Below are 72,089 nucleotides of genomic sequence, written 5' to 3'. Positions count from 1 at the left end.
GCAAATGTTTATGAAGTTCTATGAAGAATGGTCCAATAATGGCCACATCTTCCGAATGATCAGAAATCTGAGACATCTGAGGGCGATCAGGTAAGAATTTTAGCAAGGGAAGCATGAAGCCATTTCTCTGTTTCTTAAGTTTCAGTAAACATTCTGTAGCCACATGCTACAGTAACTTAAAACAACACACATTTCTGTTCTCCTAATGCTGGTCTTGTTTTGATGAAGACCAACATTGTGTGCAAGTGCAAGTGATGAAAGATTCTGATTAACTGAAATAGCCATGCAACAGCAGTACAACAAGCCAATCCACTGATTCTTTCTAGGAGCTATTTTGACTTGATTTTCACAATAATTTAAGAAATAGATTTGTGTTCATAATCACTATTTTTTATGTGGGAGGAGAATATATTGAGCACAATCAGCCAAAGTGGAGCACTTTAAAGTCCCACTGACTTCAACTGGTGACTTACACATGTGTTGAATGTCTCGCTTGGAAATAAAAGGGAATTACTCAAATTTTAGCTGGATTATGCCACTGCAATCACAAAAAGAGAGGAGGGGAATGTATTCAGTTACAGTATATATATATAAATAAATTTAAATATATGTGTGTGTGTGTGTGTGTGTGTGTGTGTGTGTGATTTATAGTCTGCCTTTCTCACTGAGACTCAAGGTGGATTACATAGTGTGAGATTAGTACAATCACTAATGACATGGGGTATATATGACATATACAGGGCTCATTTTGAGGGGGGATGCACAGGAAAGCAGTTCCGGCAGGTCCCCAAAGAGGTCACATGACAGGTGGCCCTGCCCACCTGACTCTCAGCCATTTTGGACCTGTTTCGGCCTGGATTGAGGCCAAAACAGCCCAGATCAGGCCTCTGACGGGTGGTGGATCACTCTCCTGCTCAGCAGCAGCCTGATCCTGACCATTTTGGGCCCCTATTTGGCCATTTTCAGCCCCTTTTGCCATTTTGGGCCCAATTTCGGCCCTGAATGGTCAAGATTGGGTCCAAAACAGCTAGGATAGGTGATGTCAGGGGGTTATGCTAATGAGTTATGCTAATGAGTTCCTCCAGCTCTTTTTCTACAAAATGACCCTTGGACATATATATATATATATATATATATATATATATATATATATATATATATATATATATATATATATATATGAAAGGCAGAAGATCTAGCAAGAACTTTGTAATTAATGAATCTACAGAGGAAGATCTTTGACAGAATCTTCCTTCATCACCTCTTAAGTGATTCTCAAACTTCCTTTTGTCAACACAAAGGGTTAAATGTTAAATCCAGCAATGCACTAATCACCCAACGTTTCCATTTTCTTCTGTTTTTAAAAAATGTAAATTTGGTGCAAAGTAACAAGAGAGAGTAGTATAATGTAACTCAGTCACTGGTACACAGATCTTTATTACCTTACTAATAAATTTTACAATGAAATACTATAATTGCATAATTAATTCTATATCATGGCTCTATGTATGTGGAGGCATCCCCAGTATCAAGGTGATTATTACTACGTACGCTGAGAACTTTCAACGCTTAATATAAAATATTCTGTCACATCAAACCAATAATCACCTTTTCAAAATGGTGCAGAGAGGCACATACATATGGCTAAGTATAAATCTTTTGATTCCCTGAGGTAATGTGCAAACCTTCAACTCTCACAAAAAGGTTACTAGTGCGGGTGCTTCAGGCATTTTCTGGCAGCTGGAAGCACATGTTGAGCCTCCCCCTCCTTCTCCCTCAAGATTTTTCATAGTTCTTCTTGATAAATGTCTTCAGAAAAATATTTTATGAGGTGCTTACCTATAAAAATATATGTTTCAAGGCTGTGTACACATTGTGGCCTCAGATGCTAACCACACACAAGAAACAGTATTCATTTGCCCCAGAATGTGGATTGGAGGAAATAAAAAACAATCAGAACTCAGTTAAAGACAAGGTGGAACCCATTAATGGAGCGTTGTGATTTGATGTTATTCACCTGTTGGTTCATGATGATGGAAGATGACCTCCTGTTAAAGTGGCTGTGTACTCTTTACATATGCTATCACAAGGTGCGCTTGCTTCATAGACAAGGAGGAAAGCAACACATCCATTGATTTGGGTCCTCTTTGTACAATCATGGGAGGAAAGGCAACATGGTACAGCCCAATCCCATCAGATCTTGGAAGCTAAGCAGGGTGGGTACTTAGATAAGAGACTTCCAAGGAAGACTCTGCAGACGAAGGCAATGGCAAACCATGTCTGCTTCTCATTTGCCTTGAAAGCCCCTCGCTTGGGGTAGCCATAAGTCAGTTGGGACTTGATGGCACTTTATACACACACATACAATCATCTGAGCACATGAAAGGCATGTGGAAAGTGTATGCACAATGGCCCAAGTGATTAGTGAATGTGTAAAGATCCCCATACACGTTGAAAGTGGCAACCTGCACGTGGCAATTGGTAGACATGACTAGCTTATTATGTGCTGCGAGAGGCATATATGAGTTTTTCAGACAGCTTCCCAGTACCAGAAGGTCATCATTGTATTACATTCTCCTGTCAATTTCTCTGTTATATTAAAGATTTTCTGAACTGTATTGTCTTTGTGGACAGGGATTCTCTCATAGTATGTTTTATCTACTTTATTTACAAAAATGTTATGCTGCCTTTCTGACCAATCAGAAAAACTTTAGAAAAGCATATCGTAAACAATTAATAAAATAATTAAAACTAAAACAAAAATAAATGTTAAAAGCACATAATACAGTAGTTAAAGCATGTGACAGGAAAGATGCAGGAGAAATAATAATAATAATAATAATAATAATAATAATAATAATAATAATAATATTGTCGAAGGCTTTCACGGCCGGAGAACGATGGATGTTGTGGATTTTCCGGGCTGTATAGCCGTGGTCTTGGCATTGTAGTTCCTGATGTTTTGCCAGCAGCTGCGGCTGGCATCTTCAGAGGTGTAGCACCAAAAGACAGAGGTCTCTCAATGTCACAGTGTGGAAAAGATGTTGGCAGGTCATTTATATCTACTCAGGAGGGTTGGGGTTGGGCTGAGTCATCCTGTAAGAGTTTCCCAGGGTGTGGAATGCTAATGGAGGGAGGCTTCACTGTATCCTGAGGAGGTTCTTTTGCATATGGATTGGTGCTTGATGTGCTAATCTTCTCTGCAGGGCTATTGTCGGGTATAGAGTGTTTTGTTAGCCTGGTGTTTTTCAGGACTGGAAACCATGCTCTATTCATTCTTAAAGTCTCTTCTTTCCTGTTGAAATTGTGCTTATGCTTGTGAATTTCAATGGCTTCCCTGTGCAGTCTGACAAAGTAGTTGGAAGTGTTGTCAAGTATTTTAGTGTCCTGGAATAGGATACTGTGTCCTGTTTGAGTTAGGCTATGTTCAGCCGCTGCTGATTTTTCAGGATGGTCAAGTCTGCAGTGTCTTTCATGTTCTTTTATTCTTGTCTGGATGCTACGCTTTGTGGTCCCAATGTAAACTTGTCCACAGCTGCAGGGTATACGGTATACTCCTGCAGAGGTGAGGGGGTCTCTACTGTCTTTTGCTGAACGTAGCATCTGTTGTATTTTTCTGGTGGGTGCTGATTCTAGAGCTGTTTTTTCAAAATATTCCATGTAGAAGTTTAACTATAACTGGGCTGAGAGGGCTTCCCATAGCCACCCCATCCATCTGTTCATAGAATTCGTTATCCCATTGGAAGTAACTGGTTGTCAGACAATGGTGGAATAAGGCTGTTACATTCTCTGGAAAAATCTGATTAATAATCAGCACCCCACAAACCTACAGTCTGGTTCCAGTTCATGGATGATACCTTTATCATTTGGAGCCATGGTGAGGAAGAATTGATGGAGTTTTTAAACCACCTCAACAATATCCACCTGAACATACAATTCACCATGGAGAGAGAAACCAAGGGTAAACTTCCATTTCTAGATACCTTGGTCATCTGCAAAGCAAACTTTCAGTTAGGTCACAAGCACAATTTCAACAGGAAAGAAGAGACTTTAAGAATGAATAGAGCATGGTTTCCAGTCCTGAAAAACACCAGGCTAACAAAACACTCTATACCCGACAATAGCCCTGCAGAGAAGATAAGCACATCAAGCACCAATCCATATGCAAAAGAACCTCCTCAGGATACAGTGAAGCCTCCCTCCATTAGCATTCCACACCCTGGGAAACTCTTACAGGATGACTCAGCCCAACCCCAACCCTCCTGAGTAGATATAAATGACCTGCCAACATCTTTTCCACACTGTGACACTGAGAGATCTCTGTCTTTTGGTGCTACACCTTATAGGAGTTTACAGTTAAACAAGTAACTCTTTTTAGGATTGCAAGGTCCAAGCTTAGTTTCAAAATATAGAGATGTGTGGTCCCTATTTGCTACCTATTGGAATAGCCATTAAGAAATGCAGCGATGTTCAACAAGAAATATTGGAACTTCAGTGTTTGCTGGGATGCTTTGAGTTTGATTTAATGAAATATTGGTAGATAATTATATGTTCAGATGGTATACAGTGGTAGTTTTTCTGTTTAGAGTACCTTATAATTTACTGCTTGGTATTGGTTGTAGTATTTGGTGTGTGTGTGTATGTTTGTAATTTCCTTTTAATAATAAAGTAAATTATATTTGTTTAAAAAGAGAATAGAAAAAGACCCAACAGGGGGCTGCGTGGGTTAATTAGATAGAAATGTGAGGTCAACACCTTTCTTTCTAATGGGTATCATTTCCTTGTCTTGCCTTCAGATTGGTACTCACAGGGCAATATCTTCCTCCTCCAGGGAAACTCTCTCAGTTAGATAGATAGGTAGAAGTCTCTCTCTCTCTCTCTCTCTCCACTTTTCTGTCAAGTAAGTTAGTTCCTAAATAAAACATTCTTTAATCAGTTTGTGTGACTGTTGTTGTAGAGATGCTCTGCCAACAAAAGAGAGGGTGTTGAGGAAATGGCAGATGAAACAAACAAACAAAAAACAGTGACAGAAAGGAACTCTATGCTGGTCCCAAAGAATAGATCACTTTTAAAGGTCAACACCAGCACCTTGAATTGGGCTCAGAAACAAATTGTGAGCCATTGTAGATGGGCCAAGATTGGAATGAAATAGTCCCTGTGGACCACCCCCACCCCCCACCCCCAATGACCCACTCCAGTCAACATCCTGGGCTTTTTGCATCAATTGAAATTTCCAAGCACTTTTCAAGAGTAGCCCCCGTATAAAGTGCATTGCAGTTAATTGACTGGCAGTGCAATCCAAAGTCTCACCTCCCCATCACCACCCAGATGCCCACGGACCTGTAGCACTGCTCATCCCCTCCATAAGGACTTCACAGGAGAGCTACACCAGCAGCTGAGACTGGCAAGGCAAGACAAGGCTGCAGCAGAGATTGCACACACATACGCACACACACCGTGTTCCTGACAACCTCATCAGCATCCCCCAATGGCTACACCGCCTCTCTTGATAGGCCTGCAAGTGGCAAGCAAAAGCACAGCCCATGTGCTGCCTGTCAACAGCTCTACCATTCCCCTTCAAAAAGTAGGCAGTCATGGACCACAGGCCCCTGTTATTGCGGCACCCATATTGAAGCACCCAGGTCGAGGAAAGCCTTCCATGGGGGGGCGGGGAGCCCAGGTGCCAGCAGGGCAGGCTCCCACATTCCCTGCCAGGGCAAGGCAGGACATTGAGGCTCCACCCCTTCGCAGATGCCCCCCTCAGCACTGCCTGTTGATGTTGCTCCCATCCCCTTCAAAGAGTGGGCCTGTGGAGCATGAAGCCTCCTGCAATCACTCTCACTGCACCCCTGCAAAGGCACTTGGCCCAAAAGGGGCCCCGCATATGGTCAATGAAGTTGCTCAGCCAAGCAGCAGGCAGGGCATGCACACACACTCCATTTGGCAAGTGTGAGACTGGCAGCCAACACACCACTCACTTGGAAGCCCCCCTGCCCTGCTACAGCTCCAAAATGTGGTCATGCGCACCCTCATTGGAGGGTATAGCCTGCTGTGAGGGAGGTATGGCATGACTAGCTCATCGAATGGGGAGGAGCCAGCAGGGGGGAACCCCAGATCATGCTCCAGAAGCAGCTGGAAGGCACAACCCCCTAGGTGGACTAAGATGAGGCTGCCACCTGCTCAAGAGTGTGCTGCGCTCACCAGTGGAGGAGCCTCCCAGTGAGTTGCCCACATTGCCAGGAGTGACCTTACATTATGCCCTGGGACACCCCTGCTGGTGGGGAGATGAAAGGGGGGGCTAGCCTCACACATGACAACCAGCAGATCCCCTAGGTGTTTCGCAGCTGCCACTACAGATGCAACCAGCCCAGTTATGTACTCAAGGCTGCAAGACACAACTTCCCTTCATTCATGGTTGGTCCCCAGCCACTCCCTCTCAATTGCCACCCACATGGTGGAGAGGATGGGAGGATGTGCTGAGCAGGGCAAGCACCCTATGTACATGCCCCAGCAAGGGCTCCACATCCCCCATGTCCCTCTGATGTCCAGAGCCTGTGGCAACCAGCCCCTGGTCCACCTGCCCTATCATCCTGCCTGGCCCCTTCTTGTTCCCTGGAAATGTTGTCTTGCTCTTCTTGGAGGATGTTGAGTCAACCTGTGATGGTGGATCCCCCATGGGCGCCAGTTCCAGAGACCTGGTATTGCCTAGCATCTGGAAGACAGCTATTCCCATCATCACAGCCTATCTTGATAGGGTCAGGGCACAGAGATGTACAAGAGCTCTGGTCAGCTGGCTGGAGCCCTGGCATGCTGCCCAGTCCCAAGCTGGTTCCTGCACCACCATCTCCTCACCTCCTTCTCCTTCTGCCCACTTCCCACACACTGGGTTCATCCCTCATGTCAGCAGCTCCATTTCCTACTGACTCTCCTCCTCTGGCTGGGTTGGGGGGCTGTAGACACAGGGTTCCCAGCAGAATGCCCTGCTGCCCCAAACATGGGACCCACGACCGGCCTGACCTCTCTTGGAGCTGAGGCTGGCAAACTAGTTCCTGGGCCACCCTCATTTCCCCCTAGCCCAGGCTCCTTGCCAGTGTCACCTGACAACTCCAGAGAAGTGTCCCAACAGAGTGATTCACCTGCACAAAAGATGTGAGTAGAGGTGTGTGAAGCAGCATGGAAGCAGCATTTAAACCCGCGGATCAGCTGCTTGGTGGGGATCTCCCTGCCAAACAGCTGATCCAGCTGGCAGGGATTTAAATACCCCTTTCTGTGCCGCTGCAAAGCAGCATGGAAAGAGGCATTTAAACCCATGGATCAGCTGATTGGTGGGGAGATCCCTGCCAAACAGCTGATCCATGGGTTTAAATGCCCCCCTCACTTCAGTATGCTCCAAATCTTTACAAAGCATACTGAAGCAAGCTAAATACCAGAATCTGGTAATTCTGGATTATTTTTCTGAAGTGGGAAACCTGAATCTTTTGGGAGTGCACACCCCTAGACGTGAGGGTACTGGACTAACAAGTTAAGGCCCATCTCCAGGCCCCCTCCAACCATGGCAAGTGCCTCAGCCCCTATGTCATGTACTCACCAGCCAAGACCTCAATACCAAGGCAAAGGCCACCTACCACAATGGGTGGGATCACCATGTACATGACTGCCTCTGCCCCAGAATGTGGAGGCAAGGTCACGCAGCATGAGAAAGCCCCATAAGAGAAGCACTTTCCCTGTCCAGCATCACACAGAATTAATGCAGGGCAGCCAGAACCTGCTTGGGTTCCCCCAGGTTGTGGACCCAGGGGAGGGCATCGGTGATGGTAGATTTGGGGGGGGTCTCCATTTCCCCTTGCCCAACTCTCACTTAGCACCCGCTACTGCTGCCACCAAGCCCTGGGGTCTGCCTTATCCACTTCTTGACAGCATTGTAAATTTGGGTGGTGCATTGGCGCTGGAGGAGGCACCAGGCCAGATGATTCCAGGAACAAGCCATTACCCAGCAGCTTCCTGTATGCCATGCTAGACCTCTGGGCCCGTGATCTTTTGGGCAGCGGAGCCCTGAAGAGGTGCAGAGACACCAGGAACATCCCCAAAGTTACCCTGCTTGTTACCCAAGCCCGGCTGCAAAGACTGTTTGTAAATGAGCTTGCAGTTTCTAATGTCATGATATAAACATTTTACTGTTACTTATTAGTTTAAAATATTTTATTTATTTATTATTGTAAATGTTTTATTTGTATTTTTTATTTACCTGGTTTAATTTTTTTTGTGATCTGTCTTGAGTCTTCTTGAGAAAGGCAGACTATGAATGCTGTAAAATAAATACATACATACATAGATATAAGTCTAAGTAGCAGAGAGAGAGAATATCTCACCTGAGACTACCCACTGAGCTCCACAGCTGTGCAGTATTTGAGCCTAGATCTTCAATACTAGAAACCAAACAATTGACATGCTGTACTATATAACTATCAATTAAGTGAAGTGTACACAGGAGATTTGCCTTCCAGTTGATGATATAATTCTGGTAAGGGACTTGCAGTGCAATTCTAGGCAGATTTACATCCGCCTAAGCCAAACTGACTTCAACGAACTTAGAAGGATATAACTCTGTTTAGGATTGCACACATAACTGAACCAGGTGCCCAACCTAGTATCTACTGTTTCTCAGTGTGTATCGTTTCCTTTTCCCTTGTCTGGACCTCATCCACAGAAAAGAGTAATTATGCAACCATTCATTCCAGCCCTCATCTACACCTGGAGTAGTCATCTAGGGAGACCGTGGAGAAGCTGCTGACCTAAATTCCCCTGGTATAGATAGCCATGTAAGACCAGGGCACCGTTCATTTTGGATTGTGCTTAATTGGCTACATCTGCAAATAGACAACCTTCTATAACCTTCCTTCCTTCAGGGGTTTTCTGGGCAGTAACCTATTGCATAAATGTCCAAACACAGCATGGCAGCCTTTGCTGGCAAATCCCCAGAGTAAATCTCACCTGTAGACAATGACTAATGTCTATTTCATGCATAATACCTTAACATGAATTTTGGAGGGAAGCAATCATATGGATTACGTTAGCAACACTCATTCTTGTGCTTTCAGACATTACTGCCCCTGCTAAATCATATTCAGAACCTGCCAAGCTTTCGCACCTACTCTTCATCCATGCTGGAAATTTCCAGGGACCAATTAGTCTTGCTTCACAAATCACAGATCGTTCAGCAGTGAATAGAATCCCTAAATATATGGAATTTTACAAAAGAAATGGGGAAGATTTCCCATGTCTGTTGGTGGTAAAACCAGTCAGCACAGCCATCTTGAGTCATCTGTTATTAGAATAAGCATCTTAATAACACAAGCCACAGAAGATTTAGATTAGCTCAAGTGTCCAGTGATAACTCAATTTCTTGCTTGTTCCTCTTCAGCTTGAAATCTCAGATTTTTTTCTTTAGAATGCCTATTTACAGATGCTAGATTTCTGTACTCAAAAACAAGTTACCTCAAAATTTTATTTAGAATTTTATTTACAACAAAACTCAGAGAATGTAAGGAATTATACCTTATAAAATGTTTCCAAATAAAATAGTTTGTGGCAATGAAGTAATTATCATAAGAGGCAGTTCCCTCCCTGTATCTCTTCGCCCGCTGGTTCCCTTATGAATCTTTTATCAATGATCCCTTGCAGTAGGTCATAAAAATCAAGAGATTTTCTGATCATACCTTGTCCTCATCACAGCAACCAGAGGTGGAGAAAGCTCTTTTCATGGCTGCATTTCTGTTATTGCCATTATCTTGGCTTGGATACATTAAGAGAGTGGGGCATTGCCCATCAGTTACTCCCCACCCCCACTGCAATCTTTCAGTTCAGACAAGATTATTCTTCAGGAACACCTACATATTTGGCCAGCATCTGAATCTTGGATGTCTAGTGTTAAAACTTCAAAAGCATAATTATATACTGTGAACTAGCTTTCAGGATGAAATTTCCACATAGTCTGGGAAGACCCCCAGATGGTCTTACCACATCTCTGTCAAACTAGACTCACTCATGAGGTTGTTGTGAGACTCAAGAAATCAATGAGGAAAGAATTGCAAAGGTAATTTTTAGATGTGCTACAGAAGATATTCAACACAGGGAAATTTGGGAGAAAATCATAGTGATGGCTGCCACATTTTGTGTTTTTCAGTTCCATCTCCTTACAACTCATTTATGTTACCTTTATCCCACCCTTTCCCCAAGAAATTATCCATTGTTCCCTTTCCTCACAGCTGGCTTAGGATGAGAACTAGTGACTGATCCAAGGTCATCTAGGCAGTTCCATGGGTAAGTGGTAGAGATGGGCACAAACCAGGAAAAAAACCCCATGAGGTTCATGGTTCGTCGTGTTTCACAAACCACCAACTTTCATGAGCCTACCCCTGTTCATGAACCAGTTCTTTTGATTTGTGGAAACATCTAGGCCAGCAAATTGTCAGTTCCAGGTCAGCAGAAGGTCACTTCCGGGTCAGCAGAAGGTCCACAGAAAGCCCAACCCCCGCTGCCTAGGAAACTGATCGATTGGTGCCAGGCTGTCTGCAGTGACAAACCAAAAAACAAACCAAATGAACCGGCCTAAAGTTTGTGGTGGTTCGTCAGAAATGGGCTCTGACAAACCACCGGTTCATGAACCACGAACCAGCCCAGTTTGTGCTGAACTTTGGTTCGTATTTCGGTTCATGCCCATCTCTACTGAGCGGGAATTTGAGCCCAAATTGCCTGAGGACCAAATTAGCGTGACAATTAATGTGAGGGAAAGGATTTTTTTTAACATTCCACACCACAAACCTAATGGAACTCCCGCAGCCACCTATGATTGCAGTTTTGTAAACCTTGGGAGATTCATTCATGGATCACCCATCATCATGATGTCTAGCTGGGTCCTAAATTCCATATTCTAGCCACTATACCTTACAGTGCCCTCTTCAACTTTGAGTCACCTTCTTTTGTGTCCTTTTCTCAATATTGCAAGGGGAGAAAATGTTTTCTGCTGTTTGTTCTACAAACAGCACACTTTGTGAATCAATTTACAAAACAGTTTTATGTCTGTCCATAAACAGTTCCTCTATCACTGCAACTGCAATTAAAGTTGTAAACAGTTTATGACAGGATTGCCCGATCAACGGCTACTGAAATGAAAATATGGAAAGCAAGACTTTGTTGTCTTTATCAGCCACACTCCAAGAATTTATACAGAATACAGTTTTTACTTGGATCCATATGGATGTACTCAAAAAGTTTCTAATTCAGCAAAGGGAGACTCCAGCAAGTGATTATGCAGATTTGATACAATCAGAGTTGGACTTAATAGGGACTTGCAACGAAAACAGTTGGCTCTCCTTTGAGGCTTAGGTGCACTATTCAGATTCCTCCTATATTATTAGTTTGTCAGCAGTTGGGAATGGCAACTGTTCTTCCACCCTTGCCCAGCTTCACAAATTTAAACTGGACCCAGATACAAATGTTTGGAGAAGTCTGCTGCTGTGTGTTTTTTAAAAAAATATTTATATGGTTTTATTGGTTTTAAAGCTATTTGTACTTTAAATTATTGTACCGGTTGTAATCCGCCCTGAGCCTGCTGATGCGGGGAGGGCAGAATATAAAGTCAAAGAAAGAAAGAAAGAAAGAAAGAAAGAAAGAAAGAAAGAAAGAAAGAAAGAAAGAAAGAAAGAAAGAAAGAAAGAAAGAAAGAAAGAAAGAAAGAAAGAAAGAAAGAAAGAAAGAAAGAAAGAAAGAAAAATGCTGTGATCAGCTGTGGAAAGCAAAAATGATGGGTAAAGAGAGGGTGCCTGTCTCTTTTTTCCCCCTTGCCATGGTTCACCACAGCATGGGAGGGGAGGGACAGTTTCCATTACAGAAAAAATGTGGGAGGGGAAAGCTGACTTTATTGCTCCTTCTGTGCTACAGTCCCAATACAGATAAAGGCCCCGCATAGCAGCTATTGTGCTTTCACAAGTGCTAGGAAAATCAGATCTCAGAACAGACTGCAAGCCTTCTTTTCACAGAGTTTGTATTTTCCACGTAAGGAGAAGATCAAACATCCATGTACAAAATTTTTGTAGCAGGGTCACAGTCTCTCTCTTTGACCTCTAGGAAAAAAGTTATCCTATCATCTTGGTACTGTTTATACTGTGGCACGAGTATTTACAAGCAATGTTTAAACATATTGTAAATTGGAAGCAATTTTTATGTCCAGCTACAGTTCTTTTGCTCTTCCTAGAGAAGATCGGGCTGAGGTACATTTGTCTGCAATTTATCTATGTGATGGAAACATTCGCAGCTGCACACAAACACACTGTAACATCTACACCCAAATTGGCTCATGAGTCAACAACACATCCAGCTTGATTATTATTGCCTCTACTGCCTGAGTTATCCACAAATGAAATACAGCTGCATTACCCATTGTGCCATTTGAAAATAGCCACTTTGCAAACCTTTGCGTTAGAAACAATTGGGACATACGTGATGACAACAAACAAAAAGGAAACCAAATCCTACCTCACATTACCCAGCTGTCATCTTTTTGGTCAAATACCTAATCAGGTATTTATCCCAAACATGAACAGTACATTTAGTTTATTTGCTAAATATGAGTTAGGTAATACAAGTCACAGATATAGACGTTCTCTTAGGAAGGAAGGTCATTCAGGTGTGTTCATGACGGAGAACAACACAAAGACAATTGGTTACCCAGTTCATAGGGGATTAACATTTTGATGGATCCTCTATCTTTTTCACATTTCCTTCTATTGAACTGAGGCAGCAAGATCATAAATATGTTGGTATTCCTATTTTTCTAGGAAGAAGGAAGAGAAGGAGGAGGGAAAGATAAGAGTTGGAAGGATTGTCTCCAAGTATGACCTGTTGAAAAGATCTCTTGAGAGGCAAGATTTTTAAAATATATATTCTATGTGGAACGGAGGACACATGTTTTCAATTGCAACTTCAGATCAGAAGATACCCCTGCTTGGGGTCTGCAATACCAGCCATTGCAAATAAAATAAGCAGTCCGTGCATATGGCTGTCATTTATGCTTTTCATTGTAAATGATTTCTGATCAGCATGTCGGTGAAAGTCTTCTTCAAGACCTGCTTACATCATATGTATGGAACTCGATTCCCACTGTAGGAAATATGTACAGAAGGTGCTTATTTAAACTGCTGGTCACAGGGGGTCACTCTCATTGTAAATGGATTTTGGCTCATAAAATATGTGAGATTAGCTTTTAAGGCATCACCAGAGAGGCACAGAATTGCAAAAACCGAAGCACACAAAAGCAAAATGAGTTCCTGATGCAATTTCTGTTTTTTTGTTTGGTGAGATATTTGACCTTTTTTGGAGATGGCTGTGTGGCTTCTTTGAGTGAAAGAGGCTCTCTGATATGTTGCCTCTTGATGTCAGTGGGCAAGTTACATTTCTAACTTTATACATGCACTTCCATAATTCCAGAAGTTGTGTCTTTTTGAATTGCAGTGATGTCCACAATGTTGCATTTGTTGTACCTTACTAGGAGACAATCCTGACATCGCTTTCTCAACATGAAGCTGTTTCTGCATAACAAGACAGAGAATTCCTCCGAAATTAATTTTATATTAAGGTGCATGCATGAAAACAGAACCTGGGAATAGGATGATCCATAAGTAGAAGGCTATAATACTAGGTTTCCTGAGAGTTGCTGATAGCCACTGCTAGGCCACATGGGATGCTTCCTCTGGGTAACAGTTCTTCCCCAGCGCAGAATTTTTAGTGTTTTATCCGAGGAATGTCCTGCTTCTGTAATTTTAGATTTTCTCACAACCAGCTTCTGTTCCCTAACTCAGCAATTCTTTAGCTCCTCTTGACAGACTGTTGCTCTCCTGACAGTTATTTATTAGCTTCTCCATTGCCCAGTAGGAAGTCCTCAGAGGTCCCATCATTTGGAAACAAATTAGTATAATATACCCAATTTCTACTGGAGAAGAAAAGCTCTCTTTAAAAACACACTCTGATAAGTTTGTTTCCTTCACTAATTTGTGTAGGCAGAGGAGATTATAAATATGTGGGGGGGGGGGGGTTTAACACTCATGAAAGTAGAGCTGCAACCTTAGAATGGAAATGACCCGGAGGCCAGCCTGGGCTCTCGGACATGGTTCACCCACATACTGCAAATTAAACTGGCTTTGGACCACCAGGATTTCATATTATTTTAGTCATGGCATCGTTTTCTACCAACAAGATCCAACAAATATATTTTTCTTCTATCTTTATATATATTTTGCCTTTATTTTGTAGAAAGAAATAATGCTAACCAGTGCTGCAACCTACCAATGGTTAAGATATACACAGGATGGAATATTGCAGGCCAGGACACTGTTATTTTATCATCGTTTAGACTCCCATACAGTCTTGGTTTCTGTACTATCAAAGCTCCCCTTTGGGGCAAAGGTTTTCACACATGATCTCTGCAATGTTTTCTTTCTGTTTCTATTATCATCACTGTGGAGCATGTAATTCCCTTCTCCCTTTTACCTTCATTTGATCTGTCATCAAGGATATGTTTTTCTCTCCCCCACCCTAAGCCCCCTTCCCTCTTCCCTCTTCCAGCCATGACTATTTTGGAGTAACACCCACATGGCCTGTACTGTAGGCTAGTTCCTCAACAGGAAGGTAAAACAAACAAGATCAAAAAGTCACCAATGTAAGCAAACGTCAAGTGGTCCCTCGAGACTCCTACTTAACCCATTGCTCTAGCTTTGTGATGAAAATTCCACTGGTAAAACAAGAGATGTTTTTTCCTAAAAAATTTCAAGACTTTTATTTTGAATATAATCCACTAGACTGCAAATCTATTGCTTATATTGCACCAGGAAAAATGCTTTGCTATAGTGTGTGTGTTTTACAGTGGATGTCTGAAATTTGATGAACGTTGATGTTCACAGGAGACTGTTAACAACCCTAGACAAATTTTGCAAATGTCAAAAAAGTCACAGCTATTTTAATGAGTGTCAGCAGTGTATGTTGTTTAATATACCTCCTTCCCCACACAATGAGAAATTTCATGTCTTTTGGATAGGAGATACTAGAGTTATTGTAATATTTATTTGATTTACAAGAAGAGTGCAGTGAGCAAAATATACAGGGCAGCTGCTAATCAGGTCTCTAAAGACAGCAATGGGAACTTCAAACAATCCACAGTTCTCTGTCCCTCTTCTCTGGCCCAAAGTAGATATGATAAAGGGATCCATGAATGGAGTTTGTCAGTGTACTTAAGGGGCAATAACCACCACATGAGGTCCCTATTCAAATCAGAATAGCAGAGAAACCCTTCCTTTGCATGGCTTTACCAACATATATCTTTATTGGTCCTAAAAAGCAAAAAGACAGGCAAAGAAAGAGCTACTATTAGGTGGTGGCCAGAGTTAAAGCCACTGTCATCCCCACATTGGGACCCCTATCTGTATTAGGATCCATGCAACTGATACTGCTCTTTAAATTATTGGAAAAAGCTACCCATGTATTTCCCAATGTCATGTTTCTTGGACCTCTGTCTAATTTATTCAGACTGCACACTGGCTCTGAAGTGTTCCACAGCCCCATCTCACTCACTGGAGGTGTCACTAAGGAGCACAGAAATTCAGCAGTTGGGAGGACATTTGATGTTCCATTGATAAATCATCAATATTTATTTATTTATTTATTTATTTATTTATTTATTTATTTATTTATTTATTTATTTATTTATTTATTTATTTATTTATATTTTTAGTCTGCTCTCCTCGCAAGCAGAGGGAATGTGATATATCCCAAAGCAGCAAATTAAACTGGAGTTTGCTTAATTAAACTGGAGTTTGTCTGTGCAGTTGTGGTTTTTTATGTAAAGGAAAGCTGATTTTGAAAACTGTGGATATGTTTCATGGTTCTTCCGTGCCCTTGATACATTCCATCTTAGACCCTTGTGTGTGATGTTTGCATAGCCATTAAGAAGTTGGTGTTTCTATATAAATAGTGATACATAGAGCATTTAAAGTCTACAAATAGAAGTAATATAGGAGCAGTAGCAGCAGCAGCAGCAGCAGCAGTAGTAACAACAACAACATTAGAAGCTCCTGTTTTGGGGGGTACAGGATGTTATGCAAATGTATCTCATTCTGCATAAATCAGCCAAAAAAAGGGTATCAACAATGAAAAAACAGGATCCATTTCTAATGGGAAGAAAATACTTAGAATACCCCTTTCCTGCGCTTTGTAGTGCACTAACCCCGCTTATTTGTTAAGGATTTGTTTTCTATATATTATTCTATAAATATTGGTTTGGAACTAAGCAATGAAAATAAACCTTGTATATATATTTTTTTTTAAAAAAAGGGGGTGTAGGAATATCAGAATCAGCATAGTGAGAGATTCTGCCATCGTACTTTTCCCTTCCACTGATTGTTTTTCTTTCACGGAATATTCTAAGATCAAAAGAAAAGAGAGGGAAATGGCTGCAGATGCACAGCTCAAATATATCATTAATGTTCTCTTCAGCTCTCCCCTATTGCTGATTGTACATGTACAAATAAGGGAAGACTCCCATTGAACTCCAGCTTCCACAAGATCTTCTACTGATCAACAACCAGTTATGGGATGGGGAAGAACATGTGTGAGGAATAGGAAAGAGAAACTGAGGGCAGCTTCACAACTTTCTTTAGTTCATCCATTCAGTTTCTTTTTTAAAAAATTCCTTCTTTATGAGCTTTCAAACTGTGTGCCAGATTTCCCTTTAGCCTGATTGTAACCCATTCTGGCTCATCATTTTTGTTTAAAAAATTGTCTCTAGCCCTTTTCATTGTTTAAAAAAATGAAAGCCAGGAATTCAGAGGAACTACCAGATCAGGGCAACAGGTTGTTGAAGCTGTTATTATACCATTTCACAATAGCAATTACCATTTTCTTTAAAAGACCTCAAAAAGCTCTTCTGCCCACTACCCTCCAGCTCTTTAAATAAGTTTGGGCTCTTTGAATGAATGTGTGTGAATGTGAATCCTTTGAATGAATGTGCAGAGATTGGAGAATGCATCATTGATACAGAACAAAGCTAGTGCTACTCTTATGTTAGCACATACACAGCCACTTTGGCTGGGGGCCACACTTTGCCTCCCCAGAGGAGGAGGAGGCAGCAGTGCTTTCCCTGGCTTCTGGAAACACTGGTGGGTGGCAGAGCTAGAGGCTTTATAAGGCTGTTCCACCCCCACAGCATCTCAGTTGTTCCTCGTGCTTGGCCTGAGCAGAGCACACCTCAAGCTCTCTTGGCAGAGCTCCTCAGACCTTGCTGGCAGTAGCTGCCTTGGAGAAGCTGGGCTATTCCCCCAATTGCTACATTCAGACTCCAGGATGAGATCCAGGGCCCAACATCAGGCTCAGCGGTTTCTTATTTACATTTGGCACCTGTTGTCTATCAGTCGGGAGAGCTAAAGCAGGGTTAGATCCAGCCCCTACAGGCCTCTGGCCTATCTAGGCTTCTCTCCCCTCCCCTTGCACTGTTTTTACTTTATTGAGAGGGAGTACTTCCAGCAGCAACAGCAAAGGCCTTGCTGGAGGTTGTGGGGTGGCTTGCAGCCATCTGAATGGTGGATTGCTTCACACATTACGGCTACTGGCCTAGCAGGGGTCTACATTCCCAGCGTGGATGCTGGTAAGCCTCCCCTTTTTTTACTGCTCAATTTTGCTGCCTTTTTAAGGCCTAAAGAACTGCTATTAGGTTTTCTCACACACACCACCTAATGGCATATTATATTGCATCTGCTTTAGCAAGAACTGGGTTTTTGTGCATAGAAAGAGAGGGATAAAAGGGAAGAGCAGAAGTAAACCATTTGATTGGCAGTGTGTGAGATTTGATTAATAGCATTTAATTTACAACAAACAGAACAAATTGATATTAAAGGATAATCATCAAGCAAGCTCCAAAAGGTGCAACCACAGAGGCTGATGTGGAGTTGGCAGAAGGCGTTCGATCGGCGGAGACAGGGCCCATTGCCTGGGTGGTCCAACCAACCAAGAGTGAGGGTAAATTGACTTGGCCACAGCAGGTGCAGGCATGGCCATGGGGGCCATGAGGTTTAAGCCACTGCCTCCGCATACACCACATTCCACATATACCCAATTAAGTACCTCTTAGGTGCCAACCACGTCAAGCCTGTGGCCGCAGTGCAGTCAGCCATGACTTCTTTTGGGTTGGTGCCTTTCAGACTTTTGCAGTTTGGTGATACAGCTATGCCTCTGGGAGATCACCTGATGCAGGTTACCAGTATGGCATTCCGGTAGGGGTGCTGGCGGAATACCCTCCTTTCTTGTTAAGCCAACAAGAGGTAGGGGAAGGTTATAGCATTATGTTCTATTCGCACATGAACATTTGGTCATGTTTACCTGTCTGCATTTGAGGCAGATACCATTTTTTAACCTTCTTTAGTGATGGAACCAATTCCATGGCCATTGCTTCTGACTCTTGGCATTGGTCACTTACAGGGGCATGTTGGTTAGGTAAGCTGGGTATCAACCTCATCACATGTATGCCCTGTTCTCTTGTGGTGGAAGGAAATTACTGGTTGTTTTTCTTAGGTGGAATGCCTCACTGTGTGATGCTGAGGAGCTTCAACCGTGCACCCAGTATGATCTACAACCTGTCAAGCCAAGTGGAGGGATGGTTGGGCCAGATGTCAGGTTAGTCACCGGAGGTTAACGACCTCTTTGGCAGGGTATTGCCCATTTGATTCAGGTTCACATAGACGCAGTCTGAGGCAAGTAGTGGCTAGCATTCTTCATGGGCTGCAACACTTCCTTGCCCATGGTGTGCTTTCTTTTAGTCCAATGCTTCCCAGCCAAGAGTGTGCATGAAGGTTGTTGTGGGTTTTCCAGGCTGTATTGCCGTGGTCTTGGCATTGTAGTTCCTGACGTTTCGCCAGCAGCTGTGGCTGGCATCTTCAGAGGTGTAGCACCAAAAGACAGAGATCTCTCAGTGTCACAGTGTGGAAAAGATGTTGGCAGGTCATTTATATCTACTCAGGAGGGGTGGGGTTGAGCTGAGTCATCCTGTAAGAGTTTCCCAGGGTGTGGAATGCTAATGGCGGGAGGCTTCACTGTATCCTGAGGAGGTTCTTTTGCATATGGATTGGTGCTTGATGTGCTAATCTTCTCTGCAGGGCTATTGTTGGGTGTAGAGTGTTTTGTTAGCCTGGTGTTTTTCAGAACTGGAAACCATGCTCTGTTCATTCTTAAGGTTTCTTCTTTCCTGTTGAAGTTTTGCTTATGCTTGTGAATTTCAATGGCTTCCCTGTGCAGTCTGACAAAGTAGTTGGAAGTGTTGTCCAGTATTTTGGTGTCCTGGAATAAGATACTGTGCCCTGTTTGAGTTGGGCTATGTTCAGCCACTGCTGATTTTTCAGGTTGTCCAAGTCTGCAGTGTCTTTCATGTTCTTTTATTCTGGTCTGGATGCTACGCTTTGTGGTCCCGATGTAAACTTGTCCACAGCTGCAGGGTATACGGTATACTCCTGCAGAGGTGAGGGGGTCTCTACTGTCTTTTGCTGATCGTAGCATCTGTTGTATTTTTCGGGTGGGTCTGAATACTGCTTGAAGGTTATGCTTTTTCATAAGCTTTCCCATCTGATCAGTAATTCCTTTGATATATGGTAAAAACACTTTTCCTGTAGGAGACTGTTTTTCCTTGGTTGTTTGATTCATCCTGGGTTTGATTGCTCTTCGGATTTCATTTCTGGAGTAGCCATTTGCCTGAAGTGCGTGGTTTAGATGATTAATTTCCTCATTGAGAAAGTGCGGCTCACATATCCGTCTTGCACGATCCACTAATGTTTTCATTATGCCTCTTTTCTGTCGGGGGTGGTGATTGGAGTTTTTGTGTAAGTACCAATCAGTGTGAGTTGGTTTCCTGTAGACCTAACTGAAAGTTTGCTTTGCGGATGACCAAGGTATCCAGAAATGGGAGTTTTCCCTCAATTTCTTTCTCCATTGTGAATTGTATGTTCAGGTGGATGTTGTTGAGATGATTCAAAAACCCCATCAATTCTTCCTCCCCGTGGCTCCAAATGATAAATGTATCATCCACAAACTGGAACCATACACTAGGTTTGTGGGGTGCTGATTCTAGAGCTGTTTTTTCAAAATGTTCCATGTAGAAGTTTGCTATAACTGGGCTGAGAGGGCTCCCCATGGCCACCCCATCCATCTGTTCATAGAATTCGTTATCCCATTGGAAGTAACTGGTTGTCAGACAATGATGGAATAAGGCTGTTACATCCTCTGGGAAAATCTGATTAATCAGTGCAATAGTGTCTTTTACTGGAACCTTGGTAAACAGGGATACAACATCAAAACTGACAAGTATGTCTTGTGGATTGAGTTTCAGAGAACTGATTTTGTTGATGAAATCTGCTGAATCTTTGATGTAAGACGAGGTTTTCCCGATGTGGTCCTGCAGGAGATCGGCCAGATGTCTAGCTAATTCATGTCGGTGAACCAATGGCATTCACAATGGGTCGGAGTGGGACTGAATCCTTATGTATTTTAGGGAGTCCATATAGTCTAGGTGGCTGTGCTTCTGTCTTGCATAGTTTTTTGTGCGTGTCGGGATGTAGTGAGGAATTCTTGATCAGCGCATTTGTTAGCCTGGTGATTTTGCAGGTGGGATCTCGTTTTAGTTTTTCGTAGGTGGAGGGGTCCAGGAGTTCCTTAATCTTCTTTTTGTATTCCTCTGTTTTCATGATCACTGTAGCATTGCCTTTATCAGCTGGTAGAATGATGATGTCTGGATCTGCATTGAGGATCTTGATGGCATTTCTCTCTTTGCTTGTTATATTGCTGGTGGGAAGCTTTGCCTTTCGTAGAATCCTGGCTGTCTCTCCTCTTATTTCCTCAGCTTCCTCTTCAGGTAGATGACGAATGGCAGCTTCTACATTTGCAATGATGTCTTCCACAGGAATTCTGGTGGGGGTGACTGCAAAGTTTCCTCCCTTTGCCAAGATGGAGGTTTCTTCTGGTGAGAGTTGACAGTCTGTCAGATTGATGACAATGCGTGCATTGTCGAGCATTGGGCTTGTCTGTCTTTTTTCCTGTGTGCATGAAGCTTGGAATCTTGTGTTTTGTTTTGGGCCCAAGGCTTCCCCGCTGGGTGTGTGCAAGAGGCTTGGGATCCCTGTATGATACCTACTCCAAGGCTTCCCCACTGTGTGTGTGCAAGAAGCATGGAATTTTGTTATGTTTGGGGCCCAAGGCTTCCCCAATGGTGTGTGCAAAAAGCTTTGGGTCCCAGTGTGCCATTTTACTCCAAGGTTTCCCCGCTGGGTGTACGCAAAAAGCTTGGAATCCTGTTGTGGTGATTTTATGTTGTGGGAAGCTTGGGACCCAAAAGGGATTGAGAGGACTAGGTGTAAGGCCAATCTTTAAAGCACCAGGGGGTCAGTTAGGGATCAATTTACCCCATCAGCAAATAAGGGCCAAATCTGCTGACCTCTGCAGAAGGGATGGAGTTCACTTATCAGTGAATGGGAACATCTTCCTGAATGATCTACAGCAAGGGTTCAGGTTGGCTTTAAGCCACCTGTGGGGCACAAAGGCCTAAGCAGAGGCTTGGCCTTGGTGGTGACAGGTTAGAAGTTGGAGAAAGTGAGCAGGCCGGTGAGCACCCATCGGTGGAGAATTGAGGTCTGTCAGGAGCAGCTGGCTGCTTCGTGGCCTAGTTCTGAGGAGAGACGCCCTGGTGGGGAACCCCTGGTCAAGCCAGTCCTCCCCTAGCTTTACAACCGGGTGGTGGAGTTTTAAGGGGAGAACCACTTCACCTGACCGGCCGGATCCCAACCATACTCATGGATGGCTCACACCTGGGGCAGCAGGACTCACCCAGACATGTCAGGGCAGAGGTCCAGGGGTGACCCCAGGGCCTGACCTGTACTGCCCTTGCCTCATTGTCTTGTTTCCTCACCACAGCCCTGTGAGGTAGGTTAGACTGAGAGTGTATGACTGGACCAAGGTCACCCAACAAGTTTCCATGGCCAAGTCAGGATTTGAACCTGGGTTTTCCGGATCCTAGTCTGACACTCTAACCACTATACCATGGTAACTCTTACATAAGGGAAAATTAAGATGGTGCCAGCACATGAAACCCAGTCACCTTCTCCATATTGTCATTTGAAGTGCCTAAACAGGACTTTTGGAGAGGTAGAAGGGAATGCTAAATCCCAGGTAAGGGATTATAACAAGACAGAAGAAACTGTGGGACAAATAATAATAATAATATAATAGTAATAACATTTGATTTATATCCTGCCCTTCAGGACAACTTAATGCCTACTCAGAGTGTAAGCGGTCAGCCCGGCCTCTGACATTTTAATAGCCTTTTTTAATACGGCTGCTTGTGATATTAAAATATCACCAGGCCTCTGGATTTAAAATTACAGCTGTATTGCCACCAGAGGACCTCCAACAGTTGCTGAATCCCGCCTGGGAGAACACAGCATGCATGGAATGCCGCACAGGAATGCGGAGTGATTAAGAGGTGACTGGATTTGCAGTTCTTCCTGCCCCAAGAGGAGCGCAGTGCAACTAAGGACTCGCAGTGTCATCACACTTAACACATTCCTTTCCCTCCTTCTGTGATGCAATCTCATGTCCATGATTGAGGAGCTAACCAAATGTCATTCATAAGTACATACAGTTGTTCCTGGGAAAGTACAGTCCCCACCTAAATCCATCAGCTTAGCTCTGGTGGAATTCACTGACAAACTATGCCTTTTGTGCAGCGCTAGAACATGTTTTGCATTTGCTTTCACACACCCCAGCAGCTACCAATCAAGGTGATCAAACCTTCTGTCAAACCCAGGAACTGACCGTTGGAGCCTTTGTTCTAATGGCTAGGTGGGCTCTCCCACCTTAGGGCACATTTTACCTACAAAGGTAGGGCCCTGGCGCCATTCAAATTATGCATGCTTCCTGGCTGCTCCCTTAGGGTCACTTCCCTAAGACCCTCTCCGTACACACTTCCGAATCTGGATCCCCGGATTCCCTTGAGGTTTGCTGTTTTGGGAAGGGACCTGGTAGAAATTGGTGATAGATCCCTGCGGTTACCGGCCTCTTGCATAGCCTTTCTCCTTGCTTGCTAATTCCCCCACAAATCATTTTATTGCAAGGAGACCAGTTCCGGTAACAAGAGCAGTTTACAAAGTATGTCATTATTATCCCCACAACAAACACCCTGTGAGGTGGGTGCGGTTGAGAGAGCTCCAGAAAGCTATGACTTGCTCAAGGTCACCCAGCTGGCTTCAAGTGGAGGAGTGGGGAATCAAACCCGGCTCTCCAAAATAGAGTCCCGCACTCTTAACCACTGCACCAAACTGGCTCTGTGAGAGCAGTAAGCATTCCTTGTCAAATACTGCATGCAGGAAGCCTATTTCTCAGCAACAAGATCTTTTATGATACCTGTGAATTATTGGAGCATTCATCTTTGTTACAAATTCACAAGAGCTACTTCATGACATCCAAATTATTTTAGGACAACGCATACTATACCCATGTGTTTACCAGCTAAACTGCATCAAAATCCACCAAAATCCAGGGATGTAATTTGTCATGGAATCCTTAACAGATTTAAACTCTGCCGTGTCCATGGCAGTCAATGGGATTAGAATGGTGTGCCTCTGCTTGAGGTGGCCCTGCTAGCCCTAAAAAGCAATCACTGCGGGGCGGGGAGATCTCAAGCTGCATCATGGCTGTGGTACCTGGAAAGAGGTCTGTCCTTCATTTCCCTAATCAGAAGTCCCCCCCCCCCCAGGCTTTTAGTTCCAATAGAGAAAAAAGACAGCAGCAATACTGAGTTTAAAAGAAGCTCCAGAATTACAGAATTAAACTCCTCCTTGCCTAGGGCTGCAGTCCCCAATCATATCACACATACACACATACCATGCAGCTGCTTTTTAGGTACAAATCACACACCTGGAGTTCTAATCATAGAACACTAGCATCACATATAAGTAGGCCCTATATGTAAACTTGAAGCATACAGCAGCAAAGAAGCATGCAAATATTCATAATGGAAAAAAAAATACGATATTGCACATGAAGGCATTTCAAACCTTGTGCCTTTTGAAACCAGAGGGGTTGGGACTGCTAGGAAAAAACACTGTAATCATGCAAAAAAGCAGAGTTATCGTGCAGACTGCTACATGGCTGAATAATCAGCTTGCTGCTTTTGGTTGGTGAGTGAGCAAAATGTGTGCCAAAGAGAAGGAGCTCAAACATGCAGGACATCAAAAAGTACATGCTAAAATCAGCACAGGATACTTTCCAGTATCACACCAAACACACTATTAGTATTAGACTGAAAGTTACCATTGAAAGTACCGCTGCTCAACCATTGATTTTGATAGAATTGCAAGGGTTACCTTTTGTCTCCTCGACAGATCAAGTTGTATCCCCTCTTTAAGCCGTATCCCATCTCTCCCCTCACGTAACAACAACTTTCAACTTTAAAAAATCAGAATCTAAATCCACTGCAACTATGGAACCAAATTATCCTTTTCACTATATCAGTATATATGCTAGATATTCAAATATTCAGTGGAACTGTATCCATCTGATATTAATTAGGATTGTATTTCAATGAAGTGTAAATAGTCATGGTGTGTTGTAGTAATCAGGTACAGTTATCAGCTAATGAATTCTTGTATAGTATTTAGTTATTGCATCAGCATGCGGTGACATCTTCTCCCCACTCCTTAAAATGAATGCCTAGAAACGATAAAATATTGTACACGTGTAATTAATCTTTTTAAAAATGTATTTGTCTTACCTAGAGCACATCCACCAGAACAGCAAGGGGGGGTGGAGTATCTCCTTTTATACTGTGACAGGGCTTCTGTCCCTAATCAAAAGCATTTGATGGCCGGCCGTTAATAATATGCTTGTCAGTATCCGCTGTCTGGTTCAGTCAACATCCTTTGAACTAGAGTATCACATTTGGGTACATGGCAAGTCCGCATTGGGTTTTCTAGAGCATTTGATTTCACCTTGTCTTGTGTCAGGAGATGTGAGTTGCCTATGAAATGACACGCTGAGGCAATGCATCACTGGCGGAGGATGACAGGCAACGGGTGCAACTGTTCAAAGATGCAGGCTGCCATATTTCACGTATTGTAGCTCATGGTGATGAATGAGGCATCATATACCATTGGGTGCAGTTTAGCCTTGCAACTCGAGAAGAATTTTTTTCTAACTATAAAGAGGGGGCTTGGACCTGTTTCCATTGCAGTCATGAGTAAAAGCTGGTACTGGATCCAAAGACAACAGTGCTGGAAATGAAATGAACTTGTGAACAATGTGTGGTGTTATAGATTAGAGGATGTTGCCTCATGATTTAAATACAACCTGACCCATTGTTTGCACAAGTCCATAAAGATTCCCATTCAGCTCTGGATTATGACCTTTCTCTTTAACCCAATTAGAAGCTTGGCATTCTTGTCATCAGGGCTTTTTTTCTGGGAAAAGAGGTGGTGGAACTCAGTGGGTTGCCCTTGGAGAAAATGGTCAGATGGCTGGTAGCCCCGCCCCCTGATCTCCAGACAGAGGGGAGTTTAGATTGCCCTCCGCGCCACTCAGCGGCGCGGAGAGCAATCTAAACTCCCCTCTGTCTGGAGATCAGGGGGCGGGGCCACCAGCCATGTGACCATTTTCAAGAGGTTCCGGAACTCCGGTCCACCATGTTCCCGCTGAAAAAAAGCCCTGCTTGCCATGATAATTTAAATACCATGGTCCCCTGTGATCAACAACATACAATGCAGAAACCTTGCGGAAGGTAAGCAAATCTGGGCCTGGTCAGTGCTTGAATGCTTCTTCAGAACCATATTTTGTGCTTTCTTCCATGGGAGAAAGGCATAATGTAAATTATATAAATAAAATAAGTATTATGTTAATTATACATTTAACATTCATGATCAGGTCCAGAGAATATTACATTAAAAAGTTTGTTTTAAATCATGATTCCGTCAATTAAGAAAGTTTGAACCTTGCAGGGAGAGGTACATCGGGAGAAAAAGCCTTAGAATGTTTACTATTATTCCCCAGTGTTAAATCCTTTTTTTTTAAAAAAAAAAACAACTCTGCTCAAATATTTGCGGTGTTGCTGTTTTCAATTCAGAACAAAGATAGTATCCTGATCGTCACACAACCATTAAGTAATGTCACCTGCTGGCCCCACATAAGTTGCTGTATGGTATCAGATTCTTGCTGTGCTTTTTATTATGCTCTGTTTAAAAAGGTCATGGTAGGCTGAGAATCCTAATGAAATTTAATCCTCCCATTTAACAAGGAATCTAGTGAGATGTGTCGGATAGGGAAGGAAAGGAATCAGATGCATCTTAAATTGTGGTTATGATGGAGTTCTTTTGTGACAGGTAAAAAGTGCTACAGAGGCTGAATTTCACCAGCGCATATACAATTGTAAATGCCCTTATTTTTTTGCATACAAAACAGATTAAATGTGAAACTTTGATGTGCTATAAGAATAAGTAAACTGCTTGATCCAGCTACCATCCTGCCATATCTCATGCTGGTTAAGTCACAATATGCAAAAATTTAGGATGCAACCACAAAGGTTGCATTGATTCATTTTGCACAGGCATACTAAGGTCACATCGAGAGGAAGCTGGGAAACTGTAATCTAAGCAAGCCCTACAAATGTTAATATGAATCAAGGAACAAGATATCTGATTAGTAGTTACATCGAAATCCTCTCTGTTCTACAGATTTAATGATCAAACAAAATAGAACAAGTTCTGACTGTTGGGTTAAACACCCTAACATATGATAACTCTGTTTATGAGGTGTAATTTCCCCCTCATTAGTTTCAGAAGTAGGGTGACAAAAAGGAAGTATTTCTTCACTTAACACATAATTAACATATGGAACTTTACTTCCACAACAGGCAGCAATGGCTGCTAGTTTAGATGGCTAGTGTGGTATAGCCAGTGTGGTAGTATCAGACTAGGATCTGGGAGACCCTGGTTTGAATTCCCACTGTGTCATGGAATTTTGCTGAATGACCTTAGGCCTAATTCTCATCGGGACTAACTTACTTCACAAAGTTTTTCTGAGAATAAAATGGAGGAAGGGGGAAAGTTGTAAGCTGCTTTGGGACTATGCTTGCCAGACTGCGAGAAAAATAAAATAAAAAACAGTGAAATCGCCAACATTGCTACGATTCCTAGAGCCAGGGACATCAGCGATATCACACCGACATCATATGCCTGCCCCCTTATCTCTGCCTCCAGCCCTTCTGCTAGTTGCCAAGCCCAGCAACCCTGTATGGATCCCTATTTGGGGTCCCCATTGGGGAGAATATATCCCTATTTGGGATCCTCATTGGGGATATATAAATGAAGTAAATAAAATAATCAAGTAAAGGAGAACTAGACAAATTAGCAAAGGGTAGGTCTATCAATAGCTATAAGACATAGCTGGATGAATGCTCCAAGTTCAGAGACCCTGTAGTTCTGAATAACCGTTGCTGGGGGAAATCTGCCAAAGAAGTCTGCTAAGCTTCCTTCTTTCCCTGCTTGAGGACATCCAGGCATCTAATTGGTCACTGTAAGAAGCAAGATGCTGGACTATATAAATCTTGGTCTGATCCACTTGGGTTTTCCTTATGTTATATTAAGCAAGACCCCACGTGCTCTGATGACAGGGCTATGAGCCACTTAGCTGAATTCTGCCCAGTCCAGTCCAGAAAAGTGCATCTGGTTTCTCGAGCTGACAACTTTCTCTTCAGAGGCCTGGTCTTCCAGAGAGGGCAAGGCAACTACTGCTTACTCTGTTTCCCCAGGTTGTCATCAGCAGTAGGTTAAAAGACAAGCTTTTGTTAACCCGTTTGAACTGCTTGAATGATGACACAGTTTTGATTAGCAGCAAGTGGATTCTGTTACTTAAATCTCCCTGAGTTTATTTTTCCTTTCAGATGTAACATGAGCCCACAGGTTATGTTTAAGATTTGCTTAAGAAAGAAAGTTTGTCCAGAGGCAATAAGGTATTTGAGTGAAGTAAAATATGTCTGTCTTCATATATATTATTTATGTTGTTTGGCTTGTGTCATAATGTCCACAGTTCTTCTAGTTGTGACTCGTTGCTGAGCTTTAAATGAAAACAACTGGCTTCTCACAGAAATGATTCTGATGAGCTCCACAGTACTCTGCAGACGGCAATGGCATTTTTACCACTTGTAAAAATGGCATGTGACCAAAATGCCACAGAAGGAAACACATTGTGTTAACTGCAGCCACAAAGATGGGGCTTTTATGATTGAGAATCTGCTGGTTTTCAAGTTCATAGCCTAGAGTTAGTCAGTTTCCTTCCTTCCTTCCTGGAGCACCAAAGAAAAAATATCCATGAAGATTAAAGGTTGCATACTGACCACAAAGAGATATTGGGCTAGAGAGCCAGTTTGGTTTAGTGGTTAAGATTAGAACAGCAGGATCTAATCTTGGTTCTCTACTCCTCTGTTTGAAGCCAGCAGGGTGACCTGGGGTCAGTCACAGCTCTCTCGGAACTCTCTCAGCTCCACCCACCTCACAGGGTGATTGTCATGAGGATAATAACAACACACTTTGTAAACTGCTCTGAGTGTGGCATTAAGTTGCCTGGAAGGGCAATATATACATTGAATTTTATTATAAAAGGTATCTCCTTGCCTACCTTGAATCTCTCTGTTTTAGTGTGAATGTTTCAGCAATAACGTGATGCCTTCAAGAAGTGCTGGATGAAGAGTGTCCCCCAAATGGGCTCCTCTTCTAACTTTGCCTCATTCCCTCTTCACCTTTCTCCTCTGCCTTCTGGAAAATGGGTTTTTAAAAAAATTTAAACATTTTTATTTCAATCAATAAACTCAAACAAATAAGACATACGCTGCAATCATACCATCATCGAAGTCATACCTTTATAATAATCCGCTACTACAGTCATCAATAATCCTCTAGATCATACGTAAAACCTAAACACATCATCTAAATCATATTTAAAAACATAATGAATAAACTACTATCATTTAAAGCATATTGTCATCAATTAAATCACGTATCTATCAAGAACTTGCTTACATATGTTTTTAATTTTTCACTTTTATTTAAATATCTTTCTGTCTGTCTGAAAAGGGGGAGGGGAGGGGGTGGGGTATATATCTATGTAGAAGGGTTAATTTGGATAAGTTTAATGTATTAATCAATTATTGTATATTGCCTCATCAAATAAAAATTATATATATATATATATATATATATATATATATATATATATATATATATATATATATATATATATATCTGTCTCTCTTCATATCTAATTATTGTTCTTAATTATTCTTAATTTTCAGCCATATAATTGAAAAATACTTTCTATTTTTCTTAAAATTATGAAATTGACCTATTGTGTATATAAGATGTTAATTTTGCCATCAATGCATGGCCATATAACTTATTCTTCCATTCCATTGGATCGGGACATCTTTCTGCCTTTCATTTTGCTGCAAATACTACTCAGGCCACAGTTACCATGTACTAAAATAGTTCACTATAAATTTCTTTGATATTACTTTATGTATAATAACATGTTTTGAGGATTCATCACAAGCTTAAATTTTAATATTTTTTGCATTTCTTCATATACTTCTATCAAATATTTTCTTGGTTTCTTGCATGTCCACCACATGTGATAAAATGTAGCATCCATGTCCACATTTCCAGCACTTTCCATTATAGTCCTTATTGTTTTTGCAATGTCTTTGGAGTAATATACCATCTGAAGAACATTTTATACCAATTCTCCCTCTTAACATTTGGCATTCTGTAAATTTAATTCCTTTGCTCCATAGATTTTCCGACTGGCTCATGCACATATAAGTTTTGCATCCATTTCATTATACAATTTTACTTGCTCTGATTCTGTATCATATTGCAATAATGCTTTATATATATTTTCCTAATAGGTATTTTGAATCTCCAATGATTAATTGTCCAAAAAATGTTTTTTCTCTTAACTGGCCTCCTTCTTTGACTATTTGTTCTTTCAGTTTAGACACCATTTGATAATACAACAACCACAGAATGTTTTTTCCTTCATATTGAATTTCTTTCCATGTTTTTATTTTCCCTTATTTATCCATCATATATTCATAATTTATTTAATCAATTTTATTCCTTATACTAATGTCACAATAGGCATCAATTGGTGACATAAATGGCTTATTCTGTTTCTGCATGGAAACCATGTTCTCAACAGTCCATCCCTCAACATATGAGCGCTGTCATGTCTTTGAACAGTTTTTAATGATTTCTTAATCCATAAATAGTTATGGATTCCTTCTTTACTATCAAATTGTCTCCAATTTGATGTTTCTTTTATTTGGGTTTATAATCTGACATCCAAACTAGTGCAGCTGCTAGGCGATACAGTTTGATATCTGGTATGGCTAAACCTCCTCTCTTTTTTTGATCTTGTAATATTTTAAATCTTATTCTTGGTTTCTTCCCATTCCATAGAAAATTATTTTATCATTTTCGGCCATTTTAAGGGTCTTTTTATCTATATGGGTTGGTAACATTTGAAACAGAAAGTTCAGCTTTGGTATTTCTACAACCTCACTCTAGCCTGGAAGATGGCTTCTTATCTTGACACGGCTGACCTGGCCACTTGCATCCATGCAATGGTAACATCAAGGCTTGACTATTGTAATGCTCTATACATTGGCCTCCCTTCTAAGTTAATTAGGAGGCTCCAATTAGTGCAAAATGCTGCAGCTTGATTGGTATCAGGAGCAAGCAGGAGCATGAACATCACTCCCATCCTACAGTCGCTCCACTGGCTACCGATCGTTTACCATGCTCAGTTCAAGGTATTAGTTATTACATACAAAGTTCTTCACGGCTTTGGTCCGGCATACCTACAGGACCGCTTCCCTCCCTATGTTCCTGCACGGGAGTTTCACTCATCTGAACAGGGTCTCCTGCAGGTACCAGGCTGCACACGGGTGAAGTCAGCAGCAGCCCGTACTTGGGCTTTCTCTGTGGTGGCCCCTATCCTGTGGAATGACCTGCCTGAGGAAGTCAGAAGAGCCCCCACTCTCCTGGCTTTCCGTAAACGATGCAAAACTGAACTATTCAATATATTATCTGCTGCTTTAAATATGTACTCCTATGTACAACCAGTGCTCCATGTTGTCTAATGTTAGTCCTAGAACTGATTATGTTTTGCTTCAGTATTTTCTACTGTCTTGGATCCTTGCTAATGATATGTCTTTAAACTTGTATATGTTTACCTTATGGTATTGTATTGAAATGTACTTACCTGATACTGATTGTATTAACCTCATACTGTGTAATCTGCCTTGAGTCTCAGTGAGAAAGACAGACTATAAATGACGTAAATAACATAAATTTTGACAGCAGAAATCCTTCCTAACCTCTAACCACATAGGCAAGGGGGCCCCTCAAACAGGTCAAAATAGACCTATTTGGGGCCAAAATCAGCCCGCTGCGAAGCGTGCAAGCCGATTCTCAGGGCAGTGAGATTATGTCACTCCTGGGAGTGCACCAGGGAGGCCTGTTCCTGTGCCTTTCCCTCCTGCCGGCTAGGTGAGTGGTGGCAGGGGGCAGAAGGTGAAAGTGGGGGATCCCCCGCCCCCATTGGGGGAATGGGATCCCTATCTATAGCTGAACCCCTGCAACCCAGGTTGCCAGGCACTTGGGGAGTAAAGAAATTGGTGGTGCATTCAGAGACAGCACAATGTCACTTCAGGGGGAGACCTGGCCCAGTCTTCTCAGGGCCACAGGCTGCAAACCAGGGGCTAAGAGCCAAGATCCCATTAGCTTGTGCTTCAATGCAAATGCCTGTAATAAAAGAGAGAACAGAAGCTCAGACCAGATCTCACTCAACTGAAGGAAAAGCTCCAAATTTCCTGCCCTACCCTACCTTTTCTATGACTCTCCAACAACCATTCTTTGCACTCTGCACGCTAACACAAAGAAGCAATCATACCAACTGACGTAAACAATGGCCTTTCTGCCCAGGAAAGGCTACACCTGGCTAGTCAGCAGAAGCTGGCCACATCTGCCACCTGCTTATCCAGCAATATCCTCAGTTCAGGAACATCCCCAGGCTACAGACTGTGGAAAACTCTCCCTGCCCCACACTCAAAACTGAAAAGTGAAGCCTCACTTCCAGAGTAGCATGTCAACAGGCTGCAGGTGCAGTTAATGAAAGAGCCTGCTCATTCCATTCCCAGGGTGGCAGGCCAGCACTTACAGGCCTGAACCAAAGGTTCTCAGGCCAGCCATATGGGTTATTATGAGGCTGTCCTAGACAGTTCTACAAATCAATTATTTGGGCAGCTATGGCAAACAGGCCAATGTGCAGGATTCAGACTGAAGCACAGGAACCCAAATAACTCCACAATGACCTAATTAATAAAATCTATTAAAAGAAATGCAAGAAAATACAAATTATAGGTGTATGGAAAACAGGAAAAGAAAAGAGTGTGATCCACTTCTAAGCTTGGCCATCGTCACACGGCCATAAATTTAGCACCAAACTAGCGCCATCTCCCGCTGAATGCTCACCAGCTCTCTTGCGATTTCGCCATTCTCCCCAATTCACGCTTTATGACTCTTTATGTCGTCTTTATCCACTTCCATGTGAATGCCCTGGATCGACTATGAATGCTTTGCAACACCAAAACGCTCACTCTCCCCGATCATCTGTCTCACCTAACACTGATTCTCCTGCCCTACACTCCACAAGCCCCAGTGCGACCCACAATTAAGCCTCAAAGTAATTTTTTTTACAAAAACGTCAGCCTTATAGCGCTATAGCGCTATATAGTGTTGAAGGGATCCATCTCTATCATGTAATGAATAATGAATGTGTTCTCCAGTGCTCACTTTTACAAATGTATGAATGCATATGCTCAAAATTATCGGAGACGCACCTAAGAATAGCATTCATAATTGTGGCTTCTACTGTCTTGGTTAGGGTTGCCAGGTCCCCTCAACCTCCCGGCGGGGGATTGGGGCCTGGTACTTACCTGCGGGGGGGAGGGAAGTGTGATGATGTCACTTCCAGGAAGTGACATCATCCAGGGATGGTGCCAGTGTTTCTGGCACCTGAGGCTGGGAGCAGCTTCAAGGCTGTTGCCGCCCCCACCCGGCTGCTGCCGGACCTGCCTCCACGGACACACTGGCCCTGATGTCATCACGCGGCCCCTAGGAGTGCACCCACGCTCCACAGGGGATTGGATTGGGGATGCTGTGGAACACGGAAGCACTTCTGCTCGCCACAGCGGCCCAAAATGCGCCCACTTCAGCCCAGATCAGGCTCCTTTTGGGCCCATTTTGAGCCACTGCAGAGCATGAGAGTGGTCCTGCACTCCGCAGCGGCCCAAATCCTGGCCTGATCTGGGCCAAAACAAGCCAAATTCAGGCAGCTGCAGTGCACAGGAGCACGCAGCACCACAGGGGAGTGCGCACGGAAGGTGTGCTCCCCCCACTGGCCAGGTCAGCGGGGGTGGGGTATGGGGGGCGGGGAATCCCCCGCCCCTGGCGGGGTCTGGCATCCCTAGTCTTGGTTGAAGAAACAGGATTCTGCAAGAAACATGAAGGACTAGAAGCATTGCCACTCAGAGGAAAAACAAGACCAAGTGAGAATTTGCATTTTCTTACATCTGAATGCCAGAACTGCATGAATGAGCAAGGGTCAGGAGAAGAAAACACCATAATTCTCCCTTTCCTTTTCCTACCAATGGAAGGAGGTGGGCCCAAGTCTACTGACCCAGTTCACCCTGTTTTGCCTCCTCCCTACAGCCTTGTGACACACACAGAAGATAGTTGCGACTCACTTTTGTGTCCTGATCCACAGAATTGCTGCATTCCGCTTTTAATGGTTCTGCACATTGTATGTTGGAACAGCATCTTATCAATTTGCAAAACAAACAAATATTATTATCCAGTTTAAAAAGTCAGTTTCTCAGATGTTAGAATAGAAGTATCCCTAAAAGGAAACTCTCATTCTCCTTTTATTGATACGTAATGTTCGAAATGATAGAGACATTGAAACAAGTCTCCAGGATCGATCACTGATCATGTGCATTTGTCCATCTGGCTATAGCAGAGTGGTTAAGTGGTTGGGTCACAAATCAGCACTCTGCTGGTTTGAATCCTGCTACTACCTTGGGCTCAGCAGGTGTCCTTGGGTAAGCCACTCCTCTCAGCCCCAGCTCCCCAGCTGTATTGTGGGGATAACAATAACACTGACTTTGTTAATGAGGCATTAATCTGTCTATAAGAGCTGTCCAATCAGGGGACAAACAGTTGTTGGTGATCCCTGGCCCCAAGGAGGCCCGCCTAGCCTTGACTAGAGCCAGGGCTTTTTTGGTCCTGGCTCCCACCTGGTGGAACGCTCTGTCTGCTGAAATCAGGGCCCAGCAGGACCTACTATCCTTTTACCAGGCCTGCAAGACAGAGTTGTTCCGCCAGGCATATGGCTGAGGCTTGGCTGCCGGCCTGAAAAAAGGGGTGTATAAAATCTTAACCCCTCCCTGTGAAAGCTGTCCACCATCCTGTTTTAAATGTGTATTAATACACTGTTGTTTTAATGTAGATGAATTTTTAATTGTATTTTAATATGTTGTTATCCGCCCTGAGCCTGCTCTCGGGGAGGGTGGAATACAAATTTGAAATGAATGAATGAATGAATGAATAAGTGTAGTTATTATTATTGTTGTTGCTGCTGTTGTTAAACCTATCCACAGTCTAATTTTAGAATGCGACATTTGCAGCCTCAACTAGGCAAACAACTCCTAGTTTAAAGGTAAGGTCCTGATTCTGACAAGGTTCCCCAAAAAAACTTTTAAAAGAACATCTCAAACAATGAATGGTTTTCCCTTTTTTAAAATCCAGTTCTTCTTTAGATACAATACAGTCACTTCTTTAAAATTTCCCTGATCTCAACGGGAAAAATTTAAGCATGTACTTAATGATCCTAGTGAGAAGAAGAGAACATCAAAGTGTTTAACTTCTGCTGCTGGATCATGCCCAAACTTTTTTGCAATGCAAAATGCCAAATGTATTTTGGCCTCTTTACAAGTACGTTGCCAGAAATCCAAAACAGATTTCGGTAGCAGCCACGGGGTAATATGTACATAAGGATGAACTGTTCTTAAATAATGCTTTAACATATACATCAGGCACAAACATGTTCTCCATTAGCAGTAAATACATACCTGTACATAAGTTTTCTTATGGCTGTGTTCTTTTTAATTCAGTACAGCTGCTTATTATAGAAACATCAATTTTCTGGCTATCTTTGTTTCTTTAGCACAATTTAAATTATGGAAGAAAAAGTGTGTCACAGCAACCCAAATTTAAAAAAAACAAAAAAAAACATTTGGGGGTATTTTTCTGTAACAATCTCCTTAAAGTACAAATCACAGGACTCAGTGTTTTATATTTGTTTGTTTTCCATTGAAATTGTTATTGCACATCTCTACTTTCATGACCACTTCAGTTTTCATTTCCATTGGCTTCAATGGCAACCATTTCCCCAGCTACAACATTTTCCCCTAATAACCAATTGGGACAACAATTACAGGGATTTTACCCCATTCCTCCAAAAGATCATCCCTGCCAAATTTTTGATAGGGAAAAAAGTACTCATTTCATCAGCAGAACAGACAGGGAGAAGTGGTTGGCAGTGTACATTACAAACTAATACTAACAATACTTATCATTATTAGTTGTATTAATAATGCAAATTTCATTGTCATGGCTTCCCTCCCAAAATTCTGGGAACTGTAGTTTGGCAAAACTGCTGAGAGACCCATAGACATATGAGAACTACAGAGAACTACAATTCTAAGAGTTTGCAAAGAAAAGGAAATGACATTAGACAAATTAACATCGCTTAACTTGTTGGCAAGCAGTGGAGGAAATGGGGCAGATTGCAAGCTGGCTAGCAGCAGCTGTGGAAGACCAGGCTGGGTCTGCTTCTCCTCAGTCCACATGCACTTACACCTTAGGGTGGCCTAGAGCACAAACCTATGTGCACGAGCCAAAGGGCAAGAACTAACGAGCCCTTGGTCATTCAATCTTCCCCTGCAGATCCCATTCTCAAACTGAGGTTAAGATCCATTAGTTTTAGGGTGGGGGAGGTATCTGCATTTAGAAGCCTCTTCTGTTTGTAGTTTACATTGTATTTTCTGTACTTTATTTTTGTACTAGCAACAAAGCCCATTGTGGGGGGGAAATACAACAGGCTCTAGAAAGGGGAGGGCAGGCAGGCAGGCACTCCCTTATCCTTCGTCACTGATTCCAGCTGGTGAAGGAAGGAGGGTGGGCATTGTCATCTGCTCCACGCCTGATCTGCCAGATCTCAGCCATGTGAAGGGGTGGTGGGCTTGCTACCTGCTTCTTGCCTGATACATGCCGGGTAAAGGGGGGGGCATTGCCTCCTACTCCTGACTACAGCTGAAGGGGGGCAGGCATTGCCACCTTCTCCAAGCCTGATCCCAACTGGGTGAAGGGGGAGCATTGCCACCTGCTCCCCACTGGGTTATGGCAGGGATTAGGCATTGCCATCTGCTCCACTCCTAATACCAACTGGGTTAAGGTGGAGGGTGGGCATTGCCCCCTGTTCCACTTCTAATACCAGCTGGGTTAAGGCGGGGAGAGGGCATTGCCACCTGATCCGCTCCTAATACCAGCTGGGTGAAAGTAGGAGGCTGGCATTGCCACCTGCTCCCATCCTGCTCCCGGCCTGGGCTTCCCACCATGGCATGTTTTCTGGAGGGACATGGTGCCTTGCCTGGGCTTCCCTCCATGACAGCCACCTCTGGTGGTGAACCAGGGTATAGTTGTCTGAAATATGCTAACTCAATTATATAGTAAGATTGTAAATTAAAAATTGGGACCGGAAATTGAGTAGAACCAAGCCATATAGCCTTAATCGTTATAAGTCTTGTCCCTACTTCAAGTTCTCATGAATCCGACATCCTGTGTTCCACTTGCAGATTTTTTTTGTGCTAAAATTACATATAATACACAGAAAAGTAATTCCAAACAAATGAATAAACTGTATAACTTAATAAATGTATCAGGAAGAGTGGCCTTGCTGAAAAACTAACAGATGTTCTCTGAAGTGTTTCCAGTACTGCTTCTTATCAGGAGTGAAATCTACCCATTACAATAATGACCAGGAAGCATTTTTATGAAAACAAGAACTGTGTACTGTAAATTAGGGAAGTTTTTAAACAGATCATCAATATGTACACTTCCTTGTGTAGCATTTTAAATGAACTGCTGCAGAAATTCATGTAACACCAAAACAATTCCTTTAATGTCTCTTAAATTGTGATGTTTGAGAATCGGTGCATGGCTGTTGTGGCAACTACAGCCAAAGCAGTCCAACTAACACATTTTATATGGACTACAGAAAGTTCTGTGTTCTAAGTGGGAGACTCACAAGGACTCATCAGGGGAATCTCATCCCCCCCCATTTCTTCTCTCCTGTTCGCTTTTTCCTCTTTGCCTCCTCTGACAGTACATGCACCCTCTCCCTTTTTCTTCTCATCCACTCACCTATGTACCCACCTCTTTCTCTTGCTGGCAGCCTTTGCACCCTTCCCTCACCCATCTTTTTCTATTCTACTCCAATTCCTTACATTTATTAGTCTCTCTCCCTCCCTCCCCAGTCCTGACTCTAACTGAGGTTTGGAATCCTCAGTAATGCTGGTTGGGGGATACCTCAAAGCCGCTAAAATGGCTGCCAAGATCTCACATGTCACCTTGCGAGATCTCAGTGGCACTCTTTCCTTAAGGAAGCAGACATTGCTTCTATAATTTGGGTTCCCCTACTTTATTTTGTTTATATTTCACATTTTTCTGCAAATACAGGCCTTTCCCCATGGCTATAGAACAATACTGTGCACAAGAACAGTTGGCCACAGAGCCAACCAGAGGGGCAGTGATCTTGGATTTAGTTCTGAGTGGGGCTCAAGGCCTTGTGAAAGATGTACAGAATGTTGTGCCGAAAGGGAACAGTGACCACAATGCTATTAAGTTCAGCATTCGTGCCACTAGAAAGTCCAAAACAGTAACATTTGATTTCAAAAGAGGCAACTTTACAACAATGAGGGAAATAGTTAAAAGAAAGCTGAAAGGGAAACATAGGAGAGTCAAATCCTTAAAGGACACTAGGAAACTATTTAAAAGCATACTAATTGAAGCCTAGGTAGAAATATTCCCCAGGTTAGGGAAGGTACTGCCAAGTCAGAATGCCTAAATGGTGAACAATCCCAGTCAATGGTTGTTGTGGGTTTTCCGGGCTGTATTGCCGTGGTCTTGGCATTGTAGTTCCTGACGTTTCGCCAGCAGCTGTGAACTACAGGAACTACAATGCCAAGACCACGGCAATACAGCCCGGAAAACCCACAACAACCATCGTTCTCCGGCCGTGAAAGCCTTCGACAATAAATCCCAGTCAAGGAAGACATAAAAAGCAAAAAGGCATCTTTTTAAAAGTGGAAGGTATGTCCCAATGAACTGAACAGAAGAGAGCAACGTGTCTGGCAAAAGAAGTGTAAGTTAATAATTAGGCATGCAAAAATAGAATTTGATGACTGGGTTGCTAAAAGCATCAAGACAAACAATAAACATTTCTAAAAATATATCCAGAGCAGGAATCCAGCCAGAAAACCAGTTGGGCCTTTGGATGACCAAGTAATAAAAAGATTGCTAAAGGAAGATGGAGAGATAGCAGAGAAGCTAAATGAATTGTTTGCATCTACGTTCACTGAGTAAGGAATGTATCCACACCACAGCCACGATTTTCAGGAATGGAGTCTGAAGAACTGAGTCAGATTGAGATGATGAGAAATGGATTTTAGGCCTACTGGGGAAATTAAAACCAATAAGCCTTCAGGTCCTGATGGCATACATTCAAGAGTTCTTAGTTAACTCAAATGTGAGATTATTGGGCTACTAACCCATATATGTAACTCATCTCTAAAACCAGCCACTGTACCAGATGACTGGAGAGCAGTAAATGTTACACAAATTCTTAAAATGAGGTCCAATATGGGAACCAGAAAATTACAGACTTTTTAGCCTAACATCTGTCCAGTATTTTTGTGTTCTGGCAGGCCCTCACTGAGGAGAACAGGCCTCCCTCCTCCCACCTCCCCCTTCCAGCAATAGAGCTAGCATTGGCTGCTGCTGGAGAAAGTGTGGGCCCTCAAGATCACTCTCTTCCTCCCTGTGCTTAGCAGTGTCCCCAAACCCTGCCTTCCCCCAGTTCCTCATAATCTGCCTCCAAATCTCCAGGAATTTCTTAACCTGGAGTTGGCAACCCAACCACTAGCCCCTCAGGAGCCAAGTGGGTGCCCACCCGGGCAAGGGGAGAGGAGAGCAGCAGTGGCCCCGCCATCCCTCAGGTCCTTCCACCCAGGTGACAGCACTGCAGCTGGAAGTCTCTCCCACCCTTATCTTCCCTCAGGCCCTCTTCCTGGCATCCTCTCCAGCCCACACTGCTGCTCTGCTTCTCGCCACTCATGCCAGCCCCAGTCTCCTGCTGGGCCCACCATCTGCAAGACTGCCTCATCCAAATGCGCAGCCTCACTATGAGGCCCAAGGGAGGGAAGGAGGGAGCGAGGGAAGAGGCCAGGGAAGCAGGTGGCCCAGGAGAAGCTCCACCCAGAGAGACGGCCCATGGGTCTTTGGGCACCAGGGGCTGGAGCCACCAGTCACGTGATCTTTTTTCAGAGGTGCCAGATCTCAGATCCTGGGAGAACCTGCTGAAAAAAAGCCCAGCAAACAACCAAACAAGGCTGTGGTTACATCTCATTTCAGCTTTTTTTTAATCTGACAGTTTTTTTTAATCTAACAGAAAAAGTAGTAGAGAAGGACTAATGTGTTTTCGATTGCACATAGTGACTAACTCTGTTAAGATACTAATACATTATATAAGACAAGATTCTGAAAGTCCATCATCCTGGATGGGGACTATGGTCTCAATACTTTGAAAATTTCTAAGCCTTACCAGCTTGCACAGCTTGTGGCCACCAAACCAAACACAGTTCCATCAGCCATTTATGGCAACCCACCTGAGGTTTGATAAAGGTCCTAGTCCTGAAAAGGAAGGAACAAAAGAAAAGAAAAAGCAATGATGCATCAGACAGATTGCATATATGGCTAATGGGCTATGCTGGACCATAACATTATTTTCTATAAACCTATGGGGCAGCTATGTCTGGTGTATATCTATGTTTATATATGTGCATAAACCTAGTCACTCCAACTCAAAATGGATATTGCAAAGCTGGAAAAGAGCGATAAAAATAATCAAGAAATTGGAGCACTTTTCCTATAAGGAAACATTAAACTGTTTAGGGCTTTTTAGTTTAGAATAAAGATGGAGGGTTATAATATTAATTTATATAATGAAACATGGTGTGGAGAAAGTAATAAAGAGAGGGATTTTTCTCCTTCTCCCATCAAACTGGAACTCTATTTCATCCAATTACGTTAGTGAGGACTGACTAGATCCTTCTTCACACAGTGCATAGTTACTTGATAAGAATTCATTGCCTCAACGTGACTTCCATAGTTTTAGGGTCAAGACAAATTCCTGGAGGATAGGTCTGTCAGTCCATGATAGCTAAATGGAATCTTCACATTCAGAGGCAGTTTGCCACTGAAAACCGTTACTAGAAGCCACTATTGGATGAGATCTATTGATGGGCTTCCTAGCAGCATCTGTCTGGCTACTAGAGGAAATCAGATGCTAAACTAGCTGCATCCTTGATCTTCTTATGTTCCTATAAATTGTACATGTTTGTAGCATAGTAAATCCAGTGTTTGAGGATATAGCATGTTCTCACTATGAGGCCCAAGATCCATCATCCTTTTACTACTTTGTCTTTTTAGTCAACATCCTTTGCTCTCATATCAATGTTCTTGGTATATAAAAGCCGACTGGGCAGATATGTTCTCGAATAAAATATTTATGCATAGCATGGTAGATTAACAACCCAAACAAATGTAAATCTAGGCATTGCTGTACCATCCAAACAAATGCCTAAACACAGTGACTCAGAAGATTTCAGTGTTATTCCTCAGACTCTTCATCAAGCAGAAGTTGGGGAGAGGGGAGTATAAATGAGATGTTTTGATTTATTTTGCACAGTGGGAATACATTTACTATATGATTGCAACAAGGGCCAAAGAGCTGTCCCTTCTGCAAAATGCTACTGAAAATGGGTTTTCTTCATTTCTGTGACAGCAAAAGGAAGCAATGAATGTTTTAAATCACTGGAATTATTTACTAGAGAAAGATAAATGGAGATCACATTCATCTACTGCAGCATGTGAAATGGCCAATATTTTACAAGGTTCACGGAGAGTTTGTGGGAAAGGATTCCCCTGGAGTATTTGGCCTGAATAGGAACCCTAACCTCTTCTTTGCATGAAGATGAGCTCCGGGAAGCATTTGACGCACCAATACATTCAACAGCTCCACTCTCTGATTTGAGGATTAACCAGGTTCTAGCTTTGTGAAAGGCTTTCCAATCAGAGCTTGCAGGCGACATCAAAAAGAATTGGATGGATTGATAGGAGGGAGAACTGGGTTCAAATTGTTGCTGAGACGTAACATTCTCTTCTGCCAACTCCTAGCCCAGTTTCAGCTCACCAGGAGATTGTGAAGCCCTCAAATTGCTATCAAAGAGCGGACAAGAAGCAGCCAAAGAGTGAACAGCCTGTCACCCCCTCCAAAGAGCCAGTTTGGTGTAGTGTTTAAGAACGCGGGACTCTAATCTAGAGAACAGGGTTTGATTCCTCACTCCTCCGCTTGAAGCCAGCTGGGTGACCTTGGGTCAGTCACAACTTCTAGGAGCTCTCTCAGCCCCACCCACCTCACAGGGTGATTGTTGCGGGGAATAATAATAACGTACTTTGTAAACCTCTCTGAGTGGGTATTAAGTTGTCTTGAAGGGCGGTATATAAATTGAATGTTTGCTGTTGTTGTCATCGTCATGACTGTGAAGAGGTGTTAGTCTGTTGTAGCCAAATAAACGGAAGTCCAGTGACACCTTAAAGACTAACAACATTTATTTCACTATGAACGTTCATGAGTCACAGCTAACTTCTTCAGATAGATACTAAAGGAAAATCGTACAGAGCTTGTGAGGAAGATCTTAGCTGGCAGCTAAGATCTGCCTCACAAGCTCTGCTCTGTGTGCCCCCACCTTTGGAGGTGAGTCAGGTGGCAACCAGAGACAGGGCTTTTTCAGCAGTGGCACCTAACCTGTGGAATGACCTTCCCCTTAAGGCCCATCTGGTGCCTACACTACTTTCCTTCAGACACCAATCCAGAACATTTCTGTTTACCCAGGCTTTTAACTAAGAGATGGTCTTTTAAATATCATTATATAGCCTGTTTTTTACCTGAGAATGTTTAAGATCCATTTGAAACTGCATCATGTTTTATATTGTTTTATGCTATGCAGTATTTTGAATGGTGGGTTTTATAATTTTTATGATGTTTTATTTTGTAAGCTGCCTCGGACTTTTCCAAACAAACAACAAAACACGAGGAATCCTTATAGGGAAGATCTAGATCTGGATGGATTAGCTAAGAGCCTCCCGTTCTGCCTGCATCACGGAGGCTAAAGAAGGGACAGCCTGGCATATCTCCATCATACCTGGACGGATCCAGCTTAGCTGAGAGCCCCAATAGACCATATATACTCATACTGCCACAACACAACAAAACTTTTCGGCATTTGATAATGTGTCGTGCAAGTCTTGCAACCAATAACTGTCTATGAAGTCTGTACAACACTAACCACATTACATTCAAGGAAGCAAGAGGGCCCTTTCCCTAAAACTTCTTTCAAGGAGCTTTGGAATAGAAAGGACATCAACTTTTTTGTTGCTAGAAAACCCCTTCATTAATTAAACATAAAGAACAATCAGGGTTTAGGGGATTTATAGAACGTTGATGGGTACTTGTCAGAGATTTATTTATTTGCTGAGGCTGTGGCTAGAGCCTAGAGCCATGGCTCCCACTGGTCTAAGGTGGGAGGAAGGGCCTATGTACATACTGTACCTCTTAAATCAGGAACAGCATGTCATTATGGGATGACCCAATGCCAAACTCTGCTCCTGACTCAAGGCATACTTCGACACAGGGCACGAGCAGCTTCCCTTCCCAGGCATCAGGTGGGCTCTGCGAATGCACAACCAAGAATACAAAATGTTTTGCAGAGAAAAGAGGGACATCTTCCCATTGGACACCCCGGGAATGCTGAGAGCACAGTCTGCACAGCATTCATCAGTTGAGGCTTGTATAAAAAGTTCATTTCCATGTATCCCCACACACACCTTCTGAAGTAAGAGGGGTGGCAACCAGAGATGATGGAGCCAGAGTCATGGGATGTTCTACCTATAGTAGCTCACCTGTCTCCAGGTCTCTTAAGTATTAGACACCAGGTGAAGATTTTTTTATTTTCTAAAGCATTCAGTTAATTTTAATGCCCTCCCTTTCTGCATTCTTAAAATAAGATTTTTATCTCCTCCGACACTCTTTTTAATATGACCACCTCCAAGTTTCTATTTTATTCTTGCTGCTTCTGATTTGGAACAACTGTCTTGAGTTTGGTTGTTGGGGGTTTTCCGGGCTGTATTGCCGTGGTCTTGGCATTGTAGTTCCTGACGTTTCGCCAGCAGCTGTGGCTGGCATCTTCAGAGGTGTAGCACCAAAAGACAGAGATCTCTCAGTGTCACAGTGTGGAAAAGATGTAGGTCATTTGTATCTACTCAGGAGGGGTGGGGTTGAGCTGAGTCATTCTGTAAGAGTTTCCCAGGGTGTGGAATGCTAATGGCGGGAGGCTTCACTGTATCCTGAGGAGGTTCTTTTGCATATGGATTGGTGCTTGATGTGCTAATCTTCACTGCAGGGCTATTGTCGGGTGTGGAGTGTTTTGTTGGCCTGGTGTTTTTCAGAACTGGAGCCCATGCTCTGTTCATTCTTAAGGTTTCTTCTTTCCTGTTGAAGTTTTGCTTATGCTTGTGAATTTCAATGGCTTCCCTGTGCAGTCTGACAAAGTAGTTGGAAGTGTTGTCCAGTATTTTGGTGTCCTGGAATAAGATACTGTGCCCTGTTTGAGTTAGGCTATGTTCAGCCACTGCTGATTTTTCAGGCTGTCCAAGTCTGCAGTGTCTTTCATGTTCTTTTATTCTTGTCTGGATGCTACGCTTTGTGGTCCCGATGTAAACTTGTCCACAGCTGCAGGGTATACGGTATACTCCTGCAGAGGTGAGGGGGTCTCTGCTGTCTTTTGCTGATCGTAGCATCTGTTGTATTTTTCGGGTGGGTCTGAATACTGCTTGAAGGTTATGCTTTTCCATAAGCTTTCCCATCTGATCAGTAATTCCTTTGATATATGGCAAAAACACTTTTCCTGTAGGTGACTGTTTTTCCTTGGTTGTTTGATTCATCCTGGGTTTGATTGCTCTTCGGATTTCATTTCTGGAGTAGCCATTTGCCTGAAGTGCGTGGTTTAGATGATTAATTTCCTCATTGAGAAAGCGTTCTCAATGAGGAAATTAATCATCTAAACCACGCACTTCAGGCAAATGGCTACTCCAGAAATGAAATCCGAAGAGCAATCAAACCCAGGATGAATCAAACAACCAAGGAAAAACAGTCACCTACAGGAAAAGTGTTTTTGCCATATATCAAAGGAATTACTGATCAGATGGGAAAGCTTATGGAAAAGCATAACCTTCAAGCAGTATTCAGACCCACCCGAAAAATACAACAGATGCTACGATCAGCAAAAGACAGCAGAGACCCCCTCACCTCTGCAGGAGTATACCGTATACCCTGCAGCTGTGGACAAGTTTACATCGGGACCACAAAGCGTAGCATCCAGACAAGAATAAAAGAACATGAAAGACACTGCAGACTTGGACAGCCTGAAAAATCAGCAGTGGCTGAACATAGCCTAACTCAAACAGGGCACAGTATCTTATTCCAGGACACCAAAATACTGGACAACACTTCCAACTACTTTGTCAGACTGCACAGGGAAGCCATTGAAATTCACAAGCATAAGCAAAACTTCAACAGGAAAGAAGAAACCTTAAGAATGAACAGAGCATGGGCTCCAGTTCTGAAAAACACCAGGCCAACAAAACACTCCACACCCGACAATAGCCCTGCAGTGAAGATTAGCACATCAAGCACCAATCCATATGCAAAAGAACCTCCTCAGGATACAGTGAAGCCTCCCGCCATTAGCATTCCACACCCTGGGAAACTCTTACAGAATGACTCAGCTCAACCCCACCCCTCCTGAGTAGATACAAATGACCTACATCTTTTCCACACTGTGACACTGAGAGATCTCTGTCTTTTGGTGCTACACCTCTGAAGATGCCAGCCACAGCTGCTGGCGAAACGTCAGGAACTACAATGCCAAGACCACGGCAATACAGCCCGGAAAACCCCCAACAACCATCGTTCTCCGGCCGTGAAAGCCTTCGACAATACATTGTCTTGAGTTTGTTGATATTATAAAGACAGCCAGTGTAGGGGTTAGAATGCTGAACTAGGATCTAGGTAAGGCGGCCAAGCACGGCAGGGCCACTTACTCAGGGCGGGGATGGGGGGTGCTGGTGACATAATGACATTGCTTGCAACACACTGACCTCTGGGTGCACAGGGAGTGATGTCAGCTCATGAGCAGCCGTGACAAGGGCCCACTGGTGGTGGGGGATCCCCTGCCTCCACTGGGGGGATAGCAGCCCTGGATCTGGGATGCTCCAAGTTTCAATCCCCACCTAGTTTTGTTACGAAGATAAAATGGAAGAAAGCAGAATGATGTAACCCACTTTGGATCCCTATTGGGCAAAAAGATGGGATCTCAATAATGAATGAATGAATAATACATACACATTTCTGTTTTTAATGGATTTATGTGTGCCATTTTGGGGGGATTTCTACAGTGAATACTGGAATAAATAAAATGGTAGCCCCATTTCTAGGGTTGCTAACTGATCAGAAAAAATGGCCTGGCTTAATCTGTACTTTTAATAGCAACCTAATATGTTAAAAAGTATCAGGTGAAACCTTGGAGCATCTGTAAGGTAAGCTGTTTTTAAAAGGTGCCACTGCAGCAGCCACTTGAAAAGTTGGGCAACACGACTCTATCCCTATCTGGCTGGACCCACAAGGTCTACAAGGTGTCTACCCAACTGGGGAGTCAGGGTCAGTACTAAAGTTGCCAAATGCCAGGTGGGACTGAAGATCTTCCAGAATTACAACTGATATCCAAAGTAGAGAGATCAGTTCCCCTGGAGTAAATGGCTGCTCTGGAGAGTGGACTCTATGACATTATACCTTGCTGAGGTCCCTCTCCTCCCCAAACCCTGCCTTCTCCAGACTCCATCCCAAATCTCCAGGAATTTCTCCAAACTAGAGTTGACAACCCTCAGTACTAGTAAACAACATACCTGATTCCCAGTAATAAAGCCATCACAACATGCCCATAGTTAATGCCCAGTGAACACTGTGCTCTGACTATATATTCTGGAAGAAGAATTTGTGTGATGGGATATAATGCTTGGAAAAGGTTTACTTGTTGATTGATTTCTACTTTTTTGTGAAGGTATTGAAGGCACAGGAGCACTGATAGAATAAAAACTGGCAACTTGTCTGATGTAAAACCACCCACAAATCTATGTAGCCGCAAACAGCCAATCATTTGTCTTAGAATGAACCAACTTTGTTTAAGGATTATGATTCTATTAGTATTGCAATTCTCCCTCACACATTAAAATAATTATTTGGGTATCGGTGATTTGTTTAACCCACTGATAATCTGCCTAACCACAGAGACACTGGAAGGAAAATTTTCATAAGCCAATATGCAAAAGGTAAGAAGAGGAACACATCAAGAATAGCAAAGCTGCTTATGTCCTCAGAAACAAAATCTATTAAATACTCTTATAGGAAAAGCTTTAATTTTTTCCTTAAAGGCTGTCTGATCTGCTTAGCCAAGTGTCATTTGTATCACTGAATTTGTGTTTCAACCTGGCAAGACTCGCAGAGATGCAAAAAACGTGAAAGCAGAGACTTCTGCTTCACACCATAAGATCTTCATTGAGTTCAGTGGGGCCACTCAGGAGTACAGAACTTTGAGGCTTCCTGCTTAAACTGTGTGAACGCAACCCAATATTTCTACAAATTAAGGAGAAACGTATGAAAAATGCTGTCACGCCCCCAATAAAAATTCCTTCCATGAAGTAGCTCCATGATTTATTCAACTATAACAGGGAGTAGGATTATGCTGAGTGGAGATTTTGTGAAGGCTTGCTTCGAGAACTACAGGTGCAGTCTCTCATACTTATCCTCAGATGGTATTCTGTGTGGTTTTACCCACAGCTGTAAATCAATTACTCTGGAACAACCCTAAGCCAACACCCAAATGCTAGTTACAGTATCTGTAAGTAACTCTTTCACTTTCAACAAAGCACCAATTCCGAAATAGGTAATAACTGCAATGCATATTTAATACAATTTAGAACATTCCTTTACATTTTTTAAAAACTGGCAATATTTTAATGCTACAGTTTTGGGAAATGTTCCCTTTCATTCAGTGGATGCCAGCTTTTGAAGAGAAAACCAGTCTCAGAGGGCAGAATATCAATGTGAGGGGAAGGGTTTTCTGAAGCTTACCTTCACTGACCACTTTCCCACTACAAATCTTCCCCAAATAGCTCTCTTATCACTGTGGGGTTCTACATACACCTTTACAAGATCAAACATGCAACTGCTACCAAACAGAAAGATTGACTTGGGCGGGGGGGGGGGGGTTCAGAGGAAAAATAACTGGCAGAAAATAAGTTATACACTTCCTTTTTCCCTTCCTCCCCTCCTTGAGAGTCAACATAGTGCAATTATCAGACTAGGAATGGAGAGCCCCCTGTTAATGTACATGCTATCAAGTCACAACCAACTTATGGTGACCCCAATAAGCAGTTTCCAAGTCAAGTGAAAAGCAGAGGTGGTTTGCCATTGGCTTTGTCTGTCTTGGTGGTCACCCATCCAGGTACTGACCCTAAATAACTTCTGAGATCTGACAAGTTCGGGCTATACCATGCCACCTTCCCTCCCTCACCCTGGGTTCAACATCCCACAAAATAGATGATGGACCAGATAACCAGCCTCTTTTTGGACCCTGCTGGTACTCACAGCTGGGACCCAAAGAGATGTTAGGCGTACCCAAGGCACTGCATGCAGCCAAAGGGATTTTCTTCCTCCTCACTGCTTTGAAAAACTGCCAATAGCAAAATCTGTGTACTATAGAGTGTGCAGTGCTGTTGCATGAAAAATGCAACTCTCCTTCAGTTCGTTGGGACTAGCTGCATAGTTATTTAGTTTGGCATTAACAACCTAAAGGGGGGAAATGCAAAGCACCCCACATGAACAGTCCCAAAATGGCCCAAGACATTTTGTTACCCCACTTCAACTGCATCCCTTGTAAGGACAGAAAGAATATTGGGATAACTCCTTTGGCCAAATGCTATATTCTTGTGGATAGTAATGCAGACGCTGAAGAATGTGGTCCAGATTAGAGATGGGTACGAAACGAAATATGAACCAAAATTAAGCATGAACCAGGCCAGTTCATGGTTCGCAAAACACAGTTTGTCAGATCCCATTTCTGAAGAACCACCACGAACTTTAGGCTGATTCATTTGGTTCATTTTTTGGTTCATCACTGCAGACAGCCTGGTGCCAATCAATCAGTTTCCTAGGCAACAGGGGATGGACTTCCTGCAGACCTTCTGCTGACCCAGAAGTGAACTTCTGCTGGCCCGGAAGTGACCTGCTGACCTGGAAGTGATGTTTTTCTGACCTGGATGTTTTCACGAACCAAACGAACCAGTTCATGAACCAGGGGCAGGTTCGTGAATGTTCGTGGTTTGTGGTTTGTGGTTTGTGGTTTGTGAAATTTGATGAACCACGAATAGAGGTGGGCACAATCCAAAAAAAATGACCGATCAAGCTGATCAGGGATCAGCGCCGGCGACGACCCCAAATCACCGATCCACACCAGTCATCTCCTGTTTCCAATCCGTGGATCGGGGATCGGGGAGGCCAAAGCAGAGGGGCGCCCCGCTGTTCCCAGCTATGTGGGAAGGTGGGTGGTGGTGGCGACCGCCGGGTCCTGCGGGCACAGGGAGGTGGCGACGAGCCACCTCCCCTCAGGGAGGGAACGTTCACACAAACACACACACACACTTAGAGCAGGGGGGGAGTTTTTAACCCGGCGATGAGCCACCTCCCCTCAGGGAGGTTCACACACACTTAGAGCAGAGGGGGGGGAGTTTTTAACCTGGCGACGAGCCACCTTCCCTCAGGGAGGGGACGTTCACACACACACACACACACACACACACTTAGAGCAGGGGGGGAGTTTTTAACTCATCCCTGCCTCTCCAAATAGAGAGACACCCCGTCAACATGTTTCAGCCAGCTTTTTAAAAAAAGCAGGGACAGAATCCTCCATTCCTCCCCACCCAATTTTAAAAGTAAGCAGCCAGTCTTCCAAAAGCATATTTTAAACACACACACAGAGCCGTGAATGAGGTTTTCCCACAAAATACAGTGTTTTAAAAGCAGGTTGAAAACAGAGAGTGACAGACAGAAAAACAGCCATTCCTCCTACAAAGCCCCGTTTTTTTAAAAAGCAACAAAACGTTTGGAGTGCCCATGGCTACAGAACACCCCCTTCCCCCTCCCTCCCCTGGCTGTCTTCTAGTGCATTGCTGCTCCATGGTTGGAAGGAAGCCCTGCTGATGAAGGCAAGCTGGGCTTCCATTCGGGTTTCCAGGGTGACAGAAGGAGGGCAAACTCTGCTCAGGCATTCCCCTGGCTCCGTTGCCAGGGGAATAGATTACTGGCGCCAGAGTGACTGGATCTCCAATCAGATACCGATCACCCCATCAAGCCCCGATGAAGGGCCCCCCCCCCGAACGCTGGATCGGTCGTCGTGGACAGCACCGATCCGCCGGGTCCCAATCACGCGAACGCCATTATCGTGGGTATTTTTCTATCGTAATGCCAATCGTGCACATCTCTAACCACGAACCACATGGTTTGGGTTTTTTCCAGTTTGTGCCCATCTCTAGTCCAGATTCCCTGGAATGTCACAGCGAACAACACTCCAGGGTGTGAGAGCTGTACTCCAGTATCCTTTGCAATACTGCAAGGACTCCTGGGTGCATCTCTCTGACCTCAGGCTGCATCTGCTCCTCTCAATCAGTTCATACTGGAGGGGAAATGCTAGGCAGATTTGTCCCCTCAGTCAACTCGTGACAGGAGGTTGCAAATGGAGAAAGCAATCCTCCACTGTTGGCAACCTTAAAAATATGGCAACCACAAGGGACAACAGGAAATTCATGTGCAGTTGGCATGGAACCTCTGCTATTTCTACAGTAATGCCATTCTCATTGTTTCTGTTTCTCATAAGAATGGACAGAGAGTATGGCCACGGGTTCAAACTATAGCTTGCATTTACTTATACCGGCCTTTCTCCCCACTGGGGACCCAAAGCAGCTTACATCATTCTCTGCTCCTCTACTTTATCCACACAACATCCCTGTGAGGTAGCCGTGTTGGTCTGCAGTAGAACAGCAGGATTTGAGTCCAGTGGCATCTTAGAGACCAACAAGATTTTCAGAGTGTAAGCTTTTGAGAGTCAGAGCTTGTCTGAAAAAGGGAGCCCTGACTTTCGAAAGCTTACACTCTAATAATAATAATAACAATAATAACATTTGATTTATATACTGCCCTTCAGGACAACTTAATGCCCACTCAGAGCGGTTTACGAAGTATGTTATTATTATTCCCACAACAAAACACCCTGTAAGGTGGGTGAGGCTGAGAGAGCTCTGAGAAGCTGTGACTAATCCAAGGTTACCCAGCTGGCTTCAAGTGGAGGAGTGGGGAATCAAACCCTAGATTAGAGTCCCGCGCTCTTAACCACTGCACCAAACTGGCTGAGAACCTTGTTGCTTTCTAAGGTGCCACTGGACTCAAATCCTCCTGTGATGTAGGTTAATCAAGAGTGTGAGACTGGCTCAAGGTCATCCAGTAAACTTCCATGGCATAGTGGTACTCAAATTTGGATGTCCCAGATCCTAATCTGACTCTCTAACCATTACACAACATGCCTTAGAAGGATGAGATGCACAACATTACACCCAAACTCCACAAGTCTAGCATGTATGTGCCCATGGCCAAAGCTGAAAGGGGAGTTTAGACAAAATAATCTACCAGTTAGTATGGAAGTTTCTGGAAAGAGAAATGTTTCTAAAAATGTTTTAACCAGCTCTTTTCTTGCACTCATTCCAATACTGGCCAAGCCTCCCAACCATTAATCTCCTCCTACACCATCTGCCATTCTAATATTTATTTCTCTGCATTTCAGGAGAGCTTAACTTGAGTGTTGATATAAATTCATTTGCTGACATGTTTCTGCTTCAGTGCAAAGCTACAATGGCAGTGTCTTCTAGGTAAAGCAACTAATTGTTAGGTTGCAAGCTTCAGGGCAGAGCCTCGATCTTCTTTCAGCTGTTATACTATAAGTTCATTTTTAATGTTAGATAAACTTTTAATGATCACTTTTATGGCATCATATCCCAAGGCAGGACTAAAACTTGTACCAATCAGTTATCAGCAGAACTGCTTTGCCAGTGTTAACATATCACCCCCTTGTCCACAGGTTAGAGTTGCTCCAGACACGCCAGTCGCAAATGGATTTCTCCCCACCCCCGTCTAGTGACTGCAAAAATTTCTTGTGCAATGAGAATTTTAAAAGTCCTACGCATTCTCTTTCATGCGGCCTTAATTATTGTGCTTTTATATCTTCCTTACCATAGTGTTATAGTGGACTGATTCTGCCTTCATAATTCACAAAGGAAAAACCACAAGAATTTACCTGCGATTCCCAAAGAAAAACGTACCCTGCTGTTTACACAGGTGAGAAGTGGAGGAGTGAGAAGAATGCAGACAGCTGTGCAAAATAAGAGATGTGAATTATGACAACAACTCTCCTTTCAGTGGTGGGTTATTTAATATACACATTCTAAAAGCTGGACGCAATGCTGGTGAAAGGTGAATAGAGTAAAAGGATGACAAGCGCAGAGCTTGACATTGTTTGCACCCAACAGAGACAGTCCATATGTGGTGGTATAAATCTCTCCACATCCCTTCCATCCAACAAATCATGCTATATATGTATGTATGTATTATGTATGTATTACATTTACATCCTGGGGAACCAAGGGGAACCAAGGAACTTACATTGTTCTCTCATCCACTTTATCTTCGCCATAACCCTGTGAGGTAGGTTAGGCTGAGAGTGTGTGACTGGTCCAGTGTCACCCATGGCAGTGTGAGGATTCATACCCAGGTATCCCACATCCTAGTCTGACACCACTCTAACCACTACACAACACTGGTACTGATCTAGACTCTGGAGAGGTCACTGGAAAATCAAAAGTAGTTGGTTGAGCTTCCATTGCCTGATAATGCCCTGCCGCTGTACTGAGACCATGGTGCATTAGATAGCAATTGCTTTAAGGCATGTATTTCAACATAGACCCATTTAAATCTCAATTCAGGCTTGGATTTGAGAGGAAAATTGATTTGTGTTGCTCTGATAATCTCCTCTAGGACAGTGACAGCAGAGTATGAGTATGACTACAAGTGACTTTCTTCACATGGAGAACACTAGATTTTTCTCGCAAGGTTACCTGGGAAGTGAAGTCCCAGTGGTCCTTCCCCTCTCTGTTAGAATCGCTGCCTGAAGAGCCACAAGAGGGCTTTGTTTGGGGGCGGGCAGCTGCTACTTTCTCCCAGGGCGTCCTGCGGGCTGCCTGCTCCCGGGGAGCTGCTCTGGAAAAAGCCACCACGTTGGTGAAGCTCCAGCCGCAGCGACAGTGGAAGAATCTACTGCAGGTTCTTCTGCTGTCACTGTGGCTGAAGCTTCACCAACGCTGCCGCTTCCAGAGCAGCTCCCCGGGAGCAGGCAGCCCGCAGGACACCCTGGGAGAAAGTAGCAGCTGCCCGCCCCCAAACGAAGCCCTCTTGTGGCTCTTCAGGCAGCGATTCTAACAGAGAGGGGAAGGACCACTCGGACTTCACTTCCCAGGTAAACTTGCAAGAAAAATCTAGTGTTCTCCACGTGAAGAAAGTCACTTGTAGCTTTGCTCTGAGTCTCCTCCCATGTGTGGGTGCAGGGCACACCCCAATTTTTACAAAATTCCCCCTGCGCATGCTTGCCCTGGCACCATGTGCACTCTCTCCTACCTCGCACTCTAAGTCCCCACAGCAGACAGCTCTCAGGCAGAGCTCCGGCCGTGTTCCTACTTACCTGGTTTCATGGGTGCTCTAGCCAGAGGTCATGAAGGATAGGCTGGGGACTGATTGGGCGCCAGGGAGGGGGCTCAGCTGCAAGAGGGGGTACAAGCAGATTGGTTGCCATAGTAGTCAGAATCCTATGCTCCACTGGGCGGAGCCAGGTGGAGGGGGGCAACTTTCACCCTACAATGGATGTCTATGGGTTACACCACCGTTTTTAGAGGCATAACTTTCTACTGCTGCAGGGAACAATCACGTGCCCAAAATAGAGCCTTCGGGCTCTATTTTTTCCTCTCTGATTGTAAATGCTCCCCACCCCATTGCTGCTCCCCCTCTCTTCAATTCTAAGCCTAGTGCAACTACCTGGCACTCCTTACAGCCCCCTCAGTCCCAGAGATCGGATGTTGATGCAAAAACTTTCCATATCACCTTACTTTTGTAAGTACTTTTTCATAAGGAAATGTCCCCATTGTAGATGTGCCCCCATTTTCATACTGCTACTTATGGGGTCAGCCCATTCCTGTACAGTCTCCGTGCAAAATCAGGGGGAAAACCCTCTTGTTTCTAGCATGCTCTAGCTAGACTTACAATGAAGCTAGTTTCAGTCATGAACTTCATAAGCTGCCAAAGTCTAATACCTTTAGGGGTCTAACCACTTAACTGACAAAACATTTGTGAAGGAATAGGTATGAAACACATGAGTAAAAGTATCAAATATCCCTAAAACATATGTGGATTAAGCTGGTGAAAAGGTGAAATTTCTCTTCCTACCAAGTGAACGTTATATTTTTCTTGGAAACGCTACTGCAAGCATTTTGCACAGGTTGACAGGAGACAAGTTGATTTAGCTGAATGCATTTGACATCTTAAAAGCCTTCCTTTGTTATACCTCAACTTGCATATCAACAATTAGGCTGCTTATGTGGGAGCTTTCTCTGTATTTGCTTGACTTTATGACACAATGTGTTGATATGAAATTAGACAGCACACTTTTTTTTTTTTTGCTTCTAAATGCTTTCCTTGGATGAGAATTTTTACAATGCTTGGCTAATCTTTCCTGACTGATGGTTTATTAGCATGGATGACAATTTAAATCTCTCTTGGACTATGTTAAATCTATCACCTGGCTTTATTATACATATTTTACTTTCGGGTTTATTTGAGGCTTTCTTTCAAAGCAATTCTTTTAGAAAGTGGATGTCAGAGGTTGTCACCATGTTTCATAAATGTGTGCAGAAGTGGTACATCAGGCAAACTCAATAACCTAACACGGTGGACCTCATTCTGCTATACTTACTCATGGTAAATAAGAACTTTTGAAATAAGACTTTCCTTACTTTTTTGACAGGATTTTCAAGAGGAGCATGGGAAGGAATATAGACTCCCAGAACTGCTCATGTTACCCAAATGCCATAGAAAGTACAGTGGTTCCCACATCACCAAGGGGCATACTTTTATTTATTTACTTCATGCATCTCTTCTCAGGGGGGACCTAAAGTGGTTTACATTGTTCTTCTCTCTAGTTTATCCCTACAACAACCCTATGAGGTAGGGTAGGATAAGAGTATATGACTGGCTCGTAAGGAGGAGACTTTACACTATCTTGCAATATTATAGCAAAAAATGCACAGTACTTCATACCTCACCTCCGCCCTGATGTGCAGAAAATAAATGGCACAAATAATGAGCAGATTTGGCACACAACCAGGTCATCACATTTCCTCTGAGCAATTTCCTTTCTGGACATTATAGTAGAAGGTGAGAAGGTTGGCACACCTTCTCCCATCTCCTATATCTTTAACCATACTCTCAGTGTGCTTAAAAATGGCAAATTTGGGGTACAAGCCCCAAGTACCATTCTTGTGTTATTTTCATTATAAATATTGCAGGTATTCATCTGGGTCAGTTTGGGTATAAATTTTGGGAAACTTCTTCTGTCCAATAGGTTTTGACACCAGTTGTGCTCAACAGTGCAGATGCAGAACATTTAGATTGTCACTCACTTCCAAAATTGGTAGATACGTCAGTCACTGAATGTACCAGATCAAGCCTGAAGTAAATAAAAATGGATTGTACTTCCTCGTCTCCTCTGCCATATGCAGCTTATTAAACATGTTTATTCAAACAAACTTTATCCATCTTATTTTAATTGAGCAAGTAAAAGTTCACCTTTACAACCTACAAATACTACCAACAGAACGACACTTTAAAAAGAAATGCAAAGAATGAACAATATGCAGGCATCTGTTTACTACTAGAGCGTGATGTGAATGGCAGTTTGACTTTCTTAAAGGTGACCTTCCCCTTACTCTCATTCATGCATAGATAATGACTTTCAAATCAGCAACAAACAAGGCAGTTCTGTCACTAAAATCCAAATTTAAAAGGAGTTGTACAATGGCATGGCCAGGCCTTTTTTTCTGCCGGAACGCACCAAAATGGTGTTCCAGCAGCTCTGCAAAGCAGTCACATGTTCAGGTGGCCCTGACCAGCTTGTGAGGGAAAGGAGCTCTTTAATGCCCGCTCTTCAGCTGGTCAGGGAAAGTCCCCCCCCCAGCTGAAGAGCAGGGGTTAAAAGAGCTCCTTTCTGCTTGGCAAGCTGTGGGAAAGAAGCTCTTTAAGCCTCACTCTTCAGCTGGTCGGGGAAGCTCCAAATGGACTTTAAACTTCAGCTAATAGAAGGGGGATTCCCCCCTCCCAGCTGAAACTTTCCTTCCTTCCTCCCTCCCTTCCTTCCTTCCGCTCGCCTTCTTTCCATGTCTTTCCATGTCTGTCTGTCTGTCTTTCCATATCTTTCCTTCTTTCCCTTCCTTCCTCCCTCCCTCCCTTCCTTTCTCTTTCCTTCTTTCCATGTCTTTTTTTCTTTCCCTTCCTTGCTTCCTCCCTCCCTCCTTCCCTTCCTTTCTTCCTTTCTTCCTTTCGTTCTTTCTTTCTCTTTCTTCCCTCCCTCCCTTCCTTTCCTTTCTTGTTCTTTCTTTCTTTCCCTTCCTTTCTCTTTCTTTCTCCTGAGGTGGGGTGGCCATGCTGCGCATGATGATGTCATTTCCTGTGTGTAGTGACAGGGGTGCCACCTCCTCCTGGGAGTTGCCCTGGATAAGAGTTCCCCCGCCTCTTTCCCCAGAAAAAAAAAGCTCTGGGCATGGCTAATATTTCAAAAAGGCTTTGGGTTGTTGTCCAGTCTTTTCTATAATGATGACAATAATAACAACAACAACATTTGATTTATATACCTTCAGGACAACTTAACACCCACTCAGAGCAGTTTACAAAGTATGTTATTATTATCCCCACAACAATAATCACCCTGTGAGGTGAGTGGGGCTGAGAGAGCTCTGGAAGAGCTGTGACTGACCCAAGGTCACCCAGCTGGCTTCAAGTGGAGGAGTGGGGAATCAAACCCAGTTCTCCAGATTAGAGTCCTGTGCTCTTAACCACAACACCAAACTGGCTCTCATTCTAATTCTGGTTTTCCAATACTTGCTGAAGAAATTGATAAGATTGTTTGGAATTCTGGAGCGAATGAGACTTCTCTTGATTCTGGAAAGGCACATTCCAGTTCCTAGCATTTCCTGCCCAATGTAAAGGCTTAAATTTAAAGATTTAGATTTAAAGACTGGAACAAAATGCAGAATGGTAAGACTAACTTCCTCAGCCTGTTTTAGGACCACACTTCAGTCCTGTCATGGAACAAATTAAATAAGAATATTAAAAGTGGGTGTTATTTTTACCTTATCATAAAACCCCCTACAGAATACCACACCTGTTTTTAGGGCTTCTAGAGGAGATAAAGCTCTGCTTGTGTACATTACGCTTCATCTTTACTTGATGCCGCAAGAAATCTTCCTTGGCTTATGGGTCAATGATCCCTCTGTGGCCTTTCAAGTAAGATGACAATTGACAGTGACTGCATAACTTTACCTTTCTGAATCAGACAAAGGTCCGTCCAGTCTTGTATTTTGTTTCCAGCTCCTAGCTGCTCACCAGCAGGTGACCATAATCTGTGATTCCACAAATGACGGGTGAGCCTTGAAGCCAACCATTGTTTCTAGAATCCAGAGCAAAGTAGCTTCCTTTCACCTCCAAAAAGACAAAATATGCTTCCTGCTTTTGCACCCACCACCCTGTGGGGGGGGGGGCGCATGCACGCATTTGTATAGCAAGCCCTACTTCCAGCCATGCAAGGGATGCTGCAGCCCAGCACAAGGAACAGCCTGGTGTTATGCTGTTAGGTATTATCCTTAAGATATATTACATATTTTCTTAGGAAAACACGAAAAAGTTACAAAAGAAAAAATATAAACCTAGTTTTGTCTGGCTATTTCACGTAAAGTGTGGGTTTGTGAATCTTTCCAAATACAATGAGTTACATCCTATGAAATGCCAACACAAAGAGTTGCACAAAGGAGATCTTTCCCACCTTTTCCTTTGTACAAAGGCATTCTCTGATAGGGCACTTGCAGAAAATTTTCCGCATGGCATTGTACAGGCTGCAGTAAGGCGTGGAAATAGAATGCAATCAGCCTGCCTCCGTAAGTGCAAGAAGGAAAAAAGGGAAAGTGGGAAGGCTCTGTTCTGCAAATTCCTTGTTTTGTAGAAAACAAGTCAATTCATGGCACCAGAGCACAAGAGTTTTTGAATCCCATCAAAGAGTTTCTTCTATGACAGGAAAGAGCTATTATGAGAGATTATTCCATTACAATTTATGTATAGCTGGGATAAGTATTATAAGAGCTTTAATTCAGGCATTCCCCTACTGGAGTTTTTCATCATGTTTGATTTAATCTGTATGGTTGCTTGGGATCCTTCACAAATCTAACAAAGCTGGTTCTGGCCCGCAAAACTGATGCAACAATCAGTTTGTTGGAACCTGAGTTAACCACACTGGCCAAGGAACTGTATCAAGGGTACAGAGAGAAGAAGAGCAAAACATGTTTGCACAGTGAAGTCAAAGGCCAAGAGATACAAGAGATTCTTATACAGGGAAGAAATGATGAGATTCTACCAAAAGAGTAAAAGATCCATCAGAGTGATCAGGTAACTTGAACAGTGTATATGAACACCCCAATGAGGTCAACTGCTTTCTGGGTGAGCTAGCCAATCCCAGTCATTATGGAGAGTGTTACAACAGACAATTTCACAGTATCTTTAACTGTAAGAACTGCAAATCATAGCATTCTGTCAGCAATTTTATTTATGAAGAGTATCTTATTGTTACTTCCATATATTACTTTTTGTATTTACTGTTTAAGTTGTATGCTTGAAGTTGTTTATTGTTTTGTTTATTATTTTTAAAAAAACAATTTCACAGTATATTTGATCCCAATATAAATGAATTTACATCAATGGCATACAGCTCTGCAAAAACTGAGTAGAATTCACAAGTTTAGCACTTTCTGTTGAAAGTGTGCTAGAAAGGACCCAGATTATTGACATGGTTGGGGGTGGCATAATCTGAAGTGGCATCTTACTTTGCTTGGATTATGGCAGAAATGTATGAAAAAAGTGGTTTACAGAATCTGAAATTAACCAAAGTCCATTGGGATTCATTTATAAACTTATAACAGGGATAATTATTTTTAAAATGCTTGAGATGTATTTTTAGAAGCCAAAGAAATCACCTTTATTAGTGTAAGACAGATGTGAAGAAGTGATGGTTTAAAGTTTTGCAGGTTTTATAGGTCATTGGTCAGAGATTGCTGTATAAAGCAAATTTGTGCTTATCCCTGAACATACATTTAAGGTTATCCTATGGTTATCCCTCTATATTCTTATTTGTTATTTATTTGTTCTCTGTTTTTTATTTGTGGATACTCATGGTTAGTTTTGGTATCTGCATAGACTTGGTGTGAGTCATGTATTTGAAATGTATATAAACAAAAAATTTAATTAGCAAAAAGAAAAAGACACTGTCTGCCTCCCTGTGTATTGCCAACAACATTTACAAAATATGATACTTTTTGTGGCTACACTGGAGGCTTTCCCAAATTGGCTGCCATTGGTATTTCTACCTGTGGGATTCTTCAGCCTGTCTGAGAGTTCGGGTTCAAAAGAAATTTGGAGGTACCATGACAAAATCAATTAACAATAACACCTGAGAGTATGACCTCTCTCTAAGGCATAATCGCTTTTCTTATGGTAAGGATACCCTGGAAGCAGGGCAGAGGCAGGGCCGGATCTAGGGTTGCCGTTGCCCAGGGCAGCCCTAGTCCGACCCCTTGCACGTGCATGCAGCGCGCGCGCTCCCGGCGCTGCGTGATGATGTCATTTCTGGGACGTCATCACACAGGGCGTAGTGTAGCGGAGGCAGCGTGCGGGGCTGGGAAGCCACCCGCGCGATTCGCCTCCCCACAGGACAGGGGGTGGCCGGCCGCCCCCTGTCCTGCAGGGCAGGCGAATGGTGCAGGCGGCCTCGCAGCCCCACACGCTGCCTTTTGCCTGCCCTACAGGACAGGGGTCATGCGGCAAGCCAGCCGCCCCCTGTCCTGCAGGGCAGGCAAAAGGCAGCATGGGGGGCTGGGAGGCTGCCAGCACTGCTGCCTGCACGCTCCCTGCAGCTGGCAGCTGCTCCCCCTCCCTGGCGGCACTGGGGGCAGACTACCCCCCCTGCCCCCCTCGATCTGGCCCTGGGCAGAGGTAATGAAAAAGATCCTGCCATAATCATACCATCAACTGCTTGAAAAGGAAGTAATTTCTTGTTTGCCCTCACCTGAGTCCATTTTCACTCTTCTTATTCTTACAGAGAGCCACAATATCAATCTATACATATATATATAAAGACAAGTGCCCTGACTAACTCATCAATGCCCAGCCCAAACCCCTGGACCTAGAAACATGAAATTTGGGGAGAACATTCCTTTCGTAATGTAAACACCCACTATAAAGGGATTTTAAGAAATTCCACTCCTAAGGGGGTTAAAAAAGGTAAAATGTGTTTTCCCAAAGGGATACAGCTTCCCTACGTGGCTGGCAGGCTACTGCCTGCTTGCACTCCTGCCAACTGCCTGCTCAGCCACTCTTCTCTGATTGGGCCAGCCTTTCAAGGTCTTTTGCATATGTGGGCTGATTGGGGCTCACAACATTCCACACCTCATCTCCCCCACCCCATCCCGAGACAGTTGGTACTATGCTATTATACTACAAACCCACTCCAAAAAAAAAAAGAAAACACACAAACCAAAAAATGTTACATACCCATAAGTATTACAACTGGATTTAAAGAAGTTAAATACCGTAGTGAAGCACGGGTATCAAGCTAGTTACTTATATAGAATTGAAAACAGGGATGATACATGTGAGGAAGTCATGTGTATGTTTAAATAAACACAAGGAAAGGGCACAACAGGTCTACAGTCCTCACTCCTGGGATTTCCCTCAAGAATGAATGTCAATCTTAAATGTGTTACGTTCTCTGCTACCATGTCACATGTTGGATGTGGCAAAGGACAGAACACAATTCATTATGTGCTTGGTAAGCACAAAAGCTGAGCCACTGCTGGACCAAGATGTTTCATTTAAATCACCCCTAATGATTGCTACATTTGCTGACCTGCAGGCATATTGGCAACCCATTGTAGTAAAAAAGAACATTCTGTTAAAAGGTAATTATAGGATAAAAAAATGTAAATATACAGACAAATAGAACAGCTAGTTTCCACTGCACATTTCCAAAATGCTCACACCCATGCATGCCCATTTTTAAAAAGTTAGGCAACAATAAGAAATATAAATGAAACATTTTAGAATGCTTGGTAATATGACAATGAAGTGGACAAACTGCCTACAATGTGTTTCAAGTCCAAAACAACATTTATAACCAGTTCTCTCCAGGCTGAATCCATTGTCCAAATCCAGTACAGATGGTAGATGGCAAACTATGTTTCAGTACCATATGATATTTGCAGTATATGCTCTGGGAGGAGGCGGGTGAAAGCTGTAGCTGAGTCATTCCAAGAGGCTATAGATGGTGGGCATGAATGGTGCACAAGTCTCATTTCCCTCAAAGAGTCAGGTATGGAGTCAGAGACAGAATGGCTATTTCTGAACATGCCGTTCAACCCACCTGCTGCTTCCTCTCAAACACATAAATACAGGTGACCCACTTAACACTGGCACACTAATGTTCAAAAGTGGTACAGTTGCAGTCTAACAACAACATTCAATTTATATACCACCCTTCAGGACAACTTAACGCCCACTCAGAGCAGTTTAGAAAGCATGTCATTATTATCCCCGCAACAAAACACCCTGTGAGGTGGGTGGGGCTGAGAGAGCTCCGAGAAGCTGTGACTAATCCAAGGTCACCCAGTGGGCTTCAAGTGGAAGAGTGGGGAATCAAAGCTCTGTCTCTGGATTAGAGTCCTGCCATTCTTAACCATTACACCAAACATGGAATACCTCCACTTCAACTGCCTCAGCTGAAATATCCTTAAAAACCTAAGGGCAGTTAAGTTTTCTTAAGAGCGCATGGCAATTTTGCCCACTTATTCCTCCCACTGGACATTTTGCCTCCTAGGCTGTTCCTGATAGGCCACTGAACCCCAGAAACAAAACTTGGGGGCAAGGAGGCTTAAGAAGCCACAGCAGAGTGGAGAGCATCAGCAAAAATCACTGCCTACTGCCCATCACAGCTGTGCAATGACATCATTTCCAGTGACATCACCATGCAGGCTCAGCAGGAGTGCATAAGTACTTCACTGCAGGCTGATTTTGAGATGAAGCGCAGAAGTGCTCTTGGGCCAGCACGATGACATCAGTGATGTCATCGTGCCACCCCAGGAGCACACCCTGGAGGCCTATTCCCATGCCTTCCACCCTACCCGCCCCCCAGCTAGGTAAGTGGAGGCAGAGGGCAGGGGTGAAAGTGGGGGGTCCCCTGCCCCCACCAGGAGATTGGGATCCCTATGAAGATTTAATATGAATATTAAATAAATTAAACTTTATCTAAATGTGAAACGACATGCTTTCATGTAATTAAACGAAACTTGTGACAACCCCTGCCTGAGCCTCTAGTTGTCTGGTGACTAGGCCCAGGCAAGGGTTGCCCCAGTAACCAATTGTTACAAGATAGTTTTCTGCCTGGGATTTGAAGACTAGTTGAGTTTTGTCGCTCTGTGTTCTGTATAGTTATTCTTGCAAAGCTGCTTCTGTTGAATTCCTGTTGCAGACTCAGCTAACAGGGAAATCCTCAGCCCTATCATGTCAGGGAAGAGGCAGAAATGTTTGGAAGAATATTTGAAGTTTGGGTTCATTTGTTCAGCTGATTGTAATTAACAGAAATGCCACAGTGTATTCCGTATGGTAAAGTGTCAGGATGTGGGTTCCGGGTCCGGGAAACAGGAAAAGAATCCAGATTTATGCCGATCCAGCTAAATTTGGCTTTCCAGATTCCCACTGAAGATCCCCAGATCCAATCCAGGCATGTGGACTCTGCAGGGCTGGATTATTCAGCGGCAGCAGGGAGCAACAGGGAGCTGTCACAGGCAGCCGCAGGCACTGAGTGAGAGAGCATTGGTGTGAATAGAGCCAAGCCGAGCTCCACACTGCTGCAGTAGAGCAGAGTGAGGATGGCAGAGAGAGTGGGGGGAGAAGGCAGCAGGCAGAGTGGATTCCCATCCCATTCTGCCCCTCCCCACGCCTGAGCTCCAAAAGAGCCTTTCAAGCCACTGCTGCTGCTGCTGGCTGCCTTTTAAAATCTGCCACTTGACTTAGGTCTCTTCCCCCCCCCCCCCCGCCGTCCTTTGCTTCAGTAAAGGGATTCTCCTTAGGGATAATCTGATTTTGCACTGAGATTCTCTGGTTTGACAATAAGTTTGCAAGGGAGTCAATGTCGAACCAGAGAATCTCAAGCAAGGGTGAGGGTTAGGAATAGGAAACAATGGAGAGTGGCTAAGACAGCTTGTTCAGTTGTGCCTAGAATTGGACCCCAGGGTTTAATCCTCCTGAAATTTGGTGACTCTTTAGGGAACAGTCAGGAGTAGGCTCCCTGAATATTTGGTGAAGATTGCTTTAAAATGCCCCCTCCTCCTTCACACCAGACATCTTTCCCCATGGCCAATTTTCCCCCAGATTTAATGGCCAATTAAATCTGGGATTCTCTAACCCAGATCAAAGAATCTGACCTGGATTTCAGGAATCTTGGTTTTAAAACAAACAAACATGAAACCCTGATCCAGATCACCTGGAAGGCGGGGTGGGGGGTTGAGAATGTGTGTGTGCACCCCTGGTAAATTTCTCTGCAATGACACCATGAAGCCTTCAATACTCTGTGAAAACTTTGGGGAAAGAGATCTAAAAATTCTCAAGACTGCCTTGATGTTTTTAAGCAGTCATCTAAGACATTGCCAAATTGGGATTTTTATCATCACAGAAGCCAGCTGTGGAGGCATCATACAAGATTGCTTACTTCACTGCAAAAAATAAAAAGCCTCATACAACTGGTGAAACTTCGATTAAGTGGAATTTGGAAACTAAAACTTCAAAACATTTCATGTGGGTCTCCTGAACTGTCCTCTTTGCTGCAGGGCTACCACCCCCCAAATGCTGGGAACAGGGTGATTGAAGATCCTTTAGGTCTCTTAGGGGTGATTAAGGTATAAAAGATTAAGGTTAAGAACCTAAGAATGTGGTAGCTGTATATTTACCCTGTTGTTCAAATAGAAGCTGCAGGACCAAATTATTTGCACCAGGAAAATGACATAAAGGAAAGAGTTAAAAATCCATCACCCACAGCTTGGCCCTGGTGTGAAAGTCTCCTCCATAGCACACAGCTGCTTTTTACTATAAACAAAAGCCATCAGGTGATCCAGCATGCTCATTCTGTGATCTTAAGCAGAGAGGGAGAGCAGGAAGGGTTACATCAGTGCTTAGCTGTCGTCAGAGCTCATTTCAAGGGGGAACCCAAAGAGTCCCCAAAGAGGTCCCCAAAGAGGTCATATGTCAGGAGGCCCCACCAACCGGACTCTCGGCCATTTTGGGCTCATTTCAGCCTGGATTGGGGCCTCTGACGGGTGATGGATCACTCTCCCACTCAGCAGCGGTCCGATCCTGACCATTTTGGGCCCCTTTTCGGTCATTTTCAGCCCTTTTTTGTCATTTTGGGCCCAATTTCAGCCCTGAATGGCCAGGATTGGGTCCAAAACAGCCAGGATAGGTGATGTCAGGGGGTGTGGCATATGTAAATCATTTATGCTAATGACATACTTCTGGTGATGTCATGGGGCGTGGCATATGCTAATGAGTTGTGCTAATGAGTTATGCTAATGAGTTTCTCCAGCTCTTTTTCTACGAAATGACCCCTGGTTGTCGTGGCCCCTTCTTACATGCTCAGGGTAATGCCAATTGCCACTTTGGGGTCAGGAAGCAGTTTTCCCCAGGCCAGTTTGAGTTTGGCTAGGGATCCTGATGGTGTTTTGCCATCTTCTAGGCATGGAGCATGAGTCACTGGGGGTGGGGTGGGTGAATTTCCTGCATTGTGCAGGGGGTTGAACTAGATGACCCTGGAGGTCCCTTCCTATGATTCTATGATCTTTCTTGTCTAGTAAATTTTGTTCTGTGAGATGGTTACGCACAGGGCATCTCAGAACCGTCTATTTCATTTCATCTGGAATCTAATACCAAGTAAAACATCAGTATTTGTATGGGATTGAGATATAAGTCATGTTCTTTAAAAGACAAGGGAAACCAAAAAAGAGGGGAGGTCTCTTCCAATCAAAGACAATTAAAGTATCTATGCAAAAAACTTTACTATGGATTGAAGCACAATGGATTTTCAGGCTTGATAGCCTTGCCTCTAGAGGCTTGAACCAGGAGATTGATTTTTCTGCATTTTTGTAAATTAAGATGTTTCTTTAAATAGGGATAGGTTTGCTTTGCTGATGTTTCTTTAAGCCTCCCTTGTTTGTCAAACGACTAATTAGGTATATATAAATTATGTTCAACCTCATACTGATATGAAAAACACTATGTATGGTACTAATGCATGTAAAGGATTGACTATTTTTGGAGATGTAAGTATTTTAAATATTTTAATTATTTATTAAGAAGTGATAAGACCAGTCTATATTCATAATATTTATTGTATATTTATTTTAGTCTTGTGAGCATCTTTATACTTAGGCAGTTTAAATTTTGGCTTATGAAGAAGCTTCGCGAAACAGGATGTTTCACGTGCTAGCGCACCCGCTGCCAACTCTCCCGGATACTTCTTCCCGTCGATGATAACTTCGATTCCACACGATGGTTGTCTGCCTGCAAATGAGATAAAAGGATTCATATAAAATACGAACTTGAATTATATGAACTGAAATACCTTACTTTGGAGCATTGATTACTTGGGGTACATCTATTGTATATTGATTGTATGTATAATAGGGTTTTGTTCAATAATAATTTACAGTGATTATTTGTATAATAGGTTTGCACTTGCACTTTGAAAATTAAAAAATCAAATAATCATAAACGATTGCAGTATCTAGTTAAATATTCTTAGGTCTTTTAGGACTATTGCCCCCCTCTTTGTTTGTCTTTAAAAGACAAGGCCTAGAGTGGGCAGCACAATGGGGATGGAGTATACTTATTCCACTGCACCTGCTCTCACAGACAACAGGTTATTAAATCAATTCACAGCTAAGAAAACAGCTTTCTTAGCAGCCCACTGAATGGGAGCCCATCAAGGAAGACAGAGGTTGTTCTGCAGAGGAAGTCCATGGCAAACCACCTCTGCACCCCACTTGTTTAGACAGCCCCTTGCTAGAATCACCATGTCTGTTGTGGGTTGAAAGTGCATGCACAAACACACCCCTAAGCACAAAGAGCATATTACAAATGAAAGCTGATTTATCAAAAGCAAAGGCAGACCATGCAATCAACTTGCACGTACTGATGGGCAGACGGAGTGATATCTGTGCTACATGATTAGCAATTCTCCTCCCAAACACTTCCATCATAAAAGTCAACTGGACCCAAATTTGATCTCCACCTTGCTGCTGACCCCCTTGCTTCCCCCAGAGGGTTGGGACCCCATTTGTCCAAGACAGAGCTAGGAACAATCATCAAACAGTTAATTCTTTTAAGGAGGAGAAAACACTGCAATGTATAAATATTTTTGTCTCAAAAGTCTTAGAACAGAATTGTTTTCATATTATTCCTGATGCTGATAAATGTGTGCGGGTTTTTGTGTATTTTTATTGACTGGCTGATTGCTCCAGCATTTTATGCCACATTCCAGCTGATGAAAACTGGAAGCAAAACAAGAAATACCTTTTAAACAACTTTTTTCAAAAGCTAGGCTTTTTTCCCCTAGAGCAGATGAAATTGTGGAAGTTGTGGAAAAAACAGAAAAGCTTTTATTGACCTCCATATTTCTGTATTGAAAATATGAAGCTATTCTCATTCTTTGTATGTTGGCTTCATGATTACTCCAGAGGTCTATGGAGTACGGTTACCGTCTTGATGGTGGGCCTGCAGTTCTCCAGAAATTATAATCATTCTCTATACTGCCGACAGCAGTTCTCCCAGAGGGAGAATGAAAGCTTCACAGGACCAGGGCCGGCTCCAGTGTTGCCAGCACCTGAGGCAGCTTAATGCTGCCTCTGTGCATGCGCACGCACACACCGAACTGCGTGATGATGTCACTGCATGTGACACACAGGGCTGGTGCGTGCACGGGAGGGGGGGCCTTCCAGCCCTCCCGTTCAGTTGCTTTGCAGGCAAGGTGCAGCCGGCCGCCCTGGCCGCCAGCTGCGCCTGGCCCGCAGAGCAACTGAATGGGAGGCTGCCTGCTCAGCTGCCCCACGCTGCTGCCGCTAGCACACGCTCCTGGCTGGCAGCGGCGGTGGCAGCTCCATGGCGCGTGCCCATGCCCCTGGGCCGGCGCCCCTCTGACACCTTAGCGCCCTGAGGCGGCGGCCTCAGTAGCCTCAATGGGCGGGCCAGCCCTGCACAGGGCAGACTTTATGGCACAGAAAGATCACTTCCCCACTGATCTTTCAGCTCCGCCTGCAACCTCTGCCGAAATCCCCCGGAATTTCCCAAGCAGGAGTTGCAACCCTACCATATCATAAATTATGTCTTCATGCAATGTTTAGTTTGAGTGTGAGTGATGTGAAGGGCATGAGGATCTGCAGAGAGTCTTTGTCTGGTGGCTTTTAGTAATTCTGATCTAGGGAGGACAGTAGCAATTTCAGCTCCCACCCACTTACTCCATCAAACAGATTATTGTCAGGAACCCTGTACTGCATTAAAGTATCAGATTGGCCATTCTGTCACACACATGCACTATATAAAATTATATATAGAATTCATCTAGAGCAGTTATGTCCAACCCTTCCTCACACGTATGTAAACCCAATGCTGTGGCTACCTCACACACACCATGAGATGCTCACCAGCTATCTCTGCACATAGGGAACAATTCAGGGGCTCCACAGAGTAATGCATACAGCAGAGGAGGACTGGATTGTCTTGATATTATTTATATACATATGCATACATGTATACATAAAAGATATATGTATATGTATACATAAAAGATATATCCCCAGGCCTTTCCCCAGGAATACACATATATATCTCATATTCATATTCATATTTGGTTTTGTTTTTATAATCTGCAGTGGTGTCGCATAGTTTTATGTCCAAGTTTGTATCTCCATGGTTTCCTATATTTAATATTTACCAATCTGGAATAAACATTATATGCACAAACCACTCATTAGTTACCCCAAATGTTTTCAGAAATAGGTAGATAAAGTCTGTGAAGAGAAGGAACCCAGACTGTGTCAAAAAGTAGCCAGTGAGTCAATCCATTTTTTTTCTTTTTTTGTGAATCAAAACCAAAATAACATCATGGTGCAAGTATGGACACTACAGAATTATATGGTGTATTATTGTAACCTTTATGACAGTTTTAATGTCCTCCTCACCTGCTATTAACATGTTATTCTAAATATTTAGCAAACAAACTAAAGCAGAAACACCTGCTGTGCATAGATGAAATAGTATTTTTCAGCTACGTCATGATATTGCTTACCTTCTAATTCTTCATTTACAAATGTTGGGGGAAAGGATCAGCAAACAAAATGATAGTTAAATCAATTAAAGCATCCTCAACGGATCTGTCATTCCAATATAAAATAGACCCAGAAATGTGCCCTGGATTATTGTCCACTTCTGCAAAAAATATTAGCTTTTAGCATTACTGTGACATCTCAAGCAGTACAGTAGCACGGGACAAGCTCTCTTTTCTTCATTAAAATGCATTCCCCATCTTACACAGCCAAAGGATCTTCCAGTATTTCTAAAACTGCATTACTCTACAGTCCCTTTTCAAATATCAGAGCATTTCATCAAAATCTTATCTAGGATTTATTAGCCAGTATTTTTATTTAAATATAGGATTCTTTCCAGAACAAGACACACATCAACGTATGTTTAAACTTCAGATTTATTTGTTGTAAACTGTAATTACAATGGGAAGATTCAAGTCCAGTAGCACCTTAGAGACCAACAAAATTTCCAGAGTATAAACTTTTGAGAGTCAAAGCTCTTTTCTTAAGATACAATAATAATAATGATAATAATGATGATAATAATAATAACTAATCTTATATACCACTCTTCTAGAAAGATTAGTGCCTCATCCAGAGCACTGAACAAGTTAGTGTTATTATCATCCCCACAATACAGCTGGGGAGCTGGAGCAGAGAGGAGTGGCTTACCCAAGGCCACCTACTGAGCTCACGGCAGTAGTGGAATTCAATCCAGTAGAGTGCTGATTCGCAGCCGAACCACTTAACCCTAAGCCTTTCTATCCCAGCCAGAACGTGGGAGGGGTGCTGTAAGAAAGTTGGGTGTTGCAAGAATTTTAGAAAAACTTTCTTATTTTCAATTATTCTATACTCTGAATCCCTTTTGTCCAGAAATTCTTTGGTATCGCTCCAACTTTATTGTCATATAATAAAGATTTCCCAATAAGATGTTATTTTTGGATCAATTTTATGCTTCCTAAATTCAAATGCTCAGTTTTTGTCTAATATGTTTTCATAACAAGATAACAGGACCTACAGAATTTCACTTCAGTTTTTAATATTAGCTTTATAACATGAGAAATTGCTAAATCGTAATAGAGCCATTAAGATTGCATTTGCTCAGTCCAGATGTCCAATTTAATAACTGCAGATTTTTAAAATTTATAATTGGTTTTCATCAGAGCTGACCCCCAGTTTCAGTAATAATAGTAGTATTGTAAACTATCTGCACGCATTGCTTGATTTCAGCCATGTAAATAATATGATTTTCCAAATTAAAAACTTGTATGTATAATATACACAACTCTGTGAGTGTGTGTGTGCGTGCACGCGCGCATTCATGCATGTGTTATTTTAGAACAGAAGACAGTAACACCCTCATCCAGGTGTTGGTTACAGCAATATTTACAGTTCACTGCAATATAGTTGAATGAATCAGAAAAGAAAAATAGTTAACTGACTGGCACAGAAAACATTTATGTGGCAATAATAATGTGTCATTAATATTCATGGAACTTACTTCCAAGTTGTTGTCCTCAGTATTTCAAACAAAATAATGTAGTTATTATTTGACACTACAACTGAGCCAAATGAGCATGAATTTTGATTTTCATGACAGTCAAGGCAATAGAAAGCTCAGGGTGATTTTCAATGACAAAAATAGAAATGAAACCAAAAAAGACAGTTTAGATTCTATTCTGCTTAACATCTGCTTCAGGTCTGTAGCCACTCAGGCAGCCATTCACTTAGCTGCTCTGATATCACAAAGGAACATTCCAAGGTCTGTGAATAAGGTGTGTGACTATTGCCTGGGTGCAATAGCCTTTCAAATGGCGCTTTGTTGGTTCAAAATAGTTGAATAGTTCCAAAGATAGATACAGACAATAGACAATATATAATATATATCCTTCATGATGCACATACACCTACCACCTTCTTTGTCCAGCACACGTCTGATAGATTAGCTCACGGCATATAAATTATGATGCCACAGTTAAGGTACCACTGCCTTATACATCTTTGCGATATCTGTGAGATGTTACAGTTCCCTGTTCTATTAGGATAGGTTATTTCACTTTAGATTAAAGGGGACAAATTGAGGTAGTAGACCTGACTGTTTTCAAGAATTAAAATACAACGTACCTGGTCAAATCTAGTCTAGAAAGGATGCATCGTTCTGGTTATCTCCTTTCTACCATAAAATCTCTATTTTTAATTATATGCATGTGTTATTTCTGTTTTGAGGCATGTTTAACTTTGATTGTGGTGTTCAACTATTTGTGACAAGGAAGGTAAAAATGATGATAAACCCGAGAAATAAACTATAACATCTCAAAAGTTAGAAGTGTGCAATATCCTGCTAAAATCACAGACACCCCCTAGTGGATACTTTGTGTAACTCAGAACTATATTGCTGAATAATGTCTTTACTATTGGGAGCCAGTCGATCTTTTTGGCTAGACTATTGGACACAGTCATGGATGTAAACCATTCCACTTTACAACAAACTTAAGAAACCAGAATCCATAAAAGGTGATCTCACTGCTGCATGGAAGTCCAGCCAAAAAGATCAATCAGAAAGTTTAGTCACGCTGTAGTATACTTTCCCATCTGAAGTGAGTGGACCAGGATAACTTCATCCTGTTCTCCTACAGATACAGAGATGTAAAATTGAGCATACTGATAGCTCTTTATTGGACCAGCATCTGTACACAAAATTTTGATTAACTACCTTAGCTTTATCCAAGATTCCGTTATTTTTTCATTCTTCCTAATGAATAACTCATATGAATTAAAAGCTTGCATATTCTGATAGCAATCAAAATTGTCTGAGAAAAGAGTATTTAAAAACTTGCATGTTATTTTTGCCATTTTTGATCCATTTATCTTTTCATAACACTTCATGTTGGGAATCAAGGCACAGTTTCGATAGTAAAGAGGTTTTGCCATAGGGAAACCTGTGACCCCACTTTCATTTTAAAATGATGTAAGGCCAGAAAGGAAGGATGTATTGTATGTGTCTTCTGAACAGACTGGCTGATTCTGGGTATCCCTGTTATTCAGACATCTGTTCATTCTTAGATTCTTTGCACAGGAGCGTAAGTCAAGTCCACTGATAAGAAAGTTCATGTCTATGAAAAATGTTTGAATTCTAGGGGCACATTTAGGATTAAAATCTCACCATTCCATTTTAGTTATTTTATGAACAGAAATAATATGTTCCAGAAAGAAAATTTTTCAGGTGTTGTACTTTGTGCCATAAGTTTGCAAGCCATATGAGACTGTACTGCTGTTCATTGCTATCCAAAATGACAGAGTAAGGAATCTGGGCATCATCACGGGTGGCACATTTCAATTGCTGCATGATTCCTTGAACAACTTTTTGACTTCATTTTCTGTTTTTCATATTTCAGGTCAGAAATCAAATATACAACCTGTAGTGCAGGACATCAGGAGTTTAATGCCCCCTTCATCATGGGAGTGCTGTTACACAAAAAAATGTGATTAAAACAATGCCATCTATTAGCAAATTAACCACTT

This window comes from Eublepharis macularius, chromosome 8, assembly GCF_028583425.1.
Source record: "Eublepharis macularius isolate TG4126 chromosome 8, MPM_Emac_v1.0, whole genome shotgun sequence".
Taxonomy (NCBI): domain Eukaryota; kingdom Metazoa; phylum Chordata; class Lepidosauria; order Squamata; family Eublepharidae; genus Eublepharis; species Eublepharis macularius.
The sequence above is the reverse complement of the archived record's forward strand: the minus strand, read 5'-3'. Positions refer to the sequence as shown.